Below are 60,065 nucleotides of genomic sequence, written 5' to 3' on the forward strand. Positions count from 1 at the left end.
ACGATATTTGTAGGAAGCGTTAAAATCAATATTAAATTACCGTCTTTATACTTTGTATTCATAAAAAAAAAATTGTAAAGAAGTTAAATTAACCCATCTAAATTGGCACCAGAAAGAATCGAACCTGAGACTTTAAGGAGACGCACACTCTCAATAATTAGGCAGTAGTTAAATGCAATTTTTTTTTGTTTACAATGAAATGAGGATCGAACCCATGACCTATATATTTTTTTTTTTTTAATAGTTAAGTGCATTTCAATCATACATTTTGATATATTACTTTTAATATTCCTTTATTGACAAGTTAGTTTTAATTTTTTTCTGAATTTATCTTACAAACAATTTTCAAATTTCCTTTTAATATTCCTTTATGGTCCGTTTGGTACAACAGAAAGAAAGTGGGAGGAAAGAAAATTACGCAAATCAATGCATGAATTTGGACTAAAATTTAGTTTAAGTTCATGCATTGGTTTGCATAATTTTCTTTTCTTTCATTTTCTTTTCGTTGTACCAAACAGGGCCTTATTGTCCAGGGACAAAAATATATATCTCAAAAGAACCCTACATATGGAGGTAGTAGTTTGATTACCAATATTGACATGACCTTTGGACACTTTAATCCTTTGGCCAAATCAGATTATACACGATGCATTTGAAGTGCATATATAGCAAGCTTTTTACCAAGTATTGACTAGACTGACCAGATTATATATATCATGGAAGTAACTATCATTGGGATAACATGTAGTCCAGTTGTGTGGCACAAAACTTGATTTAGAATGTAGTACAAAAGACAATGTGAAAATGTCCTAAGCAAGTTGTAACTAATAAAAGAAAAGCTGAAATTCCAAAGATTTCGTCTACTCGTAAAAATACAGATTTTATATTTAAGGAGTCTTGAGTTCGAATTTCGTTAGTGCTCTTGGACTGAGGTACTATCTTTTCACTCTAAATTGTTCCTATAAAAAAAATTAAAGAAAAGCTTTTTGGTAAATAACTGAAATTTTTTTCTAGTTAAAGAAAAACAAAGGAATAAAAACTATATATATATATATATATATATATATATATATATATATATATATATATATTGTTAAAACTATGTAAAGTTGTTACAAGAAAGAAAAAAAAAACTTTGTAAATTGCCAGCTGCAATTCAATGATTAATATTTTCCTACTAGTAGGTAATCAAATCATTATCAAGTTTGAAGCATTTTGCTATGTTTACCAATTTTCCATTTTTGAACTCTAGTGGCAAACAAAATATGACGGTTGAACCACATTGAAAATTCCATAACATCTCAAAGCAAAGACTGTAAAATCAAAAAGGTCCTTTCTAACCTTCAAAAACCGTTCAAACTTCAAAGATATTTTTTTTGGACCAAATAAATTTCAAAGTTCTTGAAAAACAAGTTTTAGTTCATGTTAGGAACACAAGACCCTCTCAATGTTGTTGTAATAGAAAGCTCACCTCAAACTGATTATTTAAATTATCCTTAAAACTTCAACAAATAATAGTTCTCTATTTAACCGGCTTTAATAGTGATACTTCTCCTGCCATTAATTCAATATTGTACTAATTCAAAAATAAATAAATTAATATTGTACTTTATTATTTTTTCTCACAAATAATCTATAACAATTTATAAAGGGGATAGGGGAGTTTGTGATGACTTTTTTTGGGTCTATTTTGCCCTTCACTATAATTTAAAATACGTAACACTTAACAATAATACCAACAATACCCTTGATTTTTTTAGTAGCAACAAATTTTTTTATTAACAAACTCACAATAACATAAGACGTTTTTTTGGACATAAGTTAGACACAGGCATGCGCGGAACGCGCTTGTCTGACCCGCTAGTAATAATAATAATAAGGGTAAATGATCATTTACCCCCTGCAAAATAAGCAAATTTTCGTTTACTCCACCCATTATGGAGGGTATAACTATGCAGATTTTTTTTCTGTTTACCCCTTGCAAAAAATAGATTCACTCATTTTGCCCTCCGTGTGTACAGCAGGACATGTGAATGTGCAAATCTGCTGACATGGCTTGTACACGTGGAAAAATAATTAATATTTATTTTTTAAATTCCACGTCAGATAATATTTTTTTTTTAAAAAAATTCCTACAAAATAAAAAAATGGATTTTCTTTTTCCCAAAAAAATCCTACAAATAAATTTTTTTTCCTACAAAATTTTTTTAAAAAATTCCTGCAAAAAAAATAATTTTTTTTTCATACAAAGAATTTAAAAAAATTTCCAACAAAAAAAAATGAATTTTCTTATTTTGCTCCCAAAATAAATATTTACTCCAAAATAAAGTTTATTTTCAAAATAAAAATTTTAAAGATTTATTTTCAAATCTTTTTGAATTAAAAAAAACATGATCTTTATTTTTTAAAAACAAAACATTATTTTTTTTGTTAATCTCTTTGAATTAAAAAAAATAGAAAAAGAAGTTTTATTCGTGTTTTCCTCTTATACCAAAATCATTTGCCCTAGAAATAGAAAAATAGAAGGAAGTAGAAGACAATAACGAAGTAGAAGACGATTCCGGTGATTGAAGAAGACGACGACGAATATGATCACGACGGTGGAAGCAAACCGGCGAAGATTCTGTTTTTTTTAAATCAAAAAGATTTGAAAATAAATTTTTAAAATCTTTATTTTGAAAATAAACTTTATTTGGGAGAAAAATATGAAAATTCGTTTTTTTATTTTAGGAAAAAAATAATAATTTTGTACGAAAAAAAACTATTTGTAGGAATTTTTTAAAATTTTGTAGGGAAATTTTTTTTTTGTAGGATTTTCTTTTAATTTTGGAAAAAAAATTCGTTTTATTAATTTTGTAGGAAATTTTTTTTTTTGAAAAAAATATTATCTGACGTGGAATTTAAAAATAAATATAAATGTTTTTTTCCACGTGTACAAGCTACGTCAGCAAATTTGCACAATCACATGTCCTGCTGTACACACAGGGGGCAAAATGAGTGAATCTAATTTTTGCAGGGGGTAAATAGAAAAAAAATCTGCATAGGGGGGTAAACGAAAATTTGTTTATTTTGCGGGGGGTAAATGATCATTTACCCTAATAATAATAATAATAATAATAATAATAATAATAATAATAATAATAATAATAATAATAATAATAATAATAATCTATATATATAATTCCTAGATAGTTCTCCTACTATCCATCTTAACCCTAATCCATATCACTCATTTACATCCAATTAAATCACACAATAATGTCACATCACTTCCTTATATTATATCATTTTCATCTCTATTTTTTTTTTGTTTCCACATCACTTCCTTATATTATATCATTCTCATTTCTCTATTTTTTTTTTATATTATATCAATCTCATAATAAATAATAAAGAATTATGCTTCTCCAATTATCCAAAAATTGATGTCACAAGATGTTACAATTTTCTACATTATTATTGAATTATACCTCTCCAATTATCCAAAAATTGATGTCACGAGATGTTACACTTTTCTACATTATTATAACATTTCTTAGTGACAATGAAGATGAACATAGTTGGATTCTCTTTCAACATTTATCTCATTTAAATGTCAACCGTTTTCATAGAAACAACAAAGAGTTTATAATTTAGTCACACAAAAAAATACGAAGATATACATTATTGACTTAATTACATTATAATTTTAGAGAAGAGTGAAGGTTATGCGAAAAGTTAGGTTATGGGATTGAAATATATAATAACCATTATCATTATCATATTTCATTCAATTTTAGTGTGTCGCCTATGCGTTGCACTATTGCATTGGCTGGCACACCCCACAAAAAAAAAAAAAAAAATTCATTCAATTTTGATGGTCCGTACTCATTCTCTATACATATAGGTATATATATTGGTTGGAGGAAGTGATAAGTACATCACTTTTATATTATTATTATTATTATAATTTTCATTTTATAATACTTATTGTTACAATTTACACGAATAATTTTTCAACATTATAATATAAAATACCACATAACACCTGTGCATCGCACGGGTCTGGGACTAGTAATAATAACAACAACAAATTCATTATTAATTTTGTTTCGATCGGAATGGCCAATGCTTAATCCTTCTAGAAAATAAGGGCCAACTCACTTGAGAATTTAATAGTTTTTTGCAAATACTCCCCCACCTTTGATGAGTAGAGCCACTGTCCTCCACCTCATCTCAACCGCGTCTTCAAGTCTTCGGCCAGAATCAATTTTATTGTTTTTTTATACATAGTATTTTTCACGGAACATTTTAGAATATTTGGTTGTTAGATTTATAATATTTTAAATATTTATAATTAAATTAAACAAAGTCAAACCAAACGTCCTAGGTAGCAATTTTTGAAAAATGTTTTAGTTATGCTAGTGTGTGTGTGTATATATATATATATATATATATATATATATATATATATATATATATATATATATATATATATATATATATATATATATATATATATATGGGGTTTTCTAACTTAGACCCTAGTTAGGTCTAAGTTAGCAAGGTGCATCTTTTCAATTGGACCAAAATACCCATTCTTTTTAATTAATTAACCAAAATACCCATTAATAGACACGGATCCACTGTCGCGCGCGTACCGAAGGACCATGGTTACAGACCGTTGATTTCCATCAGACAGCCAAGATCTGATCTCATCAAGACTGTCTGATCAATCAGACAGCCCAGATCATCCTGATCCATCAGATTCCAGCGCGTGCGCCACACTGGATTACACCCTGGAGAGAGAAAAATTTGCTTTTTAAAAGTAGGACACGTGTCACACAATGGTTGGCTGGACGTGATTTTTGTTCATTTAATACTTTGAACTCAATTATTTCGTTGTAAATTAATTTTTTATTTTTATTTTTATACCAAAATTCATAATTTTTTTTTCTACAAATAGAGACTTGGTTCGTTTGATTTGGACACCGAAAAAAAAATGCAATTTTTCACTACCTTAATCTCATTTTTTGTCTACTAAATACGTTATTTGTGTGTTGTAATTTAACACGCACCACTCAACCAACTCACTGAAACCATTATACCAGGAAAATAGTAGATAATATTCTGGAACTTTTGGTATATTTTATGAAATTTTTGGAGACCTGAAACTATTTTTAGTTAATTAAATCAGATAAAACGGTAATTAAAAACTAATGTTTGCTTCTGAAACCATTTTACTGGTAGAATGGTTGCACATAGTTGTATTCTGAAACCATTTTACTGGTAGAATGGTTTCAATGAGTAATTTATTAATTGTGTTTGCTTCTGAAACCATTTATCTGGTACAATGGTTTCAGAGAGTTGTAATCTGAAACCATTTTGCTGGTAGAATGGTTTCAGTAAGTTGATTATTAGTTATTTGCTTCTGAAACCATTTAGCTTGTAGAATGGTTGCACATAGTTGTACTTTGAAACTATTTTACTGGTAGAATGGTTTCAGTGAGTAATTTATTAATTGTGTTTGCTTCTGAAACCATTTTGCTGGTAGAATGGTTTCAGTAAGTTGATTCTTAGTTATTTGCTTCTGAAACCATTTAGCTGGTAGAATGGTTTCAGAGATTTGTACTCTGAAACCATTTTCCTGGTAGAATGGTTTCAGTGAGTTGATGTAAGGGAGTGAAAAATGAGATTAAGGTAGTGAAAAATTGGGTTTTTTTTTCTGTGTCCAAATCAAACGAACCAAGTCTCTATTTGTAGAGAAAAAAAAAATTATGAATTTTGGTATAAAAAATAAAAATAAAAAATTAATTTACAACGAAATAATTGAGTTCAAAGTATTAAATGGAAAAAAATCACGCCCAACAAATCAGACAGCGACACGTGTCCTACTTTTAAAAAGTAGATTCTTCTCTCTCCAGGGTGTAATCCAGTGTGGTGCACGCGCTGGAATCTGATGGATTCGGATGATCTGGGCTGTCTGATTGATCAGACAGTCTTGATGAGATCAGATCTTGGCTGTCTGATGGAAATCAACGGCCTGTAACCATGGTCCTGCGGTACGCGCGCGACACTGGATCCGCGTCCATTGATGGTAATTTGGTTAATTAATTAAAAAGAATGAGTATTTTGGTCCAACTGAAAAGGTGCACTTTGCTAATTTAGACCCAACTGGGTCTAAATTAGCAGCCCCCTATATATATATTATGATGTTATAATAAAGCCCCGAAGTGGTATGCGCAGTTATATATGATTGAGTTGTGCTTAGTGGTCGATCTTGACAACAAAGTTATCAGGGACGGATCCAGAAATTTTAGTAAGTGGGGTCAAAATTATAACGTAAAAAAATATAAATTGTTATTTATATAATTTTAACATTTTCTTATACAAAATTACTTATTTTGGTTTATTAGTCAATACTCTTAAGATACTCATTAGTATTATAACTTAGTCTTATTAATTTTATATTTATTATAGCGTAATAAATTAACTATATAAAAATGATAATACCATATATATGAGATCACATTACATAAATAATCCTAATATTAACTAAAAATATAATAGGCAAGTGGGGTCGGCTGACCCCACTGCCCCACACTAAATTCCTCCATGAAAGTTATAAGAAAAACAAACAAACACACGTAAGAGTGTCCAATATAATACTGTATACTCTTATATCTTCATGGTCACTTCAATGATTAAATTGGGGTAATCGAGTTACATGAGTTTAATTCAGTTGGCAGGGACAATGCATTATATATGTGTGGGGCCAGAGTTTGAATCTCGATCATTCCACTTATCCACCTTAAATGTGTAATATCTAGCCATTAAACTACTTGACAAAAAAAAATAATTGGGATAACCGAAGAACAACACGTACACGACGAATCAAGGATTGATTCTATGGTATCTGGATACAACAGTACATAAAGTATAGGATTGATCTAAAGGTTCACAAACATTGAAAGTCACTTGACACTTAAAAATAGAGTATTCAGATCCGACTTCTGACTTAACATTCAAATTCTAGATGACGACTCATCTATATAAATTCAGCCCAGTTTCAAATCAACGTAACAAAGGACAACAATTTATTGTGATATCCTAACTAGTATTTTAAGTGATTCATAGAATGTTTGAATAAAAATTCTAGTTTTTTTTTTTAATATTATAATTTGAATCAGTATTTTAAGTGCATAAAATAGTTAAATACAAATTCTATAATCCGTATTTTACAATAAAGTACAAGTTTTGTTTATATTTGAACTTATATTTTACTAAAAAATCACAAATTCATCCTAAATTAATCGTAAAATTCTATAATCCGTAATTTACAATAAAATACAAGTTTTGTTTATATTTGAACTTATATTTTACTAAAAAATCACAAATTCATCCTAAATTAACCGTAAAATAGTTATAATCATAAAATTTAAAGTACAGACTATAATCAAAATAATATTATCCAAAACATTTATACAAATTTTTGTTTTATACAATTTATACAAATTTTTTAGCAACTTCAAAAGTGAGAGGCGTAGGGAGTGGGTCGGGGAATTCACGAACACATAGGCCCATCCATTCTTTGCTCAAAATGAAGAAGGCCGGTCCTCTATTTGACAACATTGTTTTTTACTTTATAAAAGAAGATTTCTCTCCCCACTTCCATTCAACCCATCTTTTTCCATTTTTGTTCTTAATAAATATTTTGGAATACGTTTTTCGAATTTTTTTTTCTTAAAAAAAAACTTCGGAATGTGTTTTTCCAATTTTTTCCGAATTTGAACTAGAAAAACTTTGAAAAATCTATGCCGTAGTTTTTTTTGACAGATATTCCGTAGTTTTTATACAATGGCAAAAATGAAAAAATGGGATAGAAAAGAAATATGGGTGGGAAGAGAAAAATTCTTATAAAAATAGAAAACTACTACGTAATATTTTTTTGACAAACTACTACGTAATATTAAATATGACAACTTGTTCAAAAAAAAATATTAAATATGACAAATGTATTCGGGAGTTATTTAAGTTTAACGTTTATAATAGATCGATCTTTTTACTTTTTTTAAGTTTTAAATTCATCTTTTAACTTTTTAACATATTACACCGTTATCTTTTTGTTCTGGTGAACACTCAAAGGGGGTTGTATTATTGATATTGGATTAAATAATGTTACACAAGCTTAGACCAAAGAAAGGTCCATATGTGTGAGAATAGAAAAATGTGTCTATATATCCTTGACCACGAATGATCAATGCTATTTATAGAGTCTCCTTCCTTCTTCTCCAAACTCCACTACCTGTTTTTCGGCCACCTCCTTCTTCTTCTGTGAATGGCGCTCTTAGGGGTGGTTATTTTCCTCCTCATCCTCTGTTCTGGTGGATCATGGTGGGTGGTTACTATCTTCTTCCTCAAGAGTCATCAGAGTGGGAGATCATGGGGGAGGATATATTTTTCTCCACTTAACGCCGTAATTTCCAAATATTGGCGCCATCCCAGCTCGTCCCGCCTTGCATTATTTGAAACTGTGGATTGGATCATATTGGGCCACTTCTTATTGGGCCTTGGTAAAAATTTTATATCCACACCCGGTCCACTTTTTAATGACTATTTGTTACAAAATTGCTCATGTGGTCGTTCACTGAGTGATATGACATTGTATGGCTACATGACCGTTACAAAAATACTTACCTGGCCATTAGCTGGGAGAATCTATACGTGTCTTGAAGGTTGTGAATATAATTTTCTAAAATGCAGATCATTCATTGAACTTGATGAATGTTTTTTAAATGGGTATTATTGTGATACAATACTTGCAGCAATTGATAGTTATTCAAATGCTGCCAATAGCGATATCAATTGTTGTAGGGTAACAACAAGATACCTTTTTTTTTGTGATAGAGTGGTCATTAAAAGGGTAAAAGTGTAATCTATTGCAAAGTTAAATGACCAATTCGGTACTTAGAAAAATTAAATGCATAAATTTAATTAATTTCTTTGTATTAACCCTCTGATTCCCTGTGAAAGGGGTTTGCTAATCCAAAATTCGGATGCGAGGTAATTAAAATCTGACCAATAATTATTCCTACTAGAAATCAGACTCATATTCTTCTGAACGATTCATCCTAGAAAGAGCTTATTAACAAAACAAAAAGTTTATTTTGTTTAACTACATAAAAATATTTTAACAAATATATAATTGCATCCAATCACATGATATTTGTAAATTTATTTATATTAATATAATATTTTTTTAGTTCAATAGTCTAATGATTAAATTCACATGAATAGAAACAAATTGGAATTCAAACCCCAACACCCTCCAATAATAATAATGTTTCTTAATAGTAATAGCTACCAAATAAAACAATCTACTAGACAATTTACTATTACAATAAGAATCCAATAAGATGGATCATTCATGACATATAATATTAAGAAAAAAAAAAACATCGAAATTATAAAATAATTTTTTAACTCACTCGAGTTGGTCGGGTGGTATTGATTTGGGACCTAGGAGTGTGTTCCGCCTTAAGGTCTCAGGTTCGATCCATTTAGGGTTGGTCTAGTGGTGTTGGCTTGGGTCATTGGAGTATGCTCCTCTCAAGGTCTCGTGTTTGATTCCCCTGGTGCCAATTTCGGCGGGCTAAGTCCATACAAAGCAAAAAAAAAACTCTGAGGAACATGACTCTCTTTAGGATTTTTATTTTGACTTTCATTAGTTGTTATGACGTCTACATGACTCTTAGTGAACGATCCTAGACATGTTTGTGCAAGCAAGGAGATTTGAGTCTCTATTGCCTTGTTGCTAGCCTCGAGGGACTCGACCTTAGTGTTTATCTGTATGAATGCTTCATTTACTTCTTTATTTATGCGAGTTTGTGCTTCCACAAACCCGTCCATCATAAACTTTAGCCTAGAGAGTGTTTGTGTCTCAATGAAATCCTCCATTAATATTTCGAGATTGGATTTATAGTGATTTTGTGGTTCCTCATAATATTGGGGTGGTGGTCGTAGAGGAAATATGAGTAATCCATTTTAAAAATTTAAAATAAAAATGCCTTAGTCTCTACGGTGCAACATTGGAGTTACGATATCGACTAAATTGGTTCCCTGCAACGGCGCCAAAAACTTGATCGGACGACAACGTGACTGCAAGTATACAGTCGTGTCGTGTAGTTTTAAAAAAATATCGAACCCAAAGGACCAATAATCGACCTACCGTTATCTAATGTTACTTTGTAAATCTAAGGCTTAATGATTTAATTAAAGGGGATTTAAATTATAAAATATATTTTTTTATGATTTTTTAAATTAATTTGGAATAAGTATTACTAGGATGTGCTTTTAGTTGCTTCAGAGGGTTCAATGCTTAATTCGTGCTAGACAAACTGTTAAATCTTCGAAACTATATTGTTTTAAAAACACTAATCTCAACTCTCGTAAATCTTGACTAGTATTATAAATTATAAAGGTGGTGCTTAACTCTCGTCCTCGCACCCGCTAATAAAATACTCTTTGAAAAACAATATAATTTAATTAACTCTAATCCCAACTCTCGTTGCGAATCAGAGTTAATGTTCAGTTTTTACTATCTAGTAGAAATCTCACGCTCTCGCTCTATTGATTTTTACTTTAATTAATTCTCACTCTCGTGACGAATTATAATCAACGTTTAATTAAAAACTGCTTAAGAAAAATAAAACAGTTGTCAGTTTTCAAGAATTATATTTGATTTAAAAACACTAATCTCAGCTCTCGCAAATCTTGACTAGCGTTATACTTAGATAAAATAAATGTTCTGCTCTCACGCGCTCACTTACCTATATAAGCACCTTTGAAAACCAATATAAAACTCATCAATCCTAAATAGCTCTCGCGGACTTTAGAACTAACGATCAGTTTTAACTATCCGACCCTAAACCTCAACTCTCGTCAATGTTGGTTTATTGCCTTTAAAACAATCCTCACTCTCGTGACAAATCGTTTGAAAACATATTTATTTAAAACTGGTGGTTGAAAACTATTAAGCACGAATTAACTACCGAACCCCTATTAGCTACTAACTACACATCCTAGCAATATTAATTTAGCTAGACATAACTAAAACTAAAGACATAAAAATAAAATAAGCAAATAAATAAAAAGACATAATAAAAATAAAAGCGAAAATTAAAAGCATAAATTAAAAGCAATAAAATAAAGACAAGAAATAAATAAGACCATAAAATAAAATAAGAACCTGAAATAAAAAGGCCGAAAGTACGGACGCCGGGAAATAAAAAAAAAACTTATTAAATTCTCAACGGAGAATAAAATAATACTAAACTCTCAACTTTAGAGAAGAAATTCTTGTGGTACTAAGCCTAGTTCTCAATTCTCCAAGTCAAGTGTTGTGTTTTTGAGTGAAGAGAACTAGCCTATTTATACTAAAATACAAGAGGGGAAAAACAAATTCTGACCGATGTGGGACTTGGTGAGAATCTCGCGTGGCCGTTTGATCACATAGATGGCCATGATCTTGAAGGAAGTGGCGACCGCCACTTGGAGCAGGTTGGTGAGCACCATTGATGGCCAGCTGGTGGTCGCCATCTCGGGCTTGTTGGTGAGCGGCATGCATGCTTGCGTGTTCCGTTGGTGGGCTGCACATGTGTGGCCCAATTGGCTGCACATGTGTGGCCTTTTTCGTCCGTTTTTTGCTCATTTTTAGTCCATTTTTGCTCCTTTCTTCAATTCGTGCACTTTTTATCTGTTTATTTAAAATACGAGAAATAAGTAACTATTTATATAATAAAACTTCGAAATCGAAATAAAAACATATAAAATATAATAGTAAATTAACTAAATAAATAGCATCTTTTTAGGTGTATCATATAATTTTGCAAGTATGCGGTACTCTTGTGTGCATTTTACTCAGGATTTGTTTGTCAAGACCAAAAATCTGATTTAAGATCTGTTTGGAAAAACCAATAAACTAGCTTTTAGCTTTTAGCTTATAGCTTATAAACTCATACAACTAAAAAAGAAGTTTAGTGTGATAACGGTCATTTCACCAAGAGTATATAGCTTATTTTACGAGTTTATAGCTTATTTTTCAACGTTATTTAATTTAGCTTATGAATTTATAACTTATTATTGTTTTACCATATTTACCCTTGATATTTTATCTAAAATCCAATTTTATCTTTTACAATTTATTATCATTTAAAACAATTTAAAATAAATAAATAAATGTAAAAATGCTAGAGCTAACCAATTGATATCAATTCAGATTTTTACCCTAATATTATTGCGTACCATATTTTCCAACGCAAGCCCCCCCACCCCTCTCTTATTTTGTTTTTCTTTTACAAGATTTTATTTATATCTTACATACAACGGATTATTATTTATTGTTATGTTTTTTTAAATAAATATTATTATGTTTAATTATACACTATTTAATATTACAAAACTTAGCAAGTAATTTAAATATAGTTTTATTATGAATTAAAACGTTTTTTTTATAATGTACAAAAAAAATATTGCGGGCGCGCGAGAAATTCGAAAGTAGCAGGTGAGTAAAAATAGGTCGCGCGATAAATTCGTAGGTAGCAGATGAGTAAAATAAAACGCGCGAGAAACTCGTAAGTAGCGGACGAGTAAAAATAGGTCACGTGAGAAACTCTTAGGTAACGGATGACAAAAGATAGGACGCGTGAGAAACTTGTATGTATAATATAAATGTATGTTTTTTTTCCAAAGAATTTGCTAAACAACAGTATTTAAAAGAGAAAAAAAATTATACAACTAAAATAAAAATAAATTGAAAATAAAATTCGAGTAAATACAAATTAATTTATTAATAGTATAAAAACAGATATATTAAATTAATAAAATGAGATATTTAAGTACAATGAGACTTTTTCTTATTTGTGTTACCTTCTCTATTTTTAAGTTCAATTTTCAGATTTTTTTTCCACCTTTGTTATTGTACATCACTTCGACGTGAAATATATATTACATTAAAATAAAATTTTGGCATATAAAAATAATTTAATAATAAAATATAATTAATTTAATAATAGCATATAAATTAAAAAATAATTTTGATGGAAGAGGATAAAATATGATATGGACACTTTATTATAGTCTATTGTATACCTTTATGATCTAAAGGTTAACATTTGATTCCCACCATGGGAGACCTACCACCCTTTCCCATGCTAGAATGAGCCACGACTTCTCTCCAATCAAATTGATGGTGATAATGAGAATGATGACAACCACCGAAACATAAAAAAAATCTATTAATTTTGTTTGCTTAATTCATAGTGATAAAACTCCATTCATCTTAATTGTATATACTGAAAAATCTTCATGGATTCCTTAATAGTAAACTCCACCGAGTCTGACAATAGCAAATATGAGAATATGAACACTAATACATAAATCCCAAACTTAGAAGTTTATTGCCTTTTTTAATTATTTTATTTTAAATTATATGGCTTTTTTATATTTTAAAATAAAAAATTACACACATGGCGTTTTAGTCACCTAAGTGAGTTGCCACCTATGCATTGACTTAGTCAAAATTGAGGTTTTGCAAAAGGGACTAAAGTTAAGGGGCCAAAATTGCTATTGTTAAAGTTAAGGGGCTAAAATTGCAACTTTGTGAAACTTAGGGGGCCAAAAGTGCATTTTAGCCTAAAATTTAAAGTACAGACTATAATCAAAATAATATTATCCAAAACATTTATACAATTTTTTTTAATACAATTTATACAATTTTTTTAGCAACTTCAAAAGTGAGAGGCGTGGGGAGTGGGTGGGGGGGGGGGGGGGATTTCACGAACACAAAGGCCATTCTTTGCTCAAAATGATGAAGGCCGGTCCTCTATACTCCGTACAATTTTTTTTCATAGAAAGAAGATTTCTCTCCCCACTTTCATGTTTCTTTTCTACCCTATGTTTTTTCATTTTTATCCTTCAATAAATATTTCGGAATGTGTTTTTCGAATTTTTTTTTTGTCTTGGAAAAAACTTCGGAATGTGTTTTTCCAATTTTTCCCGAATTTGAACTAGAAAAACTTCGAAAAACGCATTCCATAGTTTTTATACAATGACAAAAATGAAAAACTGATGTAGAAAAGAAATATGGGGCGGGAAGAGAATTTTTTTATAAAAATAGAAAACTACTACGTAATATTAAATATGACAAATGTATTCGGGAGTCATTTAAGTTCGTTTATAATAGATCGATCTTTTTTACCTTTTTAAGTTTTAAATTCATCTTTTAACTTTTTAACATATTACACCATTATCTTTTTAATGACTATTTGTTACAAAAATGCTCATGTGGTCGTTTACTGAGTGATATGACATTGTATGCCTACGTGACCGTTACAAAAATACTTACCTAGCCATTAGCTGGGAGAATCTATATGTGTCTTGAAGGTTGTGAATATAATTTTCTAAAATGCAGATCATTCGTTGAACTTGATGAATGTTTTTTAAAGGGGTATTATAGTGACTATACTTGCAACAGTTGATAGTTATTCAAATGATCAAATGCTGCCAATAGCGATATCAGTTGTTGTAGGGTAACGATAAGATAAGTTTTTTTTTGTGATAAAGGGGTCGTTAACAGGGTGTAAAAGTGTAATCTATTGGAAAGCTAAATGACCAATTTGGTATTTAGAAAAATTAAAGTGCGGTGCAGTTAAGTGATTTGACGAAATATGCAATTGATATTGAATGATAATGTAAAATCCGTTTACGTGCTACGATCACACCCTCTAACACACTCTTTAACCACGCACCAATATTGTGATGCCTCCTCATCTCTTTCTTTTATTCATTTCCTGGTTACCGGTTCCAATTTATTTTCTATTTTTTATCAATTTTATATTAACTCGTCATCTTCTAGATTCACCCAAAAGCCAAAACTTATCTCTTCTCTTTCCCAGCCATTGCTACTCACCGTACCTTCCTCGTTCTCATGCCAAAGGTCCAAAGGAAATTGTCATTTTTGTTCATCCATCAAAGTCTAAAACAATAAAAAAAATTCACCCATTCACCAACACTATTACGTTTTTGTTCAACAAAGAAATCTAAACAGACCCACAAAAAATTGAAGGTTTAAGAAACTAAAGGGAATGAAGCCTTTTGAAAATGAAGGTTTGAGAAATTTGGGGATTTAGATCTTTGTGAATTTTAGAGTGAGAGGAAGAAGATGAATGAAAGGGAAATGGCTTAATGTCGGTGAATTGTAAAATTAATTTTTTAGATCCATCACAAAACCAAAAAATAAAATAGAGCAATAATGGTAACTGAAATGTAGTCAAAGACATTTAAAGAAAAATGAACAGCAAGAGGTTGGGATTAGGGGTGATCGTATCCGAACCAATCCAAAAGTAAAACCGCAAATCGAACCAAACCAAACCGAAAACCGCAAAAACCGCATTTGGTTTGGATGTATTTGGATGACTTTCTTACTGAACCGCAAACCGCAAAACCGCAAACCGCAAAAACCGCAAAAACCGCGGATAACCGCAAAAACCGCATTAAGTTACTATTATATATTTATATTCCAATATCGTAAAAGAAAATATATTTATATTCCAATATACATGCCCAATTACCAAGTCAGTCGACCAAATTAATCGAACTTCAAGTTGTTTTTATTTTTTGTACTGAAATTTTATTTTGGTGTTGTAATGTTATTTTAAATAAACAAATTTTATCGGTACCGTGATGTTATTTTGAAAATTCAATTTTTTTATATATTTAAAATTGTAAGTTACTATAATGTTATTTTGGATAAATAATTTTTGTTGGTACTACAATGTTATTTTGGAACTTCAATTTTTTATTTTTTTTTTATGCTTAAAATTGTTCGGTACAATCGTTATGTTTTAAACCGTACCAACCGAACCGATTCAAACCGCATTGGTTTGGTTTGGTTTGGTTTGGATGACTTTTTAAAAATCAACCGAACCAAACCGAACCGCATGCATTTTTATCTCGCGGTTAGGATGACTTTTATGCTCAAAACCGAACCAAACCGCACCGCGATCACCCCTAGTTGGGATAGAGACGGTGAGATAATGAACAGCAAGGCAGTGCAGATTGATAAATCTATGGTGTTTTTGGAGACTTGAGAGGGCAACGAAAAAAACAAAAAAAGAAAAAAAAATTCTCTCAACTTCTTCAACCGGTTATCCGGTAAAGAAATAAAAAAAGAGGATGACATGGCTTCACAACATCAGAATGGATTCTCTCAAGTGTGATTTATACTTGAGAGAATAAAGTGTAATCTAACACCATCTAAATTCATTTTCTCTAAATTTTTATATGTTTCTTTCTCTTGATCAATGGTAACAAACCACACTTTATTCCCTCAAGTATAAATTACACTTGAGAGAATTCATTTCCTCACAACATTGATGTGTGTTTTCCTTCAAAAAAAATAAAAATTAATGTGTGTTTAAAGAGTGTGTTAGAGAGTGTGAAAACATATTTTAGGAACTAAAACGAAAATTCTGTAAAATTATAGGGACCAAAAATATATTCAACTCTTAAATATATATGTAAAACTATTTTTCATTAGTGCCTGTGTATATCCTTTAAATCCTATTAATAATGCGTTAAATTTTGAAGTTAAAATGGCTAATGCACTTGACTATTTCAAGAGTGACTCTTGTATGCTAGTGGGAAGTAGAAGCTATTGAAGGATTCGAAGGCGTGCGTTGTAGTCTTTTCATAGTTTTAAAGAGTTTAATGGATATAGGACAAAGTAAAAAACTTGTCTTTTCATAGTTTTAAAGAGTTTAATGGATATAGGACAGAGTAAAAAAAATTTACACATTCAACTGATAAGAATAATTCAATCTTCCATGTCATATTAAGAAAGTGAGATTAAGTGGGATAACATGGCGGAATACATGGTTGTGATTGATTGACAATGTAAAATTATTTTACACTTTCTGTGCATATTCTTTTTTTCTCATTCTTTAAACAATAAATTAATTAATACAGGAATTTAAAGTATATACACGGTCATCTTGTATGCCCCACAAATTTTCATACGAAAATTAGTCATCACTAATAACATTGGAAACTTCGTACTAATATTATTGTAAAAAAAAAATATATACACGGTCAATGTAAATTAATTTGAGTTTAATGAATATGTTCTATGCTTATCATAAAAAAAAAAAAGAGAAAAAAGAATATGCACTCGACAGAGTAAAATTTGAGAAAATAATTTTACACTGTCAACCAATACTAACCATGTTTTCCGCCACATCACCCCACAAAACTAAAGCCGGGTATACGGACCAAGGTCCGCGGGCCGACCCGTTTAACCCGCAGCCCACACGGACTTAAGACCAATTTTTTTGTCTCGTTTATATTTTTGTCCCTGTGGGTTGGACCGTTAAAACCGCGGGTTATGCGGGTTAAATCTGCGGGTTCGCGGGTTAGCCTGTTGCCCGTCTTTTTTTTTTATATATAATTAATTACAAAATTTATCAGATATAAATGACTTGATCCATGTCTAAATTCAACTTTTTTAACCACAAAAAAAAAAGACTTAGTCTAAACCCTAATTATAAAAAGCAACAACACACTCCAATTTTAATCAAGTAGACAACAACACAAAACATCAGGATTCAGACATGTTCTTCTACTTGTAATCTTTTGTTGTTTTTCACTATCTTTTACTTTGTCTTAACTGTATATACATTTGCTAATATTTAAAAGATACATGTTCAAATGAGTAGTTATTTTTCTTGGGGGTATTTTCCACTATTATGTTTTGAATAATTTGATTACCTTGATGTTATTTAGTTAAGTTGAACATGTTAATCTTTTTATGCTTTTTTGGGTACATGTAGAAAGCTTTTCTCACTAAAATGGACGGTACAAAAATGACGATAAGAATCAGTTGAATTTGATTTTAGTTACATTACTTACAAAGAGAAGATAGCTAAACTCAATGATATAACAAACTTTATTTATTTTTAAGCTTTCATTATATCAATATTTTACTAATTTAGTTTATTTTTTGAAAAAAGTGATTTTTTTTTGTAATAGTATGCGGGTTAACCGTTTAACCCGCTGGCTTATGCGGACCGGACTCAGACTTAATATTATAACTCGTTTATATTTGTCGACGGGTTTGTTCTCCTCCATTTTCCACTCGCATATAAAGCAAGTAAAGTAAAAGCATTTTGTGATCATCATTATCATTATCATAACCATAATAATGGATGCAAAGAAGAAGAGCAACAGTTATGGAAAGAACAAGTTGAGTGACTCTGATGATGATGATAGCAAAAACTTGGAAGAACCAGAATTGGATCTTTCTCTTGAGAAATTGAACCTTGGACCTAAGAAAAAGTTGCTTATTTTCAACCTAAATGGATTTCTTCTCCACAGAGTTCATGTTCGTGATAAGAATGCAATTCCCAAATCTCGAACCCGTGATTACAAATATCGAAACTTTCTCCGTACGTAATATTTACTCAAACTCATTCAATTTAGGAATGTTTTTTTTTTAATCATATGCTTAATTAATGACTATATTGTGAATTACTGAATTTTGATGCAGTTTTTAAGAGGCCATTTAGTGAAGAATTTATGAAATTCTGCCTTGAAAGATTTGAAGTTGGACTCTGGTCTTCTGCAATGGAGTCAGTAACACTTTTAAATTTTCCTCTTTTTTTTGTTTCTTAATATTTGATTGGTTATTTTTAGTTAAAAAAAAATGTGATTCATTATTTGGTGTTGTGGTTTTAAATTGCGGCTGCGGTTGTTGCAATTACAATCATTGCTGCGACGCGCAATGCAGCTTGTTAAAAGTACTGATTCTGAGGTGTTTGAAATACACGGTTTAGAGATTGTTAAAAGTAAGATTTTTTATTAGATTTGATGCAAATTAAGATTTGAGATTCGTAAATTTTATTTTTTGTTGAGAAAATTTGAACAAACAATGACCAAAGCCGTTTGATGCTGCGGCTCCTAATGTGGTTACATTGCGGTCGTATTAGTACACATGAATGAAAAATTAAAAATCACACTGCAATTGCAGTGCGATGTGGTTGTGGAGACTACTGCATTAACAATACTTGCGAGTAAAGACAGTCTTACATGATAATCCTTTTAATACTATATTAATGCATTGCAGGCATAATATTGATGGTGCTTTAGCCTCTGCTATGGGAGAATCAAAGAACAAGCTGCTATTTATTTGGGTACATTTACTTGAATTTTTTAGATAAATTTAAAATACATTGATGGTTAATGTTGTCTGTTATATATAATTGTTTTAGGATCAAGATAAATGTAGAGATTCTGGTTTTAAATCATTGGAGAACAATAAGAAGCCTCTTTTTTTCAAAGAACTGAAAAAAGTGTGGGATACTGTCAAGAAAGGAGGCCCGTATTCTGCTTCAAATACTTTGCTGATTGATGATAAACCATACAAGTCCTTTCTTAATCTTGTAATTCAATTCTATACTCTTTTTTTTATGTTTAACTAATCTTTGTTTTTGAATCAAATATTAACAACTTTAATCACCCCAATTATTGCAGCCCAATACATCAATTTTTACTAAGTCATATGATCCTGAAGATAAGGAGGACAAAGAACTAGGTGATAACATATGCTTCTAATTTTTTAAAAAAATATTAAAAATCGAAGCATATGTGTTTTTTTTAAGTCAAAATCATATGCTTCTATTTTTAATATTGTTTAGCAAATTGATGTATTTAATTTTAGTAACTTACAGGTTTTTCTCATTTGTGTAGATCCAAATGGTGAACTGTGTAAGTACTTGAAAGGACTAGCTGAAGCTGAAGATGTTCAGTCATATGTGAAGGAAAATGCTTTTGGTGTACCAGCAATTACAGAAGATGATCCTGATTGGGGTTTTTACTCACGAGTTCGTTCACGTCTTCGCAATATTGAATGATATATTGATCGACAAAGTATAAGGAAATATAGTGGTTTGGTTTTCATGCTGTCTTCATAGGATTTGGAGAAATGATTTTATGTTCTATTGTCTTACTATTTTCAGTACTTAATTTGCAAGCACTTAATGATTTTACTTAATGATTTTCTCTTGATTGTGGTTGATGTGAAAAGACTTATGTATGGTTGTTTGGATTGTATTTCTTTAATGGTATATGGTTTTATGGATGATCTTGTTTTGTTTTTATGTATAGTTGTTAGGTTTGGCAGTATATTTTTCAAACTATAATCTATAATCTACAAATCTAAAAGGATTCAAATGACCATTGAAAAAACATTTATTTTCCTCTTCAGCCATGTGGTGTGAAGAAGAAAATTTCCAATCTTCTGATTAGCATGCATTGTTCAGTGTTCACTTCTCTACTATTATAAATCATTCACTATCATTAAATAACTTTTTATCACTATAAAAATTCAACATTACTTGGTCTAAGTAAAAATATTTCATTAATGACAAAAATAAAATACAAATTAATGTCAAAATAGTATAGGATATATCTTCTGTGAAACTAATTACTACTTGTTTCTGTCATATGTGCATTTCACAACTTTCCAACTAACAAACCATAACTGACTGCTGGATTATGAGAGAGTGGAACACAAATAACTAACTTTGTCTTACAAACAATCCTAACTACTTAAACAGAAAATAACCAACTACTAACAAACCATAACAAACCTAACTGTCATTTCTAGTTACACAAAGCACTTAATCTGTTAATTTCATCTTTTAATCAATTAATACACTATCTCCCTCATTTGCAACTTTGTATATATAAAGCAAGTAAAGTCTAAACATTTTCTCATAATCAGCATAACCAAAATTCATTCAAACTAAGTGTGAGTATCAAGAATGGAAGCAGAGAAGAAGATTGGTGACAATGCATATAAGGCTTATCTTAATCCTGTAAATTCAACACTCAATTTATTTATTCTTATAATATATATGTTTTTAAAATTATTCGAATGTTAACAATTTTCATAAACTCAAATTACAGGAGAATACAGCAATTTTTGTCAAGTCATATGATCCTGAGGACAAGGAGGACAATGCATTGGGTGAGAACATATGCTTCTTATTTTTTAGAGATTTTTTATGTATTTAATTTTAGTAATGTAAGGTGTTTATTTTTGTAATTTTAATTTGTATAGATCCAAATGGTGAATTGTGTGAGTATTTGAAAGGAGTAGCTGAAGCTGAAGATGTTCAGTCTTATGTGAAGAATAATGCTTTTGGGATACCAGCAATTAATTTGAAGTCTTCATCAGGCCACCCTGAAAGGAATTTTTACTTCACAGTTCGTTACCTCGATGGAATATAGTGGTTTGGTTTCCATAGGATTTAGGTGACAACTTATGTTCTAGAGAAATGTTTTGTCCTATCGATGTTTTAGCTACTTTTTTTTGTTTCAAATACTCAAAGTTGCATTGTACTATGAATGAAATTGTGGTTTAGTTTTCTCTGAATTGTTGTTGATTTGAAAATAGTTACATATGGCTGTTTGGGTTATGGTTGGTTGTTTGATTTGGCAGTATATTTTCAATCCATAGTGTTGATAAAAGTAAAATCCTAGTCTAAACACAGTAACTTGTGAAACAAGTTAACTGTCTTTTGTGCATGCTTAGCTGGCATAGGCTGTTAGATTCATTGTAAATGACTGTCAGTTAGTTGATATGATCTTACCTTTGTATATATAGCTTGCTATGACACAGTGTAACATTGACTGTGTGTGAATAAAATTTTCTGCATCTTAAGCTGAATCTGCACCTATGCTTCATGTTCTTGCTTGTTCAAGTTTTCGGCGTTCACTCAAGCATGGCTTACCAATTACAGTTCTCACACATAGTGTGGATATTAATGCTAGGATTTTATTACTTTATTTTTCTGATAAAGAAGGCCTTATAAAACTAAGAACCAGAAAATGTAAACTATAATCTGATTTTTCAACACAGTTGATGAAAGATGCAAGTGATAAAAAAATTCTCATTCAAAATATAATGCACAACATATTGAGACACTAGCCAAGGGTCCTCAAATTGGATGTCTTGGGAATGATCTCACCTTGGTTGATAAAACACATTGAAATTAGGACTCCAAAATGGAAAACATGTCAAGTCTTCATTGTACAAGGTTTGAGAAACCAACCATGTAGGCTATTTTGTAGCATGAGTCATAAGAGAAGCATGTTCATCCATCAATTTAACCAAGGCTCTTGCATGTGTTCCTTGATAGGCTTGTGCGTGTTCCTTGAACTGAGGTATTCAATATGGCCGAGAGTGATCTGGGAGACAAATTGCAGGAACAAGAAGAATATTACACCGCTTCTTTCAAAATTATCGACTACACACCAGGAAATTCTATAAGGTTCTTTAAGCATACATATTTGATGACCAAACAACAATAAGCTTAGCCATCAGGTGGAGCTGATGTGGTTTCAGCGCTCTTGTGCAAAATGGTTGAAGGATGGGGATAGAAATATGTGTTATTACCATCTTAAAACTGTCAATAGGAGGAGGCGTAATAGCATTATTATGCTTAAAGATGATAATGGAGTTTGGATTGAAGATAGTAAGAAACTTCAAGAGGAAGTCAATAATTTCTATAAAAAGTTATTTACTATTAGCACTCAAAGTGCCTTATGGAAACAAACAGACGCCACCTTTCCATTGTTGGATATCATTGATATTGCAAGTCTGGAAGCAGAAAATTAGAAATGCAGTTTTTGATATTTGCCCATGGAAGGCACCGGGGGACCAGACGGATTTCCGGCAGGATTCTATCAACACTCTTGGGATACGGTGGGACAGTCCGTGTGTCATTTTGTGAAGAATATATGGAAAGCACCGAGTGGCATTGCTATGGTTAATCAGACGGATATTTGTTTGATTCCAAAGGTGGATCAACCTGAGTTTGTAAGTCAATTTCGGCCTATCTCCTTTTGCAACTCTATAAAATTTTCAGTAAGGTGGTTGTGGCGCGATTGAAAAAATGTATTCCGAGCATGCATATTGCCAGAGGAAGTAAAGAGTATTTCGCAATCAAAGTTGACCTCTCTAAAGCCTATGATAAAATTAGTTGGGATTACATTTGGAGAGTTTTAGTTGAAATTAAACTTCCTGAGAATATTATTAATATTAATATGCATTCAGTGACAAGTGTTGAAACTAATGTAAAGTGGCATGGCACGAGAGCGGAATATTTTAGGCCTCAAAGGGGTATCAGTCAAGGAAACCCTATATCCCCTTGTTTGTGCTCTGTATGGATAAATTATCCCATCTTATTTGTCATGATGTGGACGAAGGATTGTGGAAGACGATGCATGCAGGAAGAAATGACCCATTGGTTTCACATCTTATGTTTGCAGATGATTTATTATTATTTGGAGAAGCTAACGAGAGGCAAATGAAGTGCGTTATGGAGATTCTCAATAAATTTTGCAAGATATCCGGACAAGAGGTTAGTAATGAGAAGATTAGCATCCTTTTCTCAAAGAATGTGGATAGAAACATTAGACGAATTGGTGCAACTGTCTGGTTTTCGTGAAACGGATCAGCTTGGTAAGTACCTTGGTGTACCTTTAATTGGTAGGGCAGCGAGAAGGAATAAATTTTGAGTGGAACACAAATAACTAACTTTGTCTTACAAACAATCCTAACTGCTTAAACAGAAAATAACCAACTACTAACAAACCATAACAAACTTAACTGCCATTTCTAGTTACACAAATGCACTTAATCTGTTAATTTCATCTTTTAATCCTCTATTTTAATTAATTTATTCATACACCATCTCCCTCATTTGCCACTATATATAAAGCAAGTAAAGGCTAACCATTTTCTCATAATCAACATAACCAAAATTCATTCAAACTAAGTGTGAGTATCAAGAATGGAAGCAGAGAAGAAGAGTTGCAGCATAACCATCAAAGATGATCGTGATGACCACAAAGACTCATCGGAAGAACAAGAATTGAGTCTTTCTATTGAGAAGCTGAATCTTGTAGTACCCAAGAAGAAGAAGTTGCTTGTTATGAACCTTAATGGCTTTCTTCTCCATCGATTCATCCATCGACACATACTTCGTGATGGGAGATATGTACCTAATCCCATTCTAGGATCTCGAAGAGCTGATAGCATATCAGGAAACTTTCTCCGTAAGTAATCTTTATTCTTTCCTTCAACTTAAACATATTATACATTTCTGATATTTGAGGATTTCTTTTTATCATATACTTAATAATGTTGTTTATATTGTAAATTGTGATTTAGTTTTTAAGAGGCCATTTAGTGAAGAGTTTATGAAATTCTGCTTAGAAAGGTTTGAAGTTGGGATTTGGTCTTCTGCACAAGAGTTAGTAATTAACACTCTTCTCATTATCTTTTTTGAATTTGATTGATTATTTGGTGTTACATTGTTTGTTAGTATTAATTACCCGTCAAAAATACAGGCATAATATTGATGGTGCTTTAGACTTAGCTATTGGAGAAGAATCAAAAAATAAGCTACTCTTTGTTTGGGTACATTTTCTTGACTTTTCTGTGTTTTTTCTTTTTTGCAAATTTGTATACCAAAATGTATAAATCTTGTTTCATGATGAACTTTTTGTAGAATCAAGATCAATGTAGACAAACTAATACTGCTTCTAAGGAGAGCAATGAGAAGCCAATTTATTTCAAAGAACTACAGAAAGTGTGGGAAAAAGTGGAGAAAGGAGGGCCATATTCTGCTTCTAATACTTTGATGATTGGTGACAAACCATATAAGGCTTATCTTAATCCTGTAATATTCAAAACTCATTTTTATTTATTTTTATAATATATGTTTTTTATTTATTCAAATGTTAACAATTTTCATAAACTTAAATTACAGGAGAATACAGCAATTTTTGCCAAGTCGTATGATCCTGAGGACAAGGAGGACAATGCATTGGGTGAGAACATATCCTTCTTATTTTTTAGTGATTTTATTATGTATTTAATTTTTGTAATGTAATGTATGGTTTTTGTTTGTATAGATCCAAATGGTGAATTGTGTGAGTATTTGAAAGGAGTAGCTGAAGCTGAAGATGTTCAGTCTTATGTGAAGAATAATGAGTTTGGGATACCAGAAATTACAGAAGATAATTCTGAATGGTTTTTCTACTTTAGAGTGTTATTTGGAGAACTTATGGTCTAGAGAAATGTTTTGTTCTGTTAATGTTTTAGCTACTTTTTTTTCTTTCAAAAACTCAAGGTTGTATTGCATTGCATTATGAATGATATTGTGGTTTAATTTTCTCCAAATAAAAAGGTTTAATTGTGGTTGTTTGATTTGGCAGTATATTTTCAATCCATCATAGTGTGGATATTAATGCTAAGTTTAGCCATGTCAGAACAACAACATAAAGTTCAAATGAAAGGCCATTGGGGATGTTATCTGCTTGCAAGTCAGAAACCAGCTTATTATTAAGCAATTAAAAAAAAGCTTATTATATGGAAATATCTGCAAATACAAATTTTCTCATTTATGTACTAAATTGTTGAGGCTTCCTTGGGTTGCAAATTTGCTAAATACTTATAATTACCCAATTTTCTTCAGCTAATGAATAAAACAACAGTATCTATAATTTTTCTTCTTGCTTAATTGTTTTGGTACATCCGAAGAGATACCTTGAGTAACAAGATTGTTTATTTTTTTCTGCCTGCTTGGCTTTATTGGTTCATCTGAAGACAAATCTTGCCTTGTATATGAATCAACCTGGCTTGCTTCAATGAGATTCTGATTTGGAAAAGCCGGTACTACTTTCTTAAAATTTACTTCCTTCGTGTTAGGATTTGTTTCTGTATGCCTGAATGAACTAAAAGGAAATAAAAGTGACAAGCAAATATATTGTAAATTTTGTGATGCAATTGGATTATATTTCCAAGCAATCATATATAAAATATAAAATCACAACTTTTGTTCCTTTAAATAACCAATTGAGAATCTCACGTTGGATAGCGATATAGCCTAAACATCGATTATAAATGGAAAACAACCCTCATCTTACAAGCTGGTTTTGTGAGGTGAGGTTATACTTATACGCACCTGAAGTTTTGAATTTCATAGAGGTCGTCTGAACATTCCTGTGGTATATTGTTGCTTGATTCTTCGACACTGACATCATTTTTCACAGATGGTTGAAAAAGTTTTGCAGAATGTGGATCGAATTCTCCACCTTTTTCTTTGCAGATGGTCGCTTCATTAGCAAAGCTAAAAGAGAATCTGCACGAGTGAAATCCATATTTCCTAACCGATGAAATAGCCCTTTCTAATGTTTCTAAAGCCTACCTTACATTTGAGCTAATATTTACATTACTCTTTCTCTTCAGTACACCTTTTGTATCATCATGCTCAATTGAAATTCCATATTCTTTATTGACATCCTTTTCAATTTGTACGATCTCTTAAATATTTGCATCGACACTCTTGCAATTCGTATATCCCTTTAGTACAATAGATGTATCACTTACCACAATTGGAATGTCATGCACTTTGGTTACATTCTCCTCACTTTGTACAATCTCTTCGGTGCTTGCATCTAAAATCTAACCACTGAAATTGTTTGCATTTTGGTTGCTTTTGTCCTCCAGAGACACATCGTTCACCCGATCTTTATTACTTTGACTAGGTTCTTCAGCAGGAAGAATGCTTGCAACTTGTTTAAGATCCACCTCATCCATAGCATTTGATTCATCGGTACTGTATAGAGCTTCGCGAATTCTAACAACAACAAATCTGTCAAGGCCTTGCTGAATTCCTTGTCGCCATTCATCTTAGAAGCCACGGCCTATAGCAATATCAAAACTGGTTAATGTCAGAAGAAGATATAAAAAACAACATACAAGGGTATTTGTTCTAAATTTCACCGTCGCATAGATATTCATGAGTGAGAGAAAAAATGACAGTAGTGTTCAATGTCATGTTATTGTAAGACAAATATGCAGAAAATTGAAAGCACATAATCTGCATGATGATTCTCACCATTTCTTATAAAATTAAAGCACATGTCAAAATCTATAAAATGGTCTTTGTTCTTAAATTTTTTAAGGGTGATGCTAAAAAAATGAAAGATTTAATTGACTGACAAACATCAACAGATGCATCTACATAGCCTTCAATCATCAATGTATGATAGGGAGTTCCCTCTGGTCCTTCGCGATACATAACACGGAACTCCTCATTATCTTGTTTTAACTGTTGATTTGAAAGAAGATAAATTATAAAAGTGCTTTGAAAGTTTAATAGAAAAATTAGACTTCAGAACACTTCTCATTTTTAAACCACTTACAAATCACTAGCTTTGTTATAAAGTGAATCATATAAAGAGACATATAATAATGTTTTAAAAGGATAATGTAAGTAACCACTAGATGAGACAATCCTAACTGCATAAACAGAAAATACTAACAAGAAAACAATCCTAACTGCATAAACAGAAAATAACTAACTACTAACATAACTGCCATAATATTTCAAAATACTAAGTGATAACTAATATGAGAAACACACAAATTGCAATTTCTATATAACCAAATTCATTCAAAATAAGTGTAATTATCAAGAATGGATGCAAAGAAAGAGAGTTGCAGTCATGGAGATATCAAAATCAAAGATGACCACAAAGACTCATCGGAAGAACAAGAATCGAGTCTTTCTCTTGAGAAGCTGAATCTTGGACCTAAGAAGAAGTTGCTTGTTATGAACCTTAATGGTTTTCTACTTCATAGAGTTCATGTTCTTGATAAGGAAGCACTTCCCAAATCTCGAACTGATCATTACAAATCTTGTAACTTTCTCCGTAAGTAATCTTTACTTCAACTCAAACATATTATAAATTTCTGATATTTGAGGATTTATTTTTATGATATTTATATTGTAAATTATGATTTAGTTTTTAAGAGGCCATTTAGTGAAGAATTTATGAAATTCTGCTTAGAAAGATTTGAAGTTGGGATTTGGTCTTCTGCACTACAGTTAGTGATTAACACTCTTCTCATTATCTTTTTTGAATTTGATTGATTATTTGGTGTTACATTGTGATTAGTTACAATTTTACTATTAATTAATGCAGACATAATGTCCTTGGTGCTTTAACATATGCTATAGGAGAAGAATCCAAAAATAAGCTACTATTGTTGGGGTACATTTTCTTGAATTTTTGTTGTTGTTTTTGTAAATTTGTATATAAAAATAAAAAATGTAGAAATAAATCTTGTTTGTTTATTTTCTGTTTTGTAGAATCAAGATCATTGTAGAAATACTGGTTTTAAATCATTGGAAAACAAAGAGAAGCCTCTTTTTTTCAAACCGTTGACATATGTGTGGAAATCTGTCACAAAAGGAGGTCCATATTCTGCTTCTAATACTTTGCTGATTGATGACAAACCATACAAGGCCTTCCTTAATCCGGTAACTCAACACTTTCTATGTGTGCGCGCGCGCAAGTGTGTATATTTTTTAATCATATATTAATAACAATTTTAACCACCTCAAATTGCAGCCCAATACAGCAATTTTTCCTAAGTCATATGATCCAGAGGATAAGGAAGACAGATTATTGGGTGAGAATAAGCAATTTTTAGTAGTGTAAGTTTTTTATATGTATAAATTTGAGTAATTTTAGTTATGTAACATCTTTAATGTGTCTATATAGATCCAAATGGTGAACTATGTAATTACTTGAAAGGAGTAGCTGAAGCTGAAGATGTTCAATCTTATGTGAAGACTAATAATTTTGGCTTAACAGCAATTACAAATGCTCATACTGATTGGACTTTTTACTCGCATATTCGTTACAATCCTGGTAATAAGATTTCGGTTATACATTATGGATGAATTATATATGATTAAGGCGATACGAATAGATTATAACATGGTACATTTTCTTGTCTTTGTTCTTGAATAGGACCTAAGAAATTGCTTATTATGAACCTCAACGGCTTTCTGATTCGTAGAGTTTATGATCTTGATACGAGAGCAATTCCCAAATTTCGAAAAGCTGATGACAAATATGGCGCATTTTTTCGTAATATTTACTCAAACTCATACATACACTTTAGTTTATACTTTATACATACATTTCTGATATTTGAGGATTTCTTTTTATCATATGCTTAATGATTATATGGTATATTATGGTACAGTTTATAAGAGGGAATTTAGTGAAGAATTCATGAAATTCTGCTTAGAAAGATTTGAAGTTGGGATTTGGTCTTCTGCACAGAAGTCAGTAATTAACACTCTTCTCATTTTTTTTTTAATTTGATTGATTACTTTTTTAATGTTACATTGTGTTTTTAATCACCCTTTCACTGTTATTTAATTAATACAGGTATAATATATATGGTGCTTTAAGGTGTGCTATTGGAGAATCGATGTATAAGAAGCTATTATTTGTTTGGGTACATTTTCTTGAAGTTGTTTGTGTTTTTGTTTTCAAATTTGTATATAAGATTAAGGGCCCGTTTGGATTAGTTTATTTTTGAACTTATGCAAACAGCTTATGTAATTTTTATGTATTATTATAAGTTTGTCAAGGTAGTTTATGATAAAATAGCTTATAAAAATACAATTTTCACTGGTGTGAACTTATAAAATAGCATAAAACCTAATTTATATTGCATAAGCTGTTTGCATAAGCTCAAAAGTAAGTTAATCCAAACACGCACTAAATCATGTTCCTTATTTTGATGTTTCATAAACTTTTTGTAGGATCAAAAGAAATGTACAGATTCTGGCTTTAAATGTAAGGAGAACCAAGAGAAGCCTCTTTTTTTCAAAGAAGTGAAACAAGTGTGGGATCAAGTCAAGAGAAGAGGCCCATATTCTAGTTTTAATTCTTTGATGATTGGTGACAAACCATATGTGTCCTTCCTTAATCCAGTAATTCAAGACTCACTTTATTTACTCATATAATGTGCTTGATCTGCTAAAAATAAAAGACTGGTTGAACAGTACAAAGTTCATTTGTATGGTATTTGATTTTAAAATTGAAATTTTTGTCTTTCATTGGATTACTTGACAACCTTTTCTCCACGGCACAAAATTTGTCTTGAAACTGTTTGAAAATAACAAAATAATCTTTTGTACACCAAATATCATACGAGACAAAAGTTTGTTCAATATTTTAAATGTCTATCTTGTACTGTTATGTCCGGTAAACGGATATGTGTTTTTTTCATTTCTTTTATTTATTGAAATGTTAACAATTTTGATAACCTGAAACTGCAGGAGAATACAGCAATTTTTACAAAGTCATATGATCCAGAGGACAGTGAGGACAGAGAACTTGGTGAGAGAGCATATGCTACTCGTTTAATTTATGGTGATTTATTTGATGCAGTTAATTATAGTAGTGTAACATTTGAAATGTGTTTGTATAGATCCAAATGGTGAACTGTGCAATTACTTGAGAGGAGTAGCTGTAGCTGAAGATGTTCAGTCTTATGTGATGGATAATCCTTTTGGTGAGGCAGCAATTACATCCTCTCATCCTGATTGGAAATTTTACTCCAAAGTTCGTTACTACCAAGATGGTAAAAGGATTCGATCATTTCGTTGATAACATTATTCTGTTTTGGAGACATGTTCAGAACTAATATGGATGAATTGGGAGTTTAATTATAGTTCATGTCAAAACACTTACTTATGTATATATGCTGGTAGTATGGATTATGCTTTTTTGATTTTATTTTATTGGCTAAGCTACTTTTTTCATTAGATATTAGTCATCATCCATATAATAAAAAATGAATTACAGCTTAGTATGCAAATTAATTAGTTTGAAAGGAAATTAAAAGGAATTCTACATTTCACTTGTTTGATTATAATTAAATAACTGAGTACACATTCCACAAAATCAACACACAAAAAACACTCAACTCGACTTAGTATAGGTTTGATATCACGTTAAGTATATCAGAATCACGATGAATCAATATGATTTTTAAAAAAACTATATTAGCGTAGTTTTTAAAAATCACTAGTAGCCACAATGATTCTGATATATGAAATGCGATACCAGATATAGGCTCAGAAAGAAATTAAACAAACAAAATGATAATAATCAGATTCCAGAGTTAATTAATTAACTTGCAAACGAGGATCAACATCAACTCTGCCAACACCATCAGTTTCAACAGCTTTAGCAACATCAACTTCACCAACAACCAAATCCTTAATATCTTCATCATTTTCCTCATCTACATAATTAGGATCTTTCTCATCCATAGCCGCTGGAGCCACATCCAACATATTATCAACCATACCAGCAGGACCTTCCCAAGTGAACTTACCACCACGACCTGATTTCGACGGCGGACGTCCGATACCTATGCCGTCAACAGGATGTCGATCAAGACGCTGAACACCATTGTTGATGAGTTTTTTCTCAACATGTTTGATTGTGTTAATGTTGTGTGTGTTTAGCTCTGTTTTTTCTACTCGCTTTTTTCCTTCTTCGTCGTGGCTTACTGCTCTTATTGTTACTGTGTCTTGTTTGTCGTCAATTGGCTTCATTGTTTTTGAATCTTTGTTCGGTTGATACAATTCAAGTTATGTATGATTTTGTTATACGGTGGTTTTTATAGTTTGGTTGGAATATTTGAAGACGAGACCAGAATGTACTTGAATTGAATTCTCGGTTGTGCTAGAACTCTCCACCACGTGACCCACCTAGGCGCTGTCACGTGTAACAAGACACCGATCTATTTTGGATAAAGTGTGCTCTGTTTTTTGTTTTTTTTTTCTTATTTATTTATTTATTTATGAAAAATGCTAAACAGTGTCCGGAGTACTGTTTAAGGATGCAAATATAATAATATGATATTGAAATTTGTGCAGTCGACTCCTAAAAATCTAAAAAATACTATTCAAAATTTTCTTTTTTTTGGTTTTCTTAACCAGTGCTCCGAGACACCGGTTAGTATAATGTTGTGGCAAATGTGAGTTAAGTTCCACGTTGCTTAGAAAAGTGGAGGTTGAATACTTTATAAATGAGAAGACTTATAAACCTAACAACTTAAGGTTTTGGGTAAGAGTGTGGTGTCCAATTCACTTGTAAAGTTGTTCTTGAATCCAATGTGAATGATCTCTGGCTGTCTCTCGTGATGACCCAACACATGACTCATACTAATTTAATACTCCCTCCGGTCCTTTTTATAAGAAATACTTTGGAATTTTTATTTGGTCCTTTTTATAAGAAACACTTTGACACAATTCCATTTGTACCCTTATTAAATACAATCAAATAATTCATTATAATGCTAGTGCATTAATTAGAGAAGTCTATTTCCCATACTAGTCAAAGGTTAGTTTTGGAATATAACATAAAATGATAGAATCATTAATGAGAAAATTTACCTTCCTTGGTCTGTGTGATTTTGTCAAAGTGTTTCTTATAATAAGGACCGGAGGGAGTAAGATATAGATAGATATGAAGGTTTTTTTTAATTATTAATGATTAATTTTCATCAAGAAATTTGTGATGATGTGAGTTCTCTCCTCTTGATTCAAATTCTTTTATGAAAGAATAGAAGTTTAGAATGGAACGTCTGATCAATGTAGAATATTATTTTGACATGGAAAAATATACACTATTATTAATGCATGCAAGATGGAAGACTTTCTATAAAAATAAGTGGCCATTTGCTTAAATTTGCAAAAACAAAGCTTAAATCAATGTACAAAGGTCTTTGTGTGGCGAAACAATTTGAAATTTTGAAGTTGGAGATTCAAGTGGATTCGTCTATGATTGTTCATAATATAAAGATGATAAAATTGATAATGCTAACGGTTGGAATATTTTGAGAAGATTAAATTTTTGTTTGCCTTGGAGGGGAAGATTATATTATTCATGTTTATCGAGGGATGAATAGATGTGCGAATATCATTATTATCGGTATAAGTTGAGCTTTTTTTGTTCTTTCCTTGTTTTTTCTTACTTGTATCCAGTTTATTGGATCATTTAATCTGTTATCAAGTAATTTCAGCCCTCCAATCACAGTTGTGAGAGATCAAACCGTTGAATTTCCTATCAAATCCAATGACAATCATCACCGAATTACCTAACTATTGATAAGTTGAACTTGTTTTACCCATTACTTTTTATAATTATCTACTTCAACATTGGGTTAAGGCTCATTATGATAAGAATTAGTCAGATCTAAAATTGGAGATCTCTTTTTGTATCCTATGTCCTTCTAATTTTTTTATTTTACCCGCTACTTAAGTAGCGTATATTATAAAAATAAAAAATTTGAGGAAAAAACATCCACAAACATGAAAATTTCAAGATTTTAAATGTCAGCTATTTAAGTATGTTCATTACTTAAGTAGTGGACGTTATAAAAATAAGAAATTTGAGAAGAAAAAAAAACACTCCCCTTATGAAGTTTTGAAGATTTTACATGTCTGCTACTTAAGTAACAGACATTATAAAAATGAGAAACTTGAAAAGAAAAGAAAAAATCCTAAAATATAATTTTCAAGATTTTACATGTCCGCTATTTAAGTAGCAGATAGAGCTATTTTGATAGTTTGTACTTTGTAGGGTGCATTAGAAAATTAGTAGAAAAAAACTAGGGAAATAGTCATTTTAGTCCCTGAATGTGCAACTCGCTGCCATTCTGATCCTTGACAGAAGAAAAACTACAAAATAGTTCCTGATTCTGCAATCTGTTAGTCACTTTGGTCCCCGACGTTAACAATGGTTGTTAACTTTACAAAAAAGTTGATGTGGCAGTTTTTGGGCACACGTGGCATGCTGAGTAGGCTTTAGTTGGACAAGTGGCATGATGAATGACAATTTTTTTTTTTTTATTTCTTCATCTTCTTCTCATTCTTCTTCGTCTTCTTCATATATTCATCATAATTTTAAACAAAGTTAGACTCGTAACCCAAAAGTTAAACCCGACCCATAAACCAAAAGTTGGATTCAAATTGGAATGAAACAAGAAGAAACAGGAAAATTGTGAAGAGTTATTGTTGTTGTTATGATAAAGGGAAAAAGATAAGTGGAAAATCTTGGAGAGAAGATTATGTGGAGAGATGATGATGAATTTAGAGAATATATGTATGAAGAAGCTTCTCCATGCATTAGTTGAGATATTAGGAATTTTCTTTGAAGATTTGATTAAAAAATTGGATTTAAAATTTTAGGTTTTATTGTTTAATGTATGAAGAAGATGAAGAAGAATGAGACGAAGGAGATGAAGAAATGAAAAAAAAAAAAGTCATTTTGGTCCCTTGCCATATCATAAGGCCACTTGTCCATCTAAGGACTACTCAGCGTGCTACGTGTTCCCAAAAAAATGTCACATCAGTTTTTTTGTAAAATTAACTGTTATTTTTACCGTCAGGGGACCAAAATGACTAACGGATTGTTAAATCATGGACTATTTTATAGTTTTTCTTCAGTCAGGGATCAGAATGACAACAGATTACATATCTAGGGACTAAAATGACTATTTCCCCAAGAAAAACTCCTAAAATTGATCCAACGCTCATTAATATATCCAAATGATCCAAGTTAACCAAACCCAAGACATTTTCAGAGGAAAATGGGCCTCATATATAAAATTGCAATTTGGGCCAAATTGAGCTTTTTAGTTCTAACCCGACAATGTCTACTTCTGAAATTTTTTTTTTCTACCCCTACATTTATCTTTTTACCCTAACATATTTTAAAATATTCTCATTATACACTTATATTAAAGTGTGCTTATATGTTAAAAGTGTATTAATATTTTAATTAAAATGTGCTGATATGTTAAAAGTGTGTTGATATGTTAATTAAAGTGTGCAGACCAAAATAATTTTTTCTTATTAGCAAACCAAAATAATTACACTTAATCAAACATCAGTATAAAAAAATAATGGGATTAAATCCTTTTTTTGGATTAAATTGGAAAAAATTGGGATTAAAAAAAATCCATCACCAAAAACAACAGTAACAACACCACCTTCGACCCTCTCACCATCGTCACATTCTTCACCAAGCACAGCCTCACCACCACCACCATTTTCTCCAAGCACAACCCCACCACCATCATCACCACTACCACCACCACCACCACCACATCTCCACCGTCTCAATCTAAACATGCCGCTGGAGAATGAGATGAATGAGGGAGCGTTTTGCTCGCCGGCGAGAAAGAAGGTGTTTGGCGGCACTGTTGCGATGGCGCGAAGCTCAAAAGTTCTAATGGGTTTGACGTTGCGTTGAGGCGAAGTCTACTGTGCTTCTCTCTTGAAGATGCGATGCAGAAATTGCAAGGAAGGTGAATGAGTATAGACTGAAGAAGCAAGATGAAATGTAAGAGACAAGAGAGAAAATAGATCTGTTTAAAGAACAATGATGAATCCGGTGGTTTTGGTTTCAAGGGTGTTTTCAGATCTGAGTTTTTTATTTTTAGATTTGAGATTTTATTTAAGGATTTGATGATGATGATGCTCTAATGGTGATGAATCTGTATTTGGATAATACAAGCACACTTGATAAATGTAATTTTAACATATCAGCACACTTTTAACGTACCAGCACATTTTAATTAACATACCAACACACTTTTAACATAAATGTATAATTGAAATATTTTAAAATATGTTAGGGTAAAGAGATAAATATAGGGGTAGAAAAAAAAAATTCCCTACTTCTGATAAATGTTTTTTTATAGTTTACTAAATTTTTGCCTTGTCATAATTTTTCTCAAAAATGAGTGTGTTTTTTTAACCAAGAAAATGTGAGTTTTATTAGTAGGTATTTGGAAAATAATTTTACTGTTATTTCAATATTTTTAAAACTTTTATAATATGAAAATCAATTGGTAAATCACGCGTAAATTTATATTCATCTTTATGGAAAAAAAAAATTCTGCCTTTTTCTTTGAATTATATTTTTCTTTCTTTTTTTGAAGAATCTTTCGTATCAAAGAATAAAATGTCATACAGTTATAACAAAACAAATATGAGTGCATATTTTTGTCAAAAAAAAAAAAAAAGAGTGCATATTCTCTACTAGTTAATTTTATAAATTTATAAACAAATAACTTGAAACAAATGCACTCTGTTTATTTACTAGTATTTTTTAGTACCATCATCAACCAACATATTCCCAATAATCAATATCGATATATACTTACAGTATTTTTTGTGTCCTTATCCTTTGAGCATGGCATCGTACAATACAAGGTAAGAACTCCCGAAACTCCCCAACTGTCTCTAGCACAACACAACGAGACGACGGAGAAGTTATAGAAAACAAAAACCTATACCGACCACTACTACTAGTCTACTACAAATACAATCAAACAAAATTAGACCAAGTGCAATGGACATGTTGAATCTCATTTCAACACTAATTTTGTAGTTGAAACCATTGCACCTATTGTGTTGAAACTGATGTGGATGAAAGAGGAGATGAATATATTCAACTGTGTTGAACACTGCCACGGGGGACAGCTGTCACGCAGAGATTGGCCTAGACAGGCGCGTGGGGAACACGCGCAGACAGCACGCGTGAGTGCTTGTTCAACGCGGAGAGAGAAGATTGTTTGGATAAAGCAGGCCACGTGGCTGCTTCTGATTGGGGCGGACGATTTTTTTTTATTTTTATCCTTTGACCTCAATTATCTCATTGCAAATTAATTTTTTATTTTTTATTTTTTTACCAAAATTCGTGATTTTTTTTCTCTACAAATAGAGACTTGGTTCATTTCATTTGGACACAGAAAAAAAAAACCAAGTTTTTCACTCTCTTAATCTATTATTATCTTTCTAATTAGTCTTTCTTTTGAAGTTTTAATCTTTTTTTAGTGAAATGGATCCCAACATTATTTGTATCGCATTAATTATGTTGTTTGTGTGTTGTATTGCATTTCAAAATATTTGTATCGTACTAATTACGTTACTTGTGTGTTGTATTTTAGATTAAGTTAAGATGATTTGTATCGTATAATTTCATTAAATAAATTTTGTTTTTATTACAAAAAACTAAAAAATAAATCGTTAATTATTTTAATTTAATTTTAATCGATAATTATAATTTTATTTAATCATAAAAAATAAATAAGAATATGAAATAGAAAGTGGTGGGGTAGAGAAAGTGGTGGGGTAGGGTGTAGAATAGAAAAACCAATGGAGAGGGTAAAAGTTGAATGTGTGTTGAATGATTAGGTGGAAGAAAGAGAAAATGATGTGGAAAGAAAAAAGTGAGTGTTGAATGTATTTTGGTGTTGAAACCATTGTACATAGTCTTACAAACGAGTACGGTATTATTTCAAACGACCTTTAAAGTCCTACTAAAAGCGAAGTTATTAGAGTATTTACGACGAAGCTCTCATTTTTTGGTATTTAATCGGCTTCACGTATACACATCAATCATTTATAATTTTTTAATAGTAGTATCTAATAAGTACTCAATCCCTCTGACCCAATAATTCTTAAAAAGTTTTAAATAAGTCACACCAATAACACATATACCCAATAACTCTACATTATTATAAATGAGTCCCACAAAAAATGATATAGGTACCAAGTCTTATTTTAGAACTAGTACCTATTAGATAATATTTTGATTTTACTTCAATAGGAGTACCTATTAGGTACTAGTACTTAAAAAAATAATAACCACCATTAGAGATGATCTTAGTCGTGTGAGATTTGTTTATTTGGTAGAAATATAGTAGTTTTTTTATATATATAGAGGTGGAAATTTAAATTTTTAATCCAACCAATTACTGAAATCCACTTCATAGGGGAGTATATATTTTTTGTTTTAGTACCTTTCATTTTTTGGTTGAGCACTAGTATTTGTTAAGGGGGCGTTTGTTTCAAGGTTGTTAATTTTACTCTCAGAAATCATATTCTCATGTATTTAAAAAAAAAACATGTTTGGTTCATATTAACTACATTCCTAGGAATTACTGATAAAAGTGGGTAAAAGAGAAGTTATTGGAAGTTATTTAAAATGTATTTCCATTTTCATGGGAACTTTTCTTTCCCACCCATTTTCTTGGGAATAAAATCATGAGAATAAGAGAAGTTATTGGAAGTTATTTTATTCCAAGGAAACTTCATATCCAGGAATAATTTCATGTCAACCTTGTAACAAACATGGGTATATTTATTCCAACCCATATATTCCCAGGAATATTATTCCTAACCTTGAAACAAACACCCCCTAAGTTTAAAATTGTTTTATTTATCGTTCATTTATAAAAATATAAACACAAATTAAAAATTAATAAAATAATTTTAGTAAAGCTCACTTATTTTATTTTATTTTATTTTTTCTTTCTCTTTCTCTTTCTCTTTCTCTTTCTCTTTTTGCTTTCTTTTTCTATTGTTCTAGGAAAAAAATCTATCACTTTAGATAAATAGTTAATCTACCGCTTGAAATTAATTATTTATTTTTAAACAAAAAACATTGTGTTTAAGTGGTTAATGAGTTATTCCTATGAATCGGAGAGAATTCAAGTTTAATTTTTGGTGAAAATTAATTCTTAGTCAAACTTTACTTACTTCACAACCGAATTTTAAATTATCAGATTCTCTTACTCTAAAAACTAAAAAGTTAATACCAAAAATTACAATTATTAACATCTCATATATTAAGTTGGATCCTACTCAACCAGACGGTAAGGAATTTAAACTCCATAAGATTTGATTTGCAAAACTGATAAATTAGCTCATAATTTATAGTTTATATAAACACTCACAAAAAGAAAAAAATTATCCTTTTTGTATTCTTAACTAGTGTCACGGGAACATTAGTTAACATGACCCTAAATTTATTGTTTATTTCATTAATTTACTTGTTTTTTTCATGAGTTTGAATTCTCTCATGCCTTAATGTGTTCTATCATCTCTCTTGTCTTAGGCTATGTTTGGATTGGTGGTACAAAATGGAATGGAGCGGAATGTAACATAATGGAATGGAGTGGAACGAAGCGGAATGGAGTAAAGATATCATTCCATTGTTTGGATATATTTTATAAATATTCATTCCATTGCATACACCCCAATTTGGAGGGGAAAGAAAATTAGAAGATTAGATGGTATGGGATGAAATGGGTTCCATTATGTTCCATTCCACTCCATTTATTTTTTGCAAATCCAAACAATGGAACTTAGTTAGTTACCACTCCATTCCATTCCATTCCATTCCATCCTTTACCACCAATCCAAACATAGTCTTAATCTAATAACCGAAATTGTAAAGTAAAATAAAGTGATGCGAAGAGAAAAACAACAAAGATTCAAAAATTCAATGGTTATAATTAGTACATGATAGATAGCATGAGAGATCAACCAAAGAGTATCTTGAGTTTTTTTTCATATGCTATTTTAAATAGTGTCTATTTTTAACCTATAAACTATAAATTAGTACAATTTAACTTTATCCGCTATTTTTTTATTAAGCAAAACCTTAAACATATGGTAAAACGTTTGATTCCTAATGTATGGTATGATGATATGCATTCCAGGCAGAGGCAGTGATACTCTTGTAAAAATTCCCCAACTGTCCGAGGCACAAAGAGACGACGGAGAAGTTGAAGAAAAGCAGCTATTAGCACACAAACCAAATACCAACCCACCCATTTTGGTCCCACCACTCAAATTTCCAAAGCAACCTTTAAAACAAAGTTAAAGTTAAAGTCAAATCAATTTTGACAAAGTGGAACCAACAAACAAACAATCCTTCAAATCCAAACGCTCAAAAATATGACATCTCCACATCCATCCAACACTCTCAAATCAAAGAACCAATTCTCAAACATTATTTTCAAGCTGACCCTTTAATCTATTCTTTCTCCTTCAACTAGAAAGGTATGTTTTTGGACAATATCCTATGTTTTTGTTTTTGTTTCTTCCTATGTTTTTGTTCTTATTTCTTATGTTGTTTACTTGGTATCTGTTTTGTTTGAAATCCGGTGAATGACAACAAAATAAGACAAAAAAATTCAACTTTTAAAACTGGGTTTTGATTTTGAACCTATGAAGACCCAAGTCTTTTCATGGGTCAGTTTCAAAATCAAATTTTTACCAACCATAAACCAATTAGGGGTTAGGTTTTCTTTTCCTTAATATATCAAAATAATGTTTTTTTTTTCTCTTACATAATATTGCAAATTATTACTAGTACTATCTTAATCCATGCAAATTGTTACTACCACCATAAATTTATAATAATTCCTTATGAGTTATGAAGTTCTAATTTGTAGTATTGGGTTTGATTGATTTCAGGATACTGAGTGTGTATTAAGCTATTGATTAGGTGAATTGAATATCTGTTGGATTGAGTGAAATCATGAGAGGTGAAATGGTTAATGGGTCATGGCTTAATTCTTTGTGGCCAGTTTCGCGCAAGAATGTATTAGATAACAAGGCGGTTGTTGGAATTTTGGCGTTAGAAGTTTCGAGTTTGATGTCGAAGATAAGTAATTTGTGGCAGTCTTTGAGTGATTGGGGGGTTATGAATTTGAGGGAAGAGGTAGTGAACTCTGTTGGGATTAAAATGTTGGTTTCTGAGGATGATGATTACTTGATGGAGCTTGTATTGAATGATATACTCGATAATTTTCAATCTCTTGCGCGATCTGTTGTTAGGTTGGGTAAGAGGTGCACGGATCCGGTTTACCACGGGTTTGAACATTTTGTTCGTAGTCCGGTTCAAAATTATACTCAATGGTCGGGATGGGAATACAAATGGAAAAAGATGGAGAGAAAAGTGAAGAAAATGGAAAAGTTTGTTGCTTTCACGACACAATTTTGTGAAGAGCTTGAGGTACTAGCAGAGGTTGAACAGACTTTCCGAAGAATGCAAGCAAATCCTGAACTGCATCGGGTAAAGTTGCTCGAGTTTCAGAAGAAGGTCACGTGTCAGCGCCAGGAAGTGAAGAATCTAAGAGACATGTCTCCATGGAGTAGAAGTTATGACTATGTTGTCCGGTTGCTGGTAAAATCACTATTTACCGTACTCGAGAGGATCATATTTGTGTTTGGAAATAATCACTTACCATCTTTACAGCAAGAAAATGACTCTCAGGATATGAATGCTAATAATCTTCTCCGTAGTCAATCTTTTTCTGTTTTTATGCATTCTTCCATTTATCCTTCAGAGAATGATCTCTACAGATTCAACTCAGGTCATGTTGGGAGAAAGCCGTACTTTTTATTCGACAAGAGCAAAAAAAATAAGGACCATAAGAAGGTTCTTCCTTCATCGGATAAACGTGGAAAGCACAAACGTTCGGAAAGCAAGCAGTTAGGAAATATCGGTCCATTCAAAAGTTGCATGTCTGTTACAAGCAATTCTCCTGTCATACAGAGTTATGTGCAGACAAATGGTTATGGTGGTTCTATGAGGTTGACTGATTCTTATATGAAACACGTCGATAAAATGAAAACAGTCGAGAAATCGTATATCTCCAACAGAATTAGAATATATTCTAAACTATGCATCAACAACAGGTTAAAGCCAACTTCATTTACCCTTGGCGATGCAGCTTTAGCCATACATTACGCAAATACAATTGCATTGATCGAAAAGATGGCATCGTCGCCTCACTCAATTGACCTTAAAGCAAGAGATGATTTGTACAATATGCTTCCAACTAGTATAAAAGTTACTCTGAGGGCTAAGCTCAAATGCCAAGCGGAAAGCAAATCTTCCTCAATTCATGATGCAGACCTTGCAGCAAAACGGAGTCCGGTATTCGAACAGACATTGGAATGGTTGGCTCCACTTGCACATAACACTATAAGTTTGCATTCAGAGAGAAATTTTGAGAAGGAGCATACAACTGTAAATGGAAATATTTTACCGGTGCAAACTCTTTATTACGCAAATCAGGCAAAAACTGAAGCTGCAATGGTTGATCTTCTTGTAGGTCTCAACTATAAGTATGTAGGATTGAAAACAAAAGTAGGCATGAGAGATAGAATGGAGTTTGCTAGCTCTACATCAGTTAATGGTCCTTGTATGAGAAATATAAGAATGTAAAATTATTGTTCTTGAAGTTGTATAGTTATCATTTTCAAATGGTACTCTATGATCTTGTAGTAGTACTTTTGATATTATTACCTTGATTCTACTTTTAGTCTTATATTACATTTGGGGTGAAACAATTTAGTTTAAGGTAATCTAATTATACAACCTACTACACGACTTGTGAGTTGCGTGTCTATTTGAGGGTGATTCGTCGTCCCGGAATTTTATCGTTGCTCTTGAAGTCAGTTGCATGGCCGGCCAAATAGTAGTGCTAATGTCCCTTCTCTGTTTAAAATATGCATTATATTTTCTTTCATTTGCATAATAATGATACTAGAAACTACCATTGAACATAACCACTTATACTAATGTTAAGAAACCAATTTTTCAGCATTCCTGAATCAAAAAAATTATTCTATTTTTGCTCTCTTTCATTAATGTAACTGAATGTGATTATACATACATAGTGTGTTGAGAGAAAAGTGGATACATGTAATGAGCTACTAATCTAAAACGTTATTTACTTCAAATATATTCGTTTTCATAATGTTAACAGCAAGGTTTCGTGGTGTAGTTGGTTATCACGTCAGTCTAACACACTGAAGGTCTCCGGTTCGAGTCCGGGCGAAGCCAGTTTTTTGCCGATTTTATTTCCTTACCATTGACAATTTAGTTTCCATCTTCGGACAAGTGAAAACCATATTAATTTTTCAATCCTGTCAATTTTTTTTTTTTACAGCCACCACGATTATAAATCACAGCCCAATTTATTTCAAATATGGTTTTTTTGTTGATGATATATTCTGTCAAAACAACAATAATAATAATAATAATAATAATTTTTCTATACTTTTAATTTCTCAACATTGCGTCAGTTCAATAACTCATTCAATTAAAATTTTATCAAAAACATCTTTTAATTAATTTATGGTACTAATTTGTTTTTTTTGACATATGGTACTAATATGTTTGAATAACTCAAAAATTGTATCATGGTTCAGTGACAAAAATTTCAGTTTTGTCATGTCTCTTGGTTCATAGTTTTATCCAGTATCAGAAGCAGTTTTAAAATCAAATACAGTACAAACTGAAGTTGTCTTGTTCAATCTTTTATTTTTTAGCAGATTAAACAATCCATAAACTTAAAAAAAATTCTAATATAAAAAGTATTCAGCATAAATAAATATTAAAAAATACAAGTATTAACTATTTATTATCTAAAGTGATAGATTTTTTTAATATTTTCAGAATCTTGTTTCTCTTCTCTGAAGCTACTAGGTTTGGTCTAGTGGTGAGGGATTTGGGTAAGTATGTTATAAGTCCTGAGTTCAATTCTCAGCTCATTGTAAACAAAAAAAAATCTCTTCCTCTTTTTAGTCTTTTATAGATAGATATAAAAAAAAACTAGTCCTTTATTTTTAATATTTAACTGATATTTTAAAAATTGTTACCGGTCGTTTGATTTCTGTTTAATTCTTTTTTTTGAGTTTCGATATTCTCTTCTATAAAAAACAAAAAAAAGAGAGCCTACAAATAATATAGAAAATGAATCTTATAATGATAAGAGATAGAGGTACTATAGTATAATATAGTAAGAGTGAATAATAACTCTTTATTTCCTTAAAAAAAACTCTTTATTTAAATGTTTACCTAACCACTAGAACCAAACTCATAGGGAATAATCGAATATAAAAGAGGCAAGAGGGGTATCTCTACCCTCCACGCCAAAAGATTCTCAAGTTGTTTGACATATGTTATCATAAGTATCTTGAGATTCAACCTTCCTATATAATTATTTCTTTAAGAAATATTTTCTTTTGATCTTTTTTTATAATAGACAATTTTTTTTTTAATATTGACTCTCTAGTTTTTAGGAAATGAGGATCTAATAATTCAGAGTTCAGCTGCGAGGTAAGTAAAGTTTGACCAACAATTATTTCCACCAACATCGAATCTGGATTCTCTCGAACAATTCATCTTAAGAGGAACTTATTAACCACTTGAGCTCAATGTCTTAATTATCAATTTACCTTTTTAAATTGATAAGTTCAATCGTCTCTAGAAAGGATAAGACGAGTGTATTCCTTAAACACAATGAAATCAATAGTATTATACTATATGTATATATATGTTCCAAATTTTATCTTATTTTGTTTTCTCTTTGGTTCCAACATATCTAAATTGTATTTTGTGTCAAATACAATGTGCAACTTTTGTGTTTCGAACACCTTTTTCCCTTCATGTGAAGACAAGTACTCTTAGAAGTCTTACATTGGATTGAGATATGATATAAATAGTCTTTATAATTGTAGTGCAAATCTTAACTCTCAAGCTAACTTTTGTAATTGAGTATAAGTCTTCCAAATTCTAATAAGTAGTATGCAACTACAAGCTCTTGTGTGTTTTGTTAATAAGACTATTATCTTATATGTGCGGAATTTTCATTGTCATTTAATAGAGACCGAAAAGATTAAACCAAAATCAAACTCGTGAGTCATAACTACTTTTTTTAGCGTTCAAATATCTTTATCACTTAGAATAATTTGTTCTCTATATTCTAAGCTAAAACATAGCAATAATATACTACCGTACACTTTTATCTATTTTAAAATTTAATTTATTTTTTGTAGAGAAATTTAATTTAATTTTAAAATAATGTTTAGAGTGAAGACAAATAGGTCAAACGAAACCTTTTAGCTATGGTTGTCTGCCAACTGGTGAAGATGCCATCTCCTAGGAATATTCATGTAAGCTGGCCGGCTTTAAATATTAGCACATGATAATGCATTTTTAATTTTTGATAACTGCATCATGCATATTTTAAAAATACAAATTTTAACTCTTGTGGAACAAAAATTGATTAACTATGCATTAAACATGTACTTGTTTATGCACGACACTATAACCTAGCTAGTGATAAAAGAGGAACCAAAAACTAGCATCATGCAAATGAGTTGTTCACAAATAAAAAACCATGGAATCTATTTCACAACATACTCTTCATATTACTCTCCTACTCTTATCTTTCTTTATATTCTTCTTCCTCCTCAATCATCGTAGAAAAATCTCGGCCACCAAGCGCCGTCTTCCACCCGGACCATCGGGATGGCCCGTATTTGGAAACATGTTCCAATTGGGAGAAATGCCTCACCGCACACTCACAAATCTAAGACAAAAATATGGTCCAATTTTATGGCTCAAAATAGGTTCAATAAACACTATGGCAATACTCTCAGCCAAAGAAGCCACAACATTTTTCAAAAACCATGACCAAAATTTTTCAGACCGAACGGTAATCGAAACTATGCGTGTCCATAATTACAACAAATCTTCCTTAGCTTTAGCTCCTTACGGATCTTACTGGCGGCTCATGCGCCGCCTAGTAACAGTCGATATGTTAGTTATGAAACGCATTAACGACAGCATTTCGGTTCGTCGTAAATGCGTAAATGACATGCTGACGTGGATTAACAAAGAAGCAAATGAGTTAGAACATGGTCATGGACTTCATGTTTCACGTTTTATTTTCTTCATGAGTTTTAACTTGTTTGGAAATTTAATGTTGTCACGTGATTTGTTTAATATGGAATCTGAAAATGGGTCTGAATTTTTTGATGCTGTTATGGGGATGATGGAGTGGACAGGACATGCTAATGTGTCTGATTTGTTTCCTTGGTTGAGGTGGTTGGACCCACAAGGATTAAGGAGAAAAATGGATAGAGATATGGGAAAAGCGATTAAATTTGCTTCCACGTTTGTGAAAGAGCGTTTGGAGAATGAGGTAGAGCATGATGATGAGAAATCAAGGGATTTCTTGGATGTCTTGCTTGATTTCCAAAAAAATGAGAACCAAGAAGCAGCTAAGATCTCAGATAAAGATCTCAACATTTTCATCTTGGTAATCCTACAAATTAATTACACGATTTTTCATATAAACATGCTTATCTCATACATAAATGATATCTCATATTTTCATGGATTTGAATCCTCTCAAATTTATTTTACACTGTGAATTATAATGTTAGATTATTAGAAATATTTCATCGAGTATATTAATATAATTTGGTTGATTATAAAATGTGACGGTATTCAGGAAATATTCTTAGCTGGGGCAGAAACAACAAGTAGCACAATTGAATGGGCTATGACGGAGCTTTTAATCAACAATGATTGTATGTCGAAGGTTAAAATAGAGCTTAATTCAGTAGTTGGGGCAAAAGATGTTGAAGAGAGTGACATAGACAATCTTCCTTATCTACAAGGTGTTGTTAAGGAAACATTAAGGTTACATCCTCCGATTCCACTACTTGTCCCACGAAAAGCAGTACAAGACACGGAATTCATGGGATACTTCATACCGAAAGACACACAAGTTTTTGTGAATACGTGGGCAATTGGAAGAGATCCAGATGCTTGGGATGAACCATTGGTTTTTAAACCCGAAAGGTTTTGTGATTGTGATAGCAAGAGTTACAAGACCGATTATAAAGGACAACATTACGAGTTTATACCATTTGGAGCTGGAAGAAGAATGTGTGCGGGTGTGCCTTTGGCACATAGAATTCTTCACCTTGTTTTGGGATCTTTGCTTCATCGATTTGATTGGGAGCTTGATAGCAATGTTACACCTTTAACTATGGACATGAAAGATAACCTTGGTATAACCATGCGAAAGTTTGAACCATTGCTTGCTGTGCCCAAATTAGTTGTTGGTTCTTAAATTAATCATTAATTTTTAATGTTTTATTGTATAAATAAATGCTATTGGCACATTTTTGTGCTTGTATATCAAAAAATGTGATACTATCCATCTATATATGAATATGAAAATCTTCAATTATTGAAAATAGGATTATTCTTAACAAATGACATATGCTATGTTTGCTAAAAAGTATAAGTCAACAGATTATAAACTAGCTAATACGATAATTAACTACTTGATTTTTTCAATTTCCTCATGAAGACAGTTGTAACTTGTAAGGAAAACAATCAACACTATTAAATAAGTAAAAGAAAGAAAAAGTTGGCTTCGCCCGGACTCGAACCGGAGACCTTCAGTGTGTTAGACTGACGTGATAACCAACTACACCACGAAACCATATTGATGTTGTTCTTTAAAGACTATATTACTTAATAGAGTTTGGAGTACGTACCTATTTTAATGGAAGTAAAGGTATGATGTATCAATATCATGTTATATTGTTATGTATTCCGTATTCCTCTAGAAACAAATAGACTAATTATTATTGTGAGTAAATAGAACTGGAGAGGACTATAATCAACTAAAACTGTAGTATTCTGCTAAAAAGACCTCATATGTTGTTTGTAATAAAATTTAGGTCCAAATTGTTAGAAGTGTAAAGTTGAAGAAACCAGCAATAAAGAAGTCATTCTAAATTTGAGCTACAACACTATTCATGTTTTGACTATTCATGAAAGCAAAATATCAAATGCTTTTAAATTTGGACGCCAATCTCGCCTCCAAATTTGTAGAAAAAAAAGCTGAAACAATTGCTTCACTTTTTGCATCATATCATGGTAGTTGAAATGCCATGGAAGGCTTAAAATACATAATTGAGATGTCAACAAGTACCACACCACCAATGTACCATGACCCCATTATTCATGTACACAATTAACTGATTAAAATTATATTCTTTGGTTTATAACCCTCTGGCTCCTAGGGGAAGGGACCCTAGTAGTCCAGAGTTCGACCACGAGGTGAGTAAAACCTGGCCAAAAAATTGTTCCACCCAGGAATCGAACCCGAGATTATATTATAGAGTTGAGTTTAATTTAAAACATAGTTTTAATTTTAAATTTATCGTTCCAGTTACTTTAGCTAATCAGTGAACAAATGTTTTCATGAAATTTAAGCTTGAATTCCAGTCATGTTCCTTGCATTTACATTTTAATCATTGGATTCGATAGCTTATCTATAGGGTATGATGTGAAATAAAAAGCTTTGCTTGCTGTTGACTTAAAGTTGAGGACCTCTTTTTTCTTTACATCACATGAAAAAGAGAAGCAGCAGCAGACAAAACCAAATAATGAATCACTTTAGTTAGTTTGGTGAAAGCCTTTAAAGTTTGTCCATGGAATTGATAAATCAAGTACATCCAGGCAAGATTAATTAGAATTTTGATTTTTTGTACAAGTAATTTTACACTCACTTTATATTATTTACTCTCTTCCGTCTCATATATAAGCAAATTTTTCACTTTTTAAGTTCATTCAATTTTGGACCAAATATATTAATTATCAAATGAACTTAAAAGTGAATATCTGCTTATATACGAGATGAGGTCGGATGAAGTATATGTATATACTATAATTCTTTTCCATTATATATGCCCTATCATCTTTCTTTATAAGTGGTGTAACTTTGCAAGTGGAGGTGTAAAAGGGAACTATGGAAGCTGTATAGGAGAGGAATGTAATGTGAAAAAAATCATGTCTTCTTATCTGATTTATTTATTTATTTATTTATTTATTTATTTATTTATTTATTTATGTTTCTCTTCATAAATATAGGTGTGATTATGTTAAGCCTTACGTAGCAATTATCTACATACTATAAACTTTTGAAATTACATGATTCAAATATAAACAGAGGAATAAAAGACTATGGTTGTTATGTAGTACAGTATATCATGAATTCATAAGTAATAAAACTTAGAAGAAAATCATATTGATAATGCTCTACAATCCATGACCTATAAGTCAATGCTTCAAGGTAACTTGCAATCTAAAATTCAAAGAGTTTTCTCTGAAAAACATGCAAGGGTTTAAGTTTGGACCATTCTGTTTCAACTGCTTCTTTCAACCCCACAACCACAAGGTTTCAAAAAAGGGAACGTACCGATAAGGATAATAAGAGGCATGTACTAATGTACTATGTAATGTAGCATAAACCCAATTCCAATTTTTAGTTTTATTATTTTGAGAACTATCACACTTGCTTAAAGAGAATAACTGTTTAATGTGGACCTCATGTCTTATATAAATTGGATCAAGATTCTCTGCAGTCGGAAATCACAAAGTTACACGCTGTTTTAGATCTCATCCGTCCATTTCAGATCGGTCGGTTCATATTAAATCTATACAAAATCAGTCCAAATCAATCTGAACCATTCAGATTAGATCGGACGGTCCTTGTTTAAAACAGCGTGAAACATTTACTGCAGGAAATCCAATTCCATATAAATTGGTTCTGCATGACCAAATTACCAAGGAAATATGTCATTGTTTAAAAGGGTGGTGGCATTAATCTATTGAGTAAGTAGGAAAAGAAGGATTTTCTAAATGTAGTTGTTAACAACCAACCCTTTTACATTTTCCTAGTATTATGAATTTGAAATTTAGACGACACCAAATTTGGTTAAACCTTACCAAAATACTCTGAACACATAAAAATTTCAAATTGGAGAACCATTTGACTCAGGGTCTATTATATTAGTATTAATAATTTAATACTATATTAATCTCTGTTCTTAGGTATAATTATGTTATCTAAATTCATCCTACATAGCATTATTTTTTCCCTCTTTAGCTTAACAAGACAAACAAAACAAAAAGTAGAATACTGTCACTCATTCTATTCATCTGATAGAGTAGAAAACAGCAATCATACAGACGACAATCTCCTTCCAAATCCCATAATCAGCTGCCACCTTTAATCATCATATTCCCCCAAATGACCAATCCTAATTACCTTACCAACATATAATAAATAACATGTGCATTACAATGCTTTTTCTCAATCATCACTTTCTCTCATAATCATGCCACATTTTCTTCCTCACTCAAATTCTCAAACACTACTTTCTTCACTCTTCACCTTTAAATGTACTAAAACATAAAACACACCATTGTTCCCTCTCTTCTCACACCATAACATGAACACAAAAACACTAGCATTACCCTTAACCTTAACCTTAGTAGTATTTCTATGCACATTACCATCATTAACACAAAGTGCACAACAAAATGATACCCATGCCCTCACCGAATTCCGTCTCAAAACGGACTTCCACGGCTACCTTGTCAGTAATTGGACTGGCGAGGATGCCTGCAACGCCGCATGGCGCGGCGTTGAATGCTCCCCGAACGGCAGAGTTGTAGCTCTCTCCGTTCCTTCCCTTAATCTCCGAGGTCCCGTTGATTCTCTCTCGACGCTAATCTACTTACGCTTCCTTGACCTACACGATAACCGTTTAAACGGAACCATTGTTCCTCTTTTAAACTGCACTGATCTTGAACTTCTCTATCTCTCACGCAACGACTTCTCCGGCGAGATACCACCGGAGATATCATCGTTACGGTTTCTTATCAGACTCGACATCTCTGATAACAATATCCACGGTAAAATCCCTAAAGAAATATCAAAATTGAATCATCTCCTCACTCTCCGGTTACAGAACAATGAACTCTCCGGCGAAGTTCCCGATCTTTCTTCTTCCCTAAACAATCTCAGAGAACTCAACATCACCAACAATGAACTCCAAGGACACTTACCAGACGCAATGGTTACCAAATTCGGTAACAAAAGCTTCTCCGGTAACGACGGTCTTTGCGGATCGAGTCCGTTACCGAATTGTTCCGTCACCGGAACTCCTCATCCACCTTCCGATGATGCTGGTTCCGAAATCGTTCCTTCAAACCCTAGCTCAATCCCAAAAACTAGTAACAGTACTCACGGTATAATTCCATCTGAAACTCCGAGAAAACGGAAAATGTTGAGTCCGGGAGGAATTGTGGCAGTTGCGGTGGCGGTTTCCGTGGTTTTACTGATGGCGGTTTCTTACACGGTGGCGCAATGTTGCGGAAGAGGAAGATCTAATTCAACGGTTGGGATGGATAGTGAGATTGGTAAGAGAAAAAGTGATAGTAGTAGTGGAAGCGAGAAAAAAGGGTACCGTGGAAATAGTAATAATGGGGGTGTAGATAGAGATAGTGATGGAACAATAACTGAAACAGAGAGAAGTAAATTAGTGTTTTTTGATAGGAGGAATGAGTTTGAGTTAGAGGATTTGCTAAAAGCTTCAGCAGAGATGCTTGGGAAGGGTAGTTTGGGAACTGTTTATAGGGCTATTCTTGATGATGGATGTACTGTTGCTGTTAAGAGACTTAAGGATGCCAACCCTTGTGATAGGAACCAGTTTGAACAGTATATGGATGTTGTGGGGAAGCTTAGACACCCTAATGTTGCTAGACTTAAAGCTTATTATTATGCTAAGGAAGAAAAGCTTTTGGTTTATGATTATCTTTCCAATGGAAGCTTGCATGCTCTTCTTCATGGTTTGTTTAATCTAAAGCCCTCTTTACCTTTTAGTTTTCAATTTAGTGATATAATTAAGTGTATGTTTGGTATAAGTGAGTGTGCCAGAATGATGATAACTCAGCGTGATTGTGACATATCCACTATAATAGCAAACATAGGCTAAGAATACTAATTAATTGTATGGTAGTATTAATAACAAGGTTTTAAAACATGATATTGATACTTGAGACATAAAAAAAACTTTGATGTCATGGTCTAAATCTTGATTACAAACCTTTTTTTAAAACTTGAAGTAGTGGTAGGGTTTTAAATTGAAGTTGCGGCATAGATTACGCTACAAACCTTTATATTTCAGCAAAATATTGGAAAATGCATGTAGTCAAAATTGAAGTTGCGATGTTGTTGTTGCATATACCTTGAAATTCCTTACATTGTGGCCGCAGACTGCAATTTAAAACCATGGTAGCATGATTTTAAAATGCAAAATCTTTGATATTGCATACAATTGTTCTATAATGAAGAAAATGTATTGATTATTCTTAGTTTTTTGTTTGCTAATGGCTTTGGGATTGTGTTAGGAAACCGAGGTCCGGGAAGGATTCCGTTAGATTGGACAACAAGAATAAGCTTGGTGTTGGGGGCAGCAAGAGGCCTTGCAAGGATTCATGGAGAGTATAGTGCAGCCAAGATACCTCATGGGAATGTGAAATCTTCCAATGTGCTACTTGACAAGAATGGGGTTGCTTGCATAGGTGACTTTGGTTTGTCGCTATTGTTAAACCCTGCTCACGCGGTTGCGAGGTTGGGTGGGTACAGAGCTCCAGAGCAGGCGGAAGCGAAGAAACTCTCACAAGAGGCAGATGTGTATGCTTTTGGGGTGTTGGTATTAGAAGTTTTGACAGGAAAAGCCCCTTCCTCCTCTCAGCATTCTTCTCCTGTAGGAGTTCGCCCTTGTGTGGAATTCGATGAACAAGTAGCAGATCTTCCAAAATGGGTTCGGTCAATTGTGAAGGAAGAGTGGACATCAGAGGTGTTTGATCAAGAACTTTTGAGGTACAAGAACATTGAGGAGGAGCTTGTTTCAATGCTGAATGTAGGATTGGCCTGTGTTGTGTTACAACCTGAGAAAAGGCCAACTATGTTGCAAGTTGTTAAGATGATTGAGGACATTAGAGTTGAACAATCTCCTCTAAGAGAGGATTATGATGAATCGCGCAATTCACTTTCACCTTCACTTGCAACTACTGAAGATTGCCTAGCTTAATAACACTACTGTAATTCATTGCCTCAGGATGAAACTTTCTTTGATCCTCTTGTTGCATTTACTTATTGGTATCGTTTTAGCTAGCTCTTCAATTTGCATGAGTTGTTAATTATTGTTTTATATTTGTAATATTTGTGAAATGATTATGTTGTTGCACTTGTCTTGAGACATGGCTAATATATCTTGATAATCAATGGTTCTGCTACTCACATAGCACAGCCAATACTTAGCAGTTATTGTTCCTTCTTTAGCAGTAAAAGAAAGATGGAAAAGAGGGCATATATGCTGGTCAATTTTTCAAAACTTCTCAATTTATTCCTGACATGAAAAGCCTTCCAATTCTTTTCTATCATCCAAATTTTTCAAGGGAACATCAAACTAATGCAGAACAATGAGCATATCCATCCAATTTACATATACATATGAATTGGGTTGAGCAAGGACTTTAACAGCAATTAAGAAAAGGACTTGAGTTTATGTTTGAATTCATGTAAAAGAATAGAATGAATAGGCCGAATATGTGGAGAATAAACTGAATACATATATATAGAGATAAAAGAATATAGCAAATAATTGAAGGACAGATAGAGTATTAATTCCCTCCCCCACTCCTCCCTGTTGACATAGTATGTAGTTTGTCTTATGAGCTAGTTTATAAAATTAATTGATACTGGAAAACATAAATTGAAAAATTAAAAGATGGGAATAAAAAATAATCATGAGTTTACATTTATGATTTAAGTTTAACCATTGAATAAACCCACTTGGGTTGGTTCGGTAGTATTGGCTTGAGACCTGAGAGTGTGTTATTCCTTAAGATCTCAGGTTGGATTATCTCTGGTGCCAATTTGGGCGGGCTAATTTAGCTTCTTAAAAAAAAAAAAGTTTAACCTTTGAATAGTGTAATTACTAATTACCATAGACTACTTTCTTTAATACCATGTGCTTCTCCCATAGCTTCCTTCAATACTCTCTTTATGTAAAGGGTCTGAGAGTTGGTTGTTCATGGATTAGTAAATTGATCATGTGATTGCATTTGGGAAAAGATTCTCTATTTGTAGTGTGACTTCAAAGTGATAATCTCTCGTAGTTGTTAATTTTTACTCATTAGTTTGAATCGTATTAGTTTATACATGGATGCATAACTGAATCTAAGATACACGAGTGCACATATCTTATTTATTTACTGTTGTGAATTCGGATTGAATCACACCAATAAAATAATTGATGTGTGGAGCAAATAACGATTAAGCAATCAAATAATGAGATCGGCAATAAAAATCACAAATCAAAAGATAAAGCGATAAAGGAAAAGAACACAAGAGAATTGTTTACCCAGTTCAGTCAATGTGACCTACTCTGGGGGAGAGAGCAGCTCTCCGATCCACTATCAAACTTGTTCCTTGATTACAATGAAATTCACCACAAGAGTTACAAGATTTAGAGTTTTTCCTAAATCTACCCTAAGCCCGAATTTCTTCCCGTGACCAAGAAATTCAATATGAAAGTGTTTCCCAAGGTGATAGAATGTTTCCCTAACCCTAGAGTCTTCCCAAGATGAAATCTCTCAACCCTAGCCTTTTTGTTAGCCTTTGAAACCCTAAAATCCCCTTAAAAAAGTCAGAAAACGCATAACATATATATAGGCCCGCAGACACTACGCCTGGGCGCAGCCTCCCACGCCTGGGCGTGAGCAACCTGAGTTCAGCCCAGTTTTTCACGCCTGGGCGCCAACTCCCACGCCTGGGCGTGAGCAGGCAGAGACTACCAAAACATGATTTTCTGATTTTTACATTATTTCAAGGCAATATTCAACAATTCTCCACCTTGCCTTTAAATCAATGGTGATGCCGACTTCTCATCAACCATCGTGCTGCTCTCTCCAACCTCCGTCTACTCTTCGACGAAGTTAATCAAGTCCAAGCAATGCTTGAACTTAGCTCTAGGTAACGATTTGGTGAACATGTCAGCTGGATTCTCCTCCGATACAATTTTCTCCACCATGATCTCTTTTGTCTCAATCATGTCTCTTACAAAATGCAACCGAATGTCAATGTGCTTTGTCCTTTCATGATACACCTGGTGATTTGCCAAATGAATGACACTCTGATTGTCACAATGTATCTTCACACATCCTTGACTAATCCCCATTTCTCCAATCATACCCTTCAACCATATGGCTTCCTTGACCCCTTCAACAAGGGCTATGTATTCTGCTTGAGTTGTTGACAAAGCTACAACAGATTGTTGATTGGCCTTCCACGTTACCGCTGTACCGAACAATGTAAACACAAAACCCGATAAGGATTTTCTAGTGTCTATGTTACCTGCATAGTCCGCATCCACATATCCCTCCAAAGCATCTCTTCCTGGATCAGTTCTTGTGTACTTCAGACCACCCTTCAAAGAACCATTCAAATACCTCAAAACCCACTTCAAAGCTTGCCAATGAACTTGGCCCGGATTTGCCATAAACCGACTTACCACGCTAATTGCATATGATAAATCAGGCCTACTACAAACCATGCCATACATGATGCTTCCAACCCCACTTGCATAGGGAGTACTCTCCATCTTCTTTCTCTCATCCTTGGATTGAGGACACTGTTTTATCGACAACTTTGAATGGTGACCAAGTGGCGTGTTCACTACCTTAGAATCTGTCATTCTAAACCGCTCCACCACTTTCTTCAAATAATCATGCTGAGATAAGAACAACTCACCTTTACTCCGGTCTCTCAAGATATCCATACCAAGTATCCTCTTCGCATTGCCAAGATCCTTCATCTTAAATTCACCATTTAGTTTCTCCTTGAGCTGTTGAATCTCTTGCTTGTCAGAACTTGCCATAAGAATATCATCTACATAAAGAAGAAGGTAGAGAATGACTTTCTCATTCCTCTTCATCATGTACACACAACTATCATAGTTGCTTCTCACAAATCCAGCCTTCAATAAGAAATCATCAAACCGACGATACCACTGCCTTGGACTCTGCTTCAACCCATACAAAGATTTCTTTAACAAACACACTTTTGAATTGTCTTTCACAAAACCTTCAGGTTGTTGCATGTAGATAGTTTCTTCTAACTCTCCATGTAAGAATGCGGTCTTCACATCCATTTGTTCTAACTCAAGATCATACATGTTAACAATCGCCATAAGTACCCTTATAGAACAATGTTTCACCACAGGTGAGAAGATTTCGTTGTAATCAATCCCCTCAACCTGAGTAAAACCCTTTGCTACAAGTCTTGCCTTATACCTTGGTGCTTCGACCCCTGGTATACCTTCTTTTCTTTTGAACACCCACTTGCTACCAACTACCCTTTTATTTTTAGGTAATGGCACAAGCTTCCAAGTCTGGTTCTTCTCCAATGAAAGCATTTCCTCATTCATTGCCTTCAACCAGTCTTGACTATCTATGCTTTCTGATGCTTCCCTGAAGTTCTTTGGTTCCGAGTCTTGCACTTCTTCAGCTGCATTCAAAGCATAACAAATAAGGTCAGCATAACCGAGTCTATTAGGTGGACGAATAACTCTCCTCTCCCTATCTCTTGCTAGCTGATAGTCAGGAACAGTTGTTTCATCACTTCCACTTTCATCAGGTACTTGAGTCTCATCCTCCTTTTCCCTCTCATCTGTGGAAGGCTCCACCTCAAACTGAATTCTCTCCACCCCCGTTTCTGGTCTTTTCTCAAGGTCTTTGCACTTCATCCCCATTCGGGTCTCATCAAAAGTGACATCCCTGCTTATGATAAACTTTGATCCTCCAGGCTCCATCTTCCACAGCTTGTAACCTTTCACACCTTCAGGGTAACCAATGAAAACACACTTCACAGCTCTAGCATCAAGCTTATCTTGCTTGACATGTGCAAATGCTAAAGCTCCAAAGATTTTCAAGTTAGAGTAGTCTGCCGGCTTGCCACTCCAAACCTCCATAGGTGTCTTTAGATCAATTCCTGTTGATGGACATCTGTTGATCAAATATGCAGCAGTGTTAACTGCCTCTCCCCAGAAACTCTTGGGTAATCCAGCTCCCAACAGCATACATCTCACGCGCTCCAGCAAGATCCTGTTCATCCTTTCAGCCAGTCCATTCTGCTGCGGTGTGTATGCAACGGTCTCATGCCTCTTTATACCTAGTTTCCTGCAAAACTCATTAAACTGCTCTGAAACAAACTCCAGGCCATTGTCAGTCCTTAAAAGTTTTAGTTTACTTCCTGTTTGATTTTCTATTAAGGTATGCCATTCTTTGAATTTTTCAAAAGTGTCACTTTTATTCTTTATTATGTAAACCCATACCCTCCTAGAGTAATCATCAATTATTGAAAGAAAATATGAACCTCCCCCATGAGTAGACACAGATGCTGGACCCCAAAGATCCGAGTGAACATACTCGAATGGCCTAGTAGACTTATGCACTCCCACCCCAAACTTAACCTTATGTTGTTTTCCTAGAGTACAATTATCACAAAAGTCTAGTTTGTTCAATTTTTCTTTCCCTAGTAAACCTTGTTTAGCTAGTTCAACTAAACCCCTTTCACTAACATGACCTAACCTCAAATGCCATAGTTTAGTTATGTCTGCATTTTCAACACTAGTTACTAATGCATTAGAAATAACAGTTGAACCTTCTAAAATGTAAAGACCATTCATTTTAGACCCCTTAGCAATTACTAATGCACCATTAGAAATTCTCATTACCCCACGTTCAATCCTAGTACAATACCCTAGATTATCAAACATGCTTATGGAAATTAAATTTCTTTTAAGTTCAGGAATATACCTCACATTCTTCAAAAGGAAATCACGATCGTCATACATTTTAAGACGAATAGTACCCATACCTTGAACCTTGCACGCTTTATTGTTACCTAGACGGACGACTCCACCTTCTTTAAGCTCCAAAGTTTCAAAGTACTCCTTTCTTGGACAAATGTGATATGAGCACCCCGAGTCCATGACCCAGCTCTTCTCAGGTTCCCAACTTGTAACTGTCAATGCTCCTGCACTCTCATAACCTTCCTCTTCACTAACGGCAATTTGAGCTGACGAAATACCACCACCCTTTCTCTCAGGGCAGTCCTTCTTGAAGTGACCTGGTTCATGACAATGATAGCACTTTAACTTGCCACCACCATCACCCTTTGACCTAGACTTGGACCTATGCTTCTTTCCCTTCCCCTTACTTTTGTTCTCGCTTCTTCCTCTCGCCACATTCAGCCCTTCTCCGCTGTCATCAATCCTCAAGTCTCTCATCTTAGTCATCTCCTTGGTTCTCAAAGCCGATTGGACTTCATCCAAGGTGATAGTACCTTCTTTTCCATAGAGCAATGCATCCTTGAGGTTTTCAAATGACTTAGGTAAAGCACACAATAGGTGTCAAGCTTTGTCCTCGTCCTCCAAGTTCACATCAATGTTCGCCAAATCGTCAATAATCTTATTGAACTCCGAAAGCTGCTCAACCACGGACTTGTTCTCCGACATACGATAGAAGAACAACCGTTCTTTCAGACACTGCTTATGTGCCAAGGACTTGGTCATATACAATGCATCAAGCTTCGACCACATCCCTGCAGCAGTCCTCTCCTTTGCTACTTCTCTCAACACATTATCCGCGAGGCACAAGATAATGGCACTCAATGCCTTATCATTCATCTCGTTCTTCTCTGCTGCTGAGAAAGTATTAGGCATGTTCGCAATTCCTAACAATGCTTCTGAACACTTCTGTTGTGTTAATATTGCCCTCACCTTCACCTTCCACAACCCAAAGTCGTTACTCCCGGTGAACTTCTCAATGTCCCACTTAGAACCCATGATACTTAAATCGTTTGATCCTTTGCCCCACGGTGGGCGCCAATTGTTGTGAATTCGGATTGAATCACACCAATAAAATAATTGATGTGTGGAGCAAATAACGATTAAGCAATCAAATAATGAGATCGGCAATAAAAATCACAAATCAAAAGATAAAGCGATAAAGGAAAAGAACACAAGAGAATTGTTTACCCAGTTCAGTCAATGTGACCTACTCTGGGGGAGAGAGCAGCTCTCCGATCCACTATCAAACTTGTTCCTTGATTACAATGAAATTCACCACAAGAGTTACAAGATTTAGAGTTTTTCCTAAATCTACCCTAAGCCCGAATTTCTTCCCGTGACCAAGAAATTCAATATGAAAGTGTTTCCCAAGGTGATAGAATGTTTCCCTAACCCTAGAGTCTTCCCAAGATGAAATCTCTCAACCCTAGCCTTTTTGTTAGCCTTTGAAACCCTAAAATCCCCTTAAAAAAGTCAGAAAACGCATAACATATATATAGGCCCGCAGACACTACGCCTGGGCGCAGCCTCCCACGCCTGGGCGTGAGCAACCTGAGTTCAGCCCAGTTTTTCACGCCTGGGCGCCAACTCCCACGCCTGGGCGTGAGCAGGCAGAGACTACCAAAACATGATTTTCTGATTTTTACATTATTTCAAGGCAATATTCAACATTTACAATGCTTCTTTGATACTATGAACGGCTATGCGTCCTAGACTCATAGTGCTTATATGATATATATTCCAAGTAGCAAGAAAGGTGAAGTCAAGATGAGATGTCATTCGGGATGAGTTTCCATGTTATCGTCCTTTATTCGAAATGTAGGCTTAACCCCAAAGCCTGTGTCGGGTGTACGACGACATCAAGCCTCAAACTTTTAAGTTATTAAATTTTGAGACTCTACGACAATAGTTATATATTTCCAATGTTCATATCAAATGTGCATCAATAAATTAATGGTAGATTATGATATTTGTGTCAACAAAATCCTTAGTTCAAATCCATACATTACCATTTTTTCTACATAAGAATTGAAGTCATTTCAAATTAAATTTGATCGTACTTGGATCAGAGTCGACCTTGTCCGGTGGTGCTTCTCTTCCATTCCGGTGAATGGGAGGGAGAGTTTTTGTACCTGCAGGTGTTTTGACGTTCAAGTTAGTAAATGCGCGAAGCAGAAGTTTTAAGAATAATTAGAATGTACCTGACTCCTCTGCATGAAAGGAGTATATATAGCCCTCGACGTTGGGCCAAGACCGTTGATGAGCATGTTAATGCCATCAATGGCTGTCGGAAAAACGGTTGAAGAGCCACGCTGGACAGTAAATGCCCATCATTCCAATGTCCGGCGTTACAATATGTTGGGTACGTCGTCCGTTGACTTAAACTTTGAGATATTGGGCTGCTTCATAATTGAGTCATGCTCGACGCTGGAGGAGGACTTTAGGATCTCGGCTATTGGGCCTCTGGTTGAGTCTAGAACAGGACGGTTTTCTCTCCCAACCCCCCTCAATTCTTTTCTACCCCCTGAATTTCCGTTTTTGCCCCTGGGGGGTACTGCGGTTTATACGAACCGAAATAAGCTGACATTCTGATAAATTTCGGTAACCACTTACCGAAATCTGGGACATTTCGGTTCGCAGGTACCGAAACCATTATTTCGGTAAATTTCTACCGAAAAT

The 60,065-nt window shown here is 32.9% G+C and overlaps 6 protein-coding genes, 2 non-coding genes and 1 pseudogene across 8 annotated transcripts; 7 read left to right on the forward strand and 2 right to left on the reverse strand.

The window, feature by feature from the left end:
• Positions 1 to 18,158: 18,158 nt before the first annotated feature.
• LOC123890436 lies at positions 18,159 to 20,173 on the forward strand. Its single transcript, XM_045940049.1, has 6 exons — positions 18,159 to 18,479; positions 18,581 to 18,662; positions 19,157 to 19,223; positions 19,302 to 19,472; positions 19,564 to 19,624; positions 19,780 to 20,173. Exons 1-6 carry the CDS (start codon positions 18,236 to 18,238, stop codon positions 19,941 to 19,943), a joined length of 789 nt encoding a protein of 262 aa, XP_045796005.1. The 5' UTR covers positions 18,159 to 18,235; the 3' UTR covers positions 19,944 to 20,173.
• Positions 20,174 to 23,891: 3,718 nt separating this feature from the next.
• On the forward strand, positions 23,892 to 25,178 carry LOC123891630. Its single transcript, XM_045941546.1, has 6 exons — positions 23,892 to 24,160; positions 24,216 to 24,353; positions 24,451 to 24,520; positions 24,612 to 24,782; positions 24,873 to 24,933; positions 25,018 to 25,178. Exons 1-6 carry the CDS (start codon positions 23,892 to 23,894, stop codon positions 25,176 to 25,178), a joined length of 870 nt encoding a protein of 289 aa, XP_045797502.1.
• Positions 25,179 to 27,587: 2,409 nt separating this feature from the next.
• LOC123891632 lies at positions 27,588 to 30,585 on the forward strand (annotated as a pseudogene).
• Positions 30,586 to 30,800: 215 nt separating this feature from the next.
• LOC123890437 lies at positions 30,801 to 31,604 on the reverse strand. The gene has a single exon (XM_045940050.1). The coding sequence runs from the start codon at positions 31,539 to 31,541 to the stop codon at positions 31,107 to 31,109; it is 435 nt and encodes a 144-aa protein (XP_045796006.1). The 5' UTR covers positions 31,542 to 31,604; the 3' UTR covers positions 30,801 to 31,106.
• Positions 31,605 to 39,443: 7,839 nt separating this feature from the next.
• Positions 39,444 to 42,128, forward strand: LOC123890438 (protein PSK SIMULATOR 1-like). The gene is made up of 2 exons (XM_045940051.1): positions 39,444 to 39,851; positions 40,269 to 42,128. The coding sequence occupies exon 2, from the start codon at positions 40,333 to 40,335 to the stop codon at positions 42,025 to 42,027; it is 1,695 nt and encodes a 564-aa protein (XP_045796007.1). The 5' UTR covers positions 39,444 to 39,851; positions 40,269 to 40,332; the 3' UTR covers positions 42,028 to 42,128.
• Positions 42,129 to 42,574: 446 nt separating this feature from the next.
• TRNAV-AAC lies at positions 42,575 to 42,648 on the forward strand. The gene has a single exon. It is a non-coding gene; the product is annotated as a tRNA-Val (tRNA).
• Positions 42,649 to 44,938: 2,290 nt separating this feature from the next.
• LOC123890440 (cytochrome P450 76A2-like) lies at positions 44,939 to 46,855 on the forward strand. Its single transcript, XM_045940052.1, has 2 exons — positions 44,939 to 45,913; positions 46,109 to 46,855. Exons 1-2 carry the CDS (start codon positions 44,990 to 44,992, stop codon positions 46,733 to 46,735), a joined length of 1,551 nt encoding a protein of 516 aa, XP_045796008.1. The 5' UTR covers positions 44,939 to 44,989; the 3' UTR covers positions 46,736 to 46,855.
• A 184-nt stretch (positions 46,856 to 47,039) lies between these two features.
• TRNAV-AAC lies at positions 47,040 to 47,113 on the reverse strand. The gene has a single exon. It is a non-coding gene; the product is annotated as a tRNA-Val (tRNA).
• Positions 47,114 to 49,246: 2,133 nt separating this feature from the next.
• On the forward strand, positions 49,247 to 52,794 carry LOC123890441 (leucine-rich repeat receptor-like protein kinase PXC1). The gene is made up of 2 exons (XM_045940053.1): positions 49,247 to 51,315; positions 51,877 to 52,794. The coding sequence occupies exons 1-2, from the start codon at positions 49,914 to 49,916 to the stop codon at positions 52,560 to 52,562; spliced, it is 2,088 nt and encodes a 695-aa protein (XP_045796009.1). The 5' UTR covers positions 49,247 to 49,913; the 3' UTR covers positions 52,563 to 52,794.
• Positions 52,795 to 60,065: the final 7,271 nt, after the last annotated feature.

Source organism: Trifolium pratense, linkage group LG6 (assembly GCF_020283565.1).
Source record: "Trifolium pratense cultivar HEN17-A07 linkage group LG6, ARS_RC_1.1, whole genome shotgun sequence".
Taxonomy (NCBI): domain Eukaryota; kingdom Viridiplantae; phylum Streptophyta; class Magnoliopsida; order Fabales; family Fabaceae; genus Trifolium; species Trifolium pratense.

Bases quoted from the DNA above. Each gene is read 5' to 3' on its own strand.
- LOC123890436 (XM_045940049.1), top strand. From the start codon at position 18,236: ATGGATGCAAAGAAGAAGAGCAACAGTTATGGAAAGAACAAGTTGAGT. The intron at 18,480-18,580 runs GTACGTAATATT...ATTTTGATGCAG, and splicing joins CAAATATCGAAACTTTCTCC to TTTTTAAGAGGCCATTTAGT. The intron at 19,224-19,301 runs GTACATTTACTT...TAATTGTTTTAG, and splicing joins ACAAGCTGCTATTTATTTGG to GATCAAGATAAATGTAGAGA.
- LOC123891630 (XM_045941546.1), top strand. From the start codon at position 23,892: ATGGAAGCAGAGAAGAAGAGTTGCAGCATAACCATCAAAGATGATCGT. The intron at 24,521-24,611 runs GTACATTTTCTT...AACTTTTTGTAG, and splicing joins ATAAGCTACTCTTTGTTTGG to AATCAAGATCAATGTAGACA. The intron at 24,934-25,017 runs GTGAGAACATAT...TTGTTTGTATAG, and splicing joins CAAGGAGGACAATGCATTGG to ATCCAAATGGTGAATTGTGT.
- LOC123890437 (XM_045940050.1), bottom strand. From the start codon at position 31,541: ATGAAGCCAATTGACGACAAACAAGACACAGTAACAATAAGAGCAGTA.
- LOC123890438 (XM_045940051.1), top strand. From the start codon at position 40,333: ATGAGAGGTGAAATGGTTAATGGGTCATGGCTTAATTCTTTGTGGCCA.
- LOC123890440 (XM_045940052.1), top strand. From the start codon at position 44,990: ATGGAATCTATTTCACAACATACTCTTCATATTACTCTCCTACTCTTA. The intron at 45,914-46,108 runs GTAATCCTACAA...GACGGTATTCAG, and splicing joins ATCTCAACATTTTCATCTTG to GAAATATTCTTAGCTGGGGC.
- LOC123890441 (XM_045940053.1), top strand. From the start codon at position 49,914: ATGAACACAAAAACACTAGCATTACCCTTAACCTTAACCTTAGTAGTA. The intron at 51,316-51,876 runs GTTTGTTTAATC...GGATTGTGTTAG, and splicing joins CTTGCATGCTCTTCTTCATG to GAAACCGAGGTCCGGGAAGG.